Source organism: Ylistrum balloti, unplaced genomic scaffold (genome assembly GCF_031769215.1).
Source record: "Ylistrum balloti isolate Yb309-2 unplaced genomic scaffold, AGI_CSIRO_Ybal_v1 Utg370916, whole genome shotgun sequence".
Lineage (NCBI taxonomy): Eukaryota > Metazoa > Mollusca > Bivalvia > Pectinida > Pectinidae > Ylistrum > Ylistrum balloti.
This window is the reverse complement of record NW_026782519.1, coordinates 1-71,701: the sequence shown is the minus strand read 5'-3', so window position 1 is coordinate 71,701 and position 71,701 is coordinate 1. Positions and strand designations below refer to the sequence as shown.

General features: G+C 37.5%; 4 protein-coding genes and 1 pseudogene across 4 annotated transcripts; 3 read left to right on the top strand and 2 right to left on the bottom strand.

The window, feature by feature from the left end:
• The first annotated feature begins 9,063 nt into the window (after positions 1-9,063).
• Positions 9,064-10,429, top strand: LOC132559451 (uncharacterized). Its single transcript, XM_060224070.1, has 2 exons — positions 9,064-9,256; positions 10,110-10,429. The coding sequence occupies exons 1-2, from the start codon at positions 9,064-9,066 to the stop codon at positions 10,427-10,429; spliced, it is 513 nt and encodes a 170-aa protein (XP_060080053.1).
• Positions 10,430-26,095: 15,666 nt separating this feature from the next.
• On the top strand, positions 26,096-28,904 carry LOC132559452 (serine/threonine-protein kinase fray2-like). The gene is made up of 2 exons (XM_060224071.1): positions 26,096-26,242; positions 27,369-28,904. Exons 1-2 carry the CDS (start codon positions 26,096-26,098, stop codon positions 28,902-28,904), a joined length of 1,683 nt encoding a protein of 560 aa, XP_060080054.1.
• Positions 28,905-38,292: 9,388 nt separating this feature from the next.
• LOC132559461 (dnaJ homolog subfamily C member 22-like) lies at positions 38,293-45,118 on the bottom strand. Its single transcript, XM_060224079.1, has 3 exons — positions 44,719-45,118; positions 40,803-41,266; positions 38,293-38,712 (listed from the first exon to the last, which is right to left on the bottom strand). The coding sequence occupies exons 1-3, from the start codon at positions 45,101-45,103 to the stop codon at positions 38,476-38,478; spliced, it is 1,086 nt and encodes a 361-aa protein (XP_060080062.1). The 5' UTR covers positions 45,104-45,118; the 3' UTR covers positions 38,293-38,475.
• Positions 45,119-45,485: 367 nt separating this feature from the next.
• LOC132559464 (dnaJ homolog subfamily C member 27-like) lies at positions 45,486-53,596 on the top strand. Its single transcript, XM_060224082.1, has 6 exons — positions 45,486-45,554; positions 46,158-46,223; positions 46,996-47,068; positions 47,622-47,818; positions 48,904-48,974; positions 53,482-53,596. Exons 1-6 carry the CDS (start codon positions 45,486-45,488, stop codon positions 53,594-53,596), a joined length of 591 nt encoding a protein of 196 aa, XP_060080065.1.
• Positions 53,597-63,827: 10,231 nt separating this feature from the next.
• LOC132559463 (uncharacterized) lies at positions 63,828-70,321 on the bottom strand (annotated as a pseudogene).
• Positions 70,322-71,701: the final 1,380 nt, after the last annotated feature.

The following is a 71,701-nucleotide window of genomic DNA, read 5'->3' as shown; positions in this document are numbered from 1 at the left end:
ATGCCAAGTACGATTTAACTCAGTGGCTTTCATGGAGTGATAAATGTCTTGAGCTCATTTTGTCAAATGGTTGATTCCAAAGAGATTGAGTTACTTTCCTAAGTATAGATTTGTAATAATGTTGTGAAATAAGAAAAATTCATACCAACTCTTATTGTTTGGACATTTTTTTTTCTCTCTCTTTTTTCTTGTTATTTATTTAAAGGATTCTTTTTGTAGATATGAAAGTGATGAATGATAATTAAGGAATCCAGAAAATTTCAAAATCTTAACAAATGTAGAATTTTTATTTTTTTATGATGACTGTCTTCCAATATCAATGCTTTGTTGTATTAAAATGAATGTTCCCCCTGCTAACTGATATAGATTCCACCAGGTCAAGGAATGAACCATCTTATATTGGTTTCTAAGGAAGAATTCATTTGTTAATGAAGGTATTTCTTTTGTGATGTTGATGAATGTCATAGAAATGTTTTTTTTTCTTTTGGTCATACACCAATGACGATAATCTAATGAAGATATATTTGCCGAACAAATAATCCTACTACTGCTGCTTAGATTTGAGGTATATTTCAGAAAAACCAGATTGCCTTTTTTAAAAGGAATTCAGAGACACATTTCTAAAACAATAGTATTTTCAATTATGTTTAATTGTCAATGTAAGAATTATTGGATTTGTTATACCTAGAAATTTCTTGAAAAAAAAGACTGCTGCAAAAATTATTTTGTATACATGCATTCAGTATGTTGTTATATAAAGTATTTATACCTATTTACAATGTATGTAACCCTGTATAGAACACTTATATAATCCAAATGGAATCTGATTACAATATGTATTTAGTACAATGCAGAAGGGCATGTCCGTAAGAGATACTAAACATGCAATCATCATGAAATATTTCAAGATAAAAGGGAAAATGTATAGACAGAATCACACTTATTTTGTAATATGATGGTACTTAAATATTTATAGCATTACAGGGCAGTTTTTATATCAATTTATTTCAATTTTAATTCCAAAAGTTGGTTTGGGTTTCCTCCTTCAAATCATTTATCTTTCGATTGAAAAGTTTCTGAACTTTTCTTATTATTGGAAGAAGATTTTTATTGCATTTTTCTTCTTCAAACACTTAACTATGCGACTTGAGTTGTCAAGTTTCCTTGAAGTTTCCAATTCATCAAAAGCAGAAGAATGTGGATCTCTTAAATGGAATTAGTTCAGTATCTGTTATTGATCCATCTTATAATATTTCAGTGTTTTCTTTTGATAGAATCTGCTAAACTCAAAATCATGATTACTAAAAATCTTAATCAGGGTTGCTAGACTCAAAATCATGATTGCAAACTCTTATTCATGGTCGCTAGACTCGAAATCATGATTGCTAAAAATCTTAATTACAGTCACTAAACTATAAATTGTGATTGCTTAAAATCTTAACCATCGTCACTAAACTCATAATTTTGGCTGCTGAAATCTAAACAAAGGTTAATTTTTCCTATAGAGTTATTTTGGTTTTTTGAGTTTGCAGATCTTTAAAAGAAAATCCTGACATATAGGGGATAAATGGAACCTTTTTAAGGACAGGTGATGGTGTCCTAGAGATGATATTTTAGTTCTAAAGATGAACTAAAATTGTAGAGATTCCAGATCCTAACAGTTATGTATGGAATTATTACATAGGATTTGTGAACTTTATTTCTTTTTTTAAGTGTTGATATTTTTCGAAATGATTTGAAAAAGAGGAAATTCCAACCGCTGTTCATGTTGTGATAATATTTAATAATTTATAGCAGATCATCAGACAAATTTTCCAGTTGAATGTTCATCATTTGTGTGTATTTAATATGTTGTGAATGTGAATCTATTTATAGAGCCATAGGTAGGTACAGTAAATTTTTATGAAGTATTCATATGAGGAGACCTTTTCAATTTCACTCCTGATTTTGTGTTTTATTTTTGGTGTCAATTTATATAAAGATTGTTCAGTCTTGTAGCCCCTACGTGTTCCGAATTCACAAATTCATGGGTGCGTTTTCACAGTATATGTTTTGACCAATCAGGTAATCTAATACAAATATTTTATCCAATCAAATCACTACTCTTTTTAAGATGACCCTGGAGGTTATTACTTTAAATCAATCAAGACATTTAATGGGTTTATCATGCATCTGAAAATATATATATATTGTTTGTCATATACATTATTTGCTTCCATATGTAGATGTATCTTTTTAATGAACAAATTTGTATGCAAAAGTGTAAAGGTCATATCAAGTGCAAAGTGAGTTACTCCCCTTGGCTCACGATTGTTAATTGTCTTTTTGGTAGTTTTTATTCCAAAATATTATTCTGTATATTGGTAAAATTATACTTAAAACTTTTTTTTAAAAGTTGGTTTATATATATAAATATATATATGTGTGATGAATGTTGTAAATTTCATTCGGTTGTGTATTTATAACCTTGTATCCCTAGTTTCCTACTCAGTGATATTCCAGTTAAAGAAACATGATTTGGTCCTTTGCAGTTAGATGCTTCAAAAACACTTTTTGGTTCTGAAAGCTGTGCCATTAATGTGTATTTTTGACAAAAATATGCTGGTTATCTAATGGGGCATTTCTTCAAAAGATGTATTTGTGATATGAAAAGGAAAGATAAATAATGATCAGATCAATTAATAAAATTTGATTCTGTTCTTTGGTTTTGCTAGATCAACTCTTGAGATGTTGACAGAGGTGTAATTGTATAAAGACTTGGTCCTCTGATCTAAGATGGTGTTGTAACACACATGGAGTTGTGTTGTCACATGTGTAACTTGCCCTGCACTGCCTTGTAGTTATCTCCCTTCCCTCACCCTGAAAATTACATACTCAAAAATGTATAGATGCATTTTAAGGAGATTATGCAAGTGATGTCGAATTCTGTTTGTTGAAAAATTTCATCAGTGTCTTTACAAAAACGTTCTATGACGTTCTGTGAATTAAAATTCTTTTTTTTTCTTCAGTTATTCAGTGAGATGGTCACATTATTTTGTCTTTGATGTTTCGTATAAGTAAGTGTTTCCCTCACTCAGATCACATCATTCGAAATTAAGTTCATCTTCAATTGAATTCAATGCCATGTTTTGATTGATCTAGCCCTAATGATTTTTTCCTTATCATTTTCTAATTTTCTTCATATCTGAAGTTCAGTATTTGTGAGGACTATCTGGCCAGTAGGTAACAAGGAAAACGGTTGTAATTAATTATTTTGTTGTGAGAAAGAAAGAAGGGGCTTCATGTTCAATTATAATTTTTTTGGTTTTTGGTTATTTGTTTTTTGCACAAGGCCATTTTTTAATAAAAGTCTCAGCTGGGCTCATGTAACAGACCAGGATGATAAACAAAAAACTACAAGTAGGGGAATCATAACACAAACTTGTGGGGAAAATATTACAAGTGGTCACTTCAGAAAATCATTATGAAATTTGTCATGGTGTTTCAAAAATAACGATCATGTCAAAAGATATCAAAAAAATATCTAATCAGATCACATATTAATACTTTTGATTTAATAAAATGTTTCAACATTATTTGCACAATTTTTTCTCCCCATGCAATTTATTTTCAAATATAAAACATGGAAGATCATTATACAGTCTGTTATATATGATTATATAGAAAAACTGTATCCTGCAGTAAACCCCAGAGTGAAGTAAAAATATCGTATTTGTCCTGAAGTAGGTCCAGGGTGATATAGAAATACTGTATTTATCCTGAAGTAGGTCCAGGGTGATACAGAAATACTGTATTTATCCTGAAGTAAACCCAGGGTGATACAGAAATACTATATTTATCCTGAAGTAAGTCAAGGGTGATATAGAAATACTGTATTTATCCTGAAGTAGGTCCAGGGTGATACAGAAATACTGTATTTATCCTGAAGTAGGTCCAGGGTGATACAGAAATACTGTATTTGTCCTGAAGTAGGTCCAGGGTGATATAGAAATACTGTATTTATCCTGAAGTAAACCCAGGGTGATACAGAAATACTGTATTTATCCTGAAGTAAACCCAGGGTGATACAGAAATACTATATTTATCCTGAAGTAATTCCAGGGTGATATAGAAATACTGTATTTATCCTGAAGTAAGTCAAGGGTTATATAGAAATACTGTATATATCCTGAAGTAAACCCAGGGTGATACAGAAATACTGTATTTATCCTGAAGTAAACCCAGGGTGATACAGAAATACTGTATTTATCCTGAAGTAAGTCCAGGCTGATATAGGAATACTGTATTTATCCTGAAGTAAACCCAGGCCTTGTAATAACCATATCTATTGCTGTTCTTCAACATTGTGTTGTCTACCTGGACTGACTGTCATGTGATAAACACACCCCTGGCTTAAGATTAGAGGTTACTTGGTGCCCCAGAGGACTTATTTCCTGTAATAAGTGCATCCCCAGACTTTGAGTCAGAGGTAACTTGGTGAAACCTGGACTTCTTGTGCAGAAATAAGCGCATCTCCTGACTGAGTCAGAGGTAACATGGTGAAACCTGGACTTCTTGTGCAGAAATAAGCCCATCTCCTGACTTTGAGTCAGAGGTAACTTACTGAGCCCTAGACTTATAGAAGGATAAATAAGCCCACCTCCTGACTTTAAGTCAGAGGTAACTTGGTGAAACCTGGACTTATTGAAGGATAAAACCTAATAAAACCTATACATTATATTATAATCCATGTCTTACAATATTTTTGTAATAAAATTATTTGAAAATTGTCGTATAATGCAGTGTATGTAACCACAGGAAAAAAAAGTTTAATAACAAGTCTCATTTTAACATTTCAATTTTTGTTTAAACATATCAGTTTATTATCATGCGTTTTATGTTGATTCAGCACCTAATGTAATGGAGTTGAATGTTCCAGTTGACAGTGTTTAGTGTAACTGGAACAGCTCATTATTGAGAAGGGGTGTGAATGATTTATATACAGGCAAAGGGTTATACCAGTTTGTGAGGAATAAATATGGTTATTTGTAAATTCTTGTTAATGTTTTATTTGTTTCCTCAATCTGGACTCTATGTTCAGAGAAAGTGTTTACTAGGATAGCTGGAACAAAACGACAAGTCGGGATAGGTCATTCATGCATGTAAGACATGAAAATCTAATGTACTAACCAGTGCTGTCTGTCTCATCCAATCTGTCTGCTGCCTTTACTGATAATTACCTGCCAAGTGACATAACAATCAATATGGTGTCATATTCAATTGTCTTACTGATGTATAACTGCAAAGGGAGGTAATCTAATTGAGGAAGAATTCGGAAGTGAAACTTGAGGAAGGTTTATACATTTTTACGCAATACTACACAAGAAAAAAACTTACCCATTTAACATGTTGAAGTTTTAAATCAGTCTTGGGCTGACATTGTTAGGAAACCTGAGACTAAATCTTATGGTGACCTATTGTGATCACCTTTGTTTGGTGTTGTGCACTGTGCGGCTGTAAAGAATTTAACATTTTCAAAATCTTCTCAAAAACCACAGAATGAATACCAGCAGAAATCTTCCTTGGCTTATGATGAACTAAAATTGTGAATGATACAGTCCCAACCCCACAGTGGCCTGAGGGACAGTGCCAAAAAGGGTCAAACTGACTCAGTTTTTCAAAAATCTTCTTCTCGACATCCAGATTAGTAGAATCAAATGCTTTTCATAGATCAAAGCATCTTAAGATGCTTTACACAAATTGTGAATTTCATGGCCCCAGGGTCTCCCATTTCCCCATGGGGAGGGGGTACAGTTTACTATAGTTTATTTAGGAAAATAGATTTTTGAGTATAATTGATTTCATTTTCATTTGAAATATTTCAAACTTCATTAGAATTATGAGCGAGGAATGATGGCTTGATGGTATGCCCATAGTAATCCTGGCTGACCCGCAAGGGCTGATGGGCAGGACCAAAAGCGGTCAAATGGATTCAGATTTGAAAAATCTTCTCTTCACCCAGATATGGTAGAATGAAATGCTTTATATGAATGGAAGCATATTAAGGTGCTGTAATTACCAAAATGGGTCTCACATTTCTTCCTGTAGAGGAAGATTTTTTTAAACTTTACTGTAATTTTCATAGAAATTTTGCATTTTGACAATATTTCCAACTGGAAATAACTAAGAATTAAAGTAAAGGATGACAGTTTTGATGGTATGCATGTATTGATACTGACTTACTATATTCAGTGTCACAATTTCTGTTTCATGACACTTGATAACTATCCTTTAACCTTTATATTCAATATTGCTTATCTCAGGTGACTCATCAAGGCTGCTAGGCTTGTTTAATATTTTACTCTCAGTTTTATCTTGAATGAGATTTTGTCACAGGATATCAGACCTCAACGGAGATAAATCATTTAAACACAAACAGATAACAGATTCTATTTCTCTCGGAGAGGTAGCCACCATCTATTACAAGGTGACCTTGCCTCAAAATTACTTGGGCTGTTTGTGGGGCATTAAACCAGTCAGCAAATGAACAATGAAATTACCCGACTTTTTTGTCGAGGCCAGAACACAAGAGAAAATAAACTTAATGAAATAGACCATCAAATCAGCATACAGTACAAAGAAATATGTTTTATTCAGTTAAAACTGCAGCTCATGAACATTTCTGTGAAACAGCAAATAAACAGTTCAAAACTGTACACACTACATTGATGTTTACTGATGATGTAAAATATACAGTTCAAAACTTTACTCACTGACCAGGACACCTGTCTTCTGTAAAACTAACTCCAGACACTTGTCTTCTGTAAAACTGAACCAGGAGACCTTCAAAACTGACCAGGACACCTGTCTTCTGTAAAACTAACTCAAGACACTTGTCTTCTGTAAAACTGAACCAGGAGACCTTCAAAACTGACCAGGACACCTGTCTCCTGTAAAACTAACTCAAGACACTTGTCTTCTGTAAAACTGAACCAGGAGACCTTCAAAACTGACCAGGACACCTGTCTTCTGTAAAACTAACTCAAGACACTTGTCTTTTGTAAAACTGAACCAGGAGACCTTCAAAACTGACCAGGGTCACCTGTCTTCTGTAAAACTGAACTGGAAGACCTGCACAACCTTCTATGATGAAAACTCCGGAGACCTTCAGCTTTCTGTAAACTTTTTTGACTAAGGACTTATTCTTTCTTCTTTTAGGAGACACTCAAAAATGCCCCCAGTCTACTGGAATGAAAACTGACTAGGGACAGCTTCAGCCTTTTGTAACGAAATCTTGACTCTGGAGATCTTCACTCTTCCGCAATGAAAACTAACTTAGAACTGACGTGAGGAGGCACTCAGAAATGCTGGCAGTCTACTCTAATGAAAACCAACTCGGGAGACCTTTCTGCCTTTTGAATGAACATTTGAGTCGGGGGACTTTTAGTCTTCAACAAGGCAAACTGAATTGGGGGGCTTTTCGTCACCTGTAATCACTAGTCACTAGGCCTTTAGTTGTCTGAATTATGAAAACTGACACTAGAGACTTTCAGCCTATTGTAATGAAAACTGTTCTGTTGTTCAAAACTTTACATGATTCATATAAAAATCTCATTTAAAAAGTCATTGAAGTGTATAATCTCATTCGAAAATCAAGTGATAATAACAAAAACAATCATTTGCTCCTTCCTGTTATACACATGTTTTGTAAGTTCGCCATGACCTGGCATAAACAAAATGCGTCATGCTCATCTTTCGTCACACTTTGTTAGTGTTTGCTTTCAAGTCCGTTTTCAGTCCTGATGCTGAGGGTTTTGCTGGTTGTTGGTTCTTTTTTTCATGGTAATATCGCTTTTTGTCGTGTCCCAGTTATTGGCGCAAGGTTCGGAAAAGTGAATACATAGAGTTATTTCCCCTGATTCGTCATTAGACGATTTCGCACCGTTCTTCGATATCGTCCGCCTTTCCCTCGCCCCTTCGCGCGGTGATGGTCTCACTCTCTTTTTAAACACTAACGCGAGTATACTAGATGGATTTTAAAATTTGTTTAAAAAAACATTGTCTTCTTTTATCACAATGATGGATCAATTAGGCCCAAGGCCTGTACATATATAACACTCCCTAAAGGCTACAGCCACGATTGACACGAATCATGGTCATGTTTACCACATTTACATTTGAAAATGTTAATCATTTCTTTTCGTTTGATTTCTCCTTTTCTTCGTTCTTTAAATCTCTATATGTTACTTATTTTGAGGATGATTACAAGAAACGCTAAAGAGAAAAAAAAGGAAGAAAATACACTCCTCTTTTTACTTAAAATCATTATCAGTCAAAATAATTGAATTAAATCTGCAAATATTGCCATTTAAAGATGGATATGGATAAAGAATGCATTAATTTTGCAACGTGAACGACGTCATGTCCCTATTGTAAATCGGTTGATAAATTATTTCACAATTGGTATATATGTGTTATATACGTCTCTGTTGGTATGTATCTATTATTCTTATTTTACTTTAATTGTATAGTAAAAATCGGAGGTGCTATTCCCGCGCTTTAAGAAAATGGTTTGTCAACATTATATAAATAGAACTTATGTAAGTAGGGTAATACTTTGGTAATATCATTGAAGAATTTCAGGAATGTCACGTGTCAATTATTTTCGTCACTAGCGAAATTATCGTAATTATGAGTTATTAATTTCTCGTAATTATGTCTTGGTAATGAACAACCAGAAATACACAGCCTTTTGAAAAGTTTACGTGTGCGATTGAATATGTAATAAGGCATATTATCGAATGTTACTGTCATTATAATTTTATTTGTGAAAAAAAACCCAAATGTGCCTCTAACCACAGATTGAATTAATAAACATACCATGCGCAAAGGTGTCATACCGTTTCCCGCGAAAAATCCACGTGGTATTCAATGGCGGTAAGATTTGGGATAATCTGATTGGATTAGACGATAAATAAACAGTCACGTGATATTGTTATGGTCTGGAACCACGAGGTTAGAAGCTCTGCAGTGTGACAGCGATTATAATTTTGGAACAAGGAATACTTTCGGATTACTTCCAAAATGATCGCCACAGAAATTGACACCTCTAGCCATCTGAGGTTCGAGGAAAGGCCTAAACGAATGAGACTCGATCCAAGATGTCGACATTACGACTCAAACGGAGTGTCACACCGTTCACTAGACATCGGTGGTGTAATTGCTGTTTTGAGTAAATACCAAGATTACGATGGTGGGATCAACTGCAGCGTATGTGGTAAGTCGATCTCATTTATATATTTCATGAGGATGGAACAAAGGAGTAATTTGAAGGTGTTAACAATAATTGAAATAAGACGATTGACAACCAACAAAACTCAAAATTGCAAACTTTTTTTTTAGAAAGTTTCGGCTTTGTGCATTCCGATGTGCAAGTTAACGTTGGAACCGTCGATATCAAGCCAAAATAAACGTAAATCTACACAAGTTCCGAAATCCTTGTGAAGTATGACATCGTTTGATTTGCATTCATGAAATACTTTTGTTTACGTTTAATGAATAAGAAGACGTAAATTTATGTATACCCATTGAAACCGTTGTGTAAACTGTCGTGGGAATATAGGCTAAATTTAGCAGTTATTCAGTTCACCGGTACGAGGGTCTTTCGTCCCACATGAGTGAACATAGAAGTACTGTTTATGGAAGGGCACTTCGTACACAACTGGTGTCCACTGTGCTACTGTCGATGATGTTAAATGAAAGTGCATTTTCTTTTTGTGTTATATGTTTTTTTCTTTGATAACGGCGGACAAATTGAAAGCTCCAAGTCTCTGAATATTCTAAGGATGATAAATTTGGCAATCATCTACCATATATTGTTTTCAGTTTATATTTTCTCAAAGCTAAGGAAGATAAGTTGTGGCCTATATCAGTATCAGCATGCAGCAATAAACAAATCCAATAACTTTTTAAAACTAGACTGATTTAGGAGTTCATGTCCATGTCAGGTCTACTTTTCTTCTTGTTGTTTTGGAGGAGTGCGGTTTGTATATTGTTAAGGACAAGTACCTGTTGGTAGTCAAATATATTATTTGTATCCAAGAAATTAGGACACTCTTTTTCTGCTGCAGGAAAGCTGTACAAGAGCCGGGTCTGTTTTGTGAAACACCTTTGGGAGCATACCATATATTGGGATCAGTTTCCAGGTGACAAAAACCAGGATCGAGTCCTGTCAATACAGGCAGCTTTAATCCTGTTCCTCACAGTCCACGGAGATGCAGTGCAAGATAGTAGTATTCTTGCACATCTTCTGGTCACGGCACCAAATGAGAAACGTCCAGATGATGTGCCAGCCTCCCCAACATCTCCTGAGAAGCGACGACCTCGAACGCCCAAGAAAAATTCATCAAACATTTCACCTCTTAAGAGGAAAAAATCTTTTGATCTTTGAACAATTTATGAAGGAGGGGAAAGAACCTGTATGATTTTAGAAATCCTTCAAATATGAACACAATGTTATGATGATTGATGGTACAGACTTTGGACATGAGAGCAGTCTTGAGATGCGAGTAAAGACTTGAGATGAGAGTACAGTCTTGCGATGTGAATACAGTCTTGTGATGTGAATACAGACTTGAGATGAGAGTACAGTCTTGAGATGTGAATACAGACTTGAGATGATAGTACAGTCTTGAGACGTGAATACAGACTTGAGATGAGAGTACAGTCTTGAGATGTGAGTGAAAAACTCTGAATCTAGGAAAATGGTACAAGGAAGTAATGTCAAATGATTAACATAGAAAATAATTGATAGAATCTGAGTATTGAATGATTTCTACAAAATGAAAATTGGAACATCAAACATAAATAAGTATTATTGTCTAGTGTTTATATAGCATGAAGAATTAAAAAGCTGTGGTTTTTATTGTGCTCAGAATTACTGGCAAAAGTATACATGAACATTTTAATTTTAAAGCCATGTTTCATACAAGTTGGTTTTCGAACAAATTATTGTTTGTGTAGTGCTGCAGTTTTAGTTTTGTACGACATTGTGATGTATAGTCTGAATGCACTTTATTTTGAGACAGAAAAAAATGTTTATCAAAATAACTTGATCTTCTTTGGGATCGTTGTGACATCGTCATGTGACTATCTGATGAATTCTTCTTTTCTTCTTCGTAAAAATCTCAAAATACATTTGTGATCTCTGGATAATTTTCAGTGGGATTGGATTATAAAAATGGCAATTTTTTCTAGTTATATTGAGTTGCCATGTTTTTGTGTATATGTATCTTTATCATGATTTTTTTAGTTTTGTTGTTTCATTCTGAAAGTGTTTCAAAGAATGTTCCACTTTCTTCGCCCAGGATGTGTTCTGCATGATGTTTCAATGTTTTTATCAAAGGTGTGTACTGAGGGACATTCAGTGGTTTTTGTACTGGATAAGTTCTGAGGAATGTTCCAATGTTTTTGTACTGGAGGATAGGTTCTGAGGGACATTCCATTGTTTCTGTATCAGATTTGTTCTGTGGAATGTCCCATTGTTTTTGTACTGGGTATGTTCTGTGGAATGTCCCATTGTTTCTGTACTGGAAAAGTTCTGTGGAACGTTCCATTGTTTCTGTACTGGATATGTTCTGAGGAACGTTCCATTGTTTCTGTACTGGATATGTTCTGTGGAATGTCCCATTGTTTTTGTACTGGATATGTTCTGAGGAACATTCCATTGTTTTTGTACTGGGTATGTTCTGTGGAATGTCCCATTGTTTCTGTATGGGATATGTTCTGAGGAACGTTCCGTTGTTTTTGTACTGGAGGATATGTTCTGAGGAACGTTCCATTGTTTTTGTACTGGGGATATGTTCTGAGGAACGTTCCATTGTTTTTGTACTGGAGGATATGTTCTGAGGAATGTCCCGTTTTTTGGACTGGAGGATATTTTCTGAGGAATGTCCCGTTTCTTCTGTACTGGGGATATGTTCTGAGGAACGTTCCATTGTTTTTGTACTGGGGATATGTTCTGAGGAATGTCCCGTTTCTTTGTACTGGGGATATGTTCTGAGGAATGTCCCGTTTTTTTGTACTGGGGATATGTTCTGAGGAACGTTCCATTGTTTTTGTACTGGGGATATGTTCTGAGGAATGTCCCGTTTTTTTGTACTGGGGATATGTTCTGAGGAATGTCCCGTTTCTTTGTACTGGGGATATGTTCTGAGGAATGTCCCGTTTCTTTGTACTGGGGATATGTTCTGAGGAATGTCCCGTTTTTTTGTACTGGGGATATGTTCTGAGGAATGTCCCGTTTTTGTACTGGGGATATGTTCTGAGGAATGTCCCGTTTCTTTGTACTGGGGATATGTTCTGAGGAATGTCCCGTTTCTTTGTACTGGGGATATGTTCTGAGGAATGTCCCGTTTCTTTGTACTGGGGATATACTTTAAAATATCCTGGGAACGTTTTGTTCTTTTGGTGCTTGTTATAATATTAGTTGTTTTCTGATGACTGTTGAGAGTTTGTTACTGTCAGAGAGACAAGTATCTTCATCATTGTTACCAGTATTGTTTACATATTAGTGTTTCATAATTATAAATTTCCTTCTGTTAAAGCTAACCAGGACTTTGATGTACATAAAAATGTATCACATGACTCTTATTGAGATTGGGCAGGTTATTCCCTTTGTGATAATATATCAATTTCCTTTATCTAAGCCTGTTTAAATGTAGCTAACCAGGATTTTGTTTAAATGTACCTGATTTAAAAATGTAAATGTACATTTATACAGTATCTTATTTGCCTTTTTAAATGTACCTGATTTATACAGGTATTGTTTGCCTGTTTAATATATCAGATGAAAATTCTTGAAAGAAATGAAGAATACTTTATCCTGAACAATAAGCCTGTTTAAATGTACCTGATTTATACAGGTACTCTGACAGAATTTGCCTGTTTAAATGTACCTGATTTATACAGGTACTCTGACAGAATTTGCCTGTTTAAATGTACCTGATTTATACAGGTACTCTGACAGAATTTGCCTGTTTAAATGTACCTGATTTATACAGGTACTATTTGCCTGTTTAAATGTACCTGATTTATACAGGTACTCTCTTTGCCTGTTTAAATGTACCTGATTTATACAGGTACTCTGACAGAATTTGCCTGTTTAAATGTAGCTGATTTATACAGAATTTGAGTAACATTTCTTTCTTATCACGGCATTTCAAACAAAATGGATCAAGATTTTAAGTTAATTTATAATCAGAGTTAGCCTAAAGGAAATTTATAGCTTATAAGATCTCTTAAAAAATGAAAGAGTGATAATTTAGATCTTGTATGGTGTTGGATAGTTCCAAAAACTTTCTAACTGGTATGTATCCATTTAATGTTTTACTGTGAATAAAACAGAAATATTTCACACGATAATGGACCATGGACTTCCCTGGGAGTTGTTTTGGTCACTGAGCCATGAAATGATGATGTTGATACTTTTATCATTTTATGCCTACAACTGTAATTGTAAACAGTTTTCCCCCAATCTTTGGACGCTGATTGTTATAGTTAACGTTTTACTGGCCAGAGCGAGTGTATGTGATAAAATTGTGATTGTGAAAAATATATATATATATGATCTTGAGATTTTTGGGGGAAAAAATTATGCATTGTGTGATGTGATGCCATTTTAAAAATTATATCAGATACTGTGAAGTTGTAAATAGTTTTGAAATGACCTGAACTTGACAAAAGATGGTGAAAAGATTTCCAGAAGAACCAATGCCCATATTATTGTGATAATTATGTTGGGGAAGCCTTAAATTTACTTTGTGATATACAGGACAGTAACTGTATTGAAATTGCATGCAATGATCTTTTCACCTTTGTTTCTTTTGATATTTCTGTAACAGAGTTGCACCTGAAATAATTTTCAGCTTTGTAATTTATATGTAACAAAACTAATTGTCAGTATTAACAAAATATTTTACTTTTATACCTGATACCAAAATGATAAATTTACGTACAGTTTCTGTCATTAGTTACAATAATTTGTTATAGTAACTCAAAGTCTGTTAGAGAATTCAGCAGCTGAATCTGTCACAGTAAATATAGACTTCATTGGAATACTAATAATTGCATGTTGAGTTGGCTTTACAAGGTGCAATGTACTGCATAATCTGGAGACTTGAATTTGACAAGCTTAATAGAATGTCCTGACATTTTAGGTGGATAAATTTAAAGAATTTGTTTTAAAGTGAAAAAATGTCAAGTCTTAAAAGAATTAATTTTTTAACTGTTTGAAAGATTTTTTTTTTTTAACAGTTTTTCCTTGCAATTTAGGTATCTCTATTTTTAAAATACCTGATAGAGTCTTTTTAGGTGTTTAACAATTTTCAAATAAAAAAGTTAACTCTTGATTTGAAAATGATATCTAGGTTTATTTCAGTAGATTGTCATTGCCAAAAATATATATATTGCATAGTCTGTACACATGCTTTGTATAACCCAATTGAATGGTTTCTGATAATCAGTTATAGATTTCTGATCAATATGATTTACACGTTTACGATGCATAGCAAGTCATATTACCATTACGATCCTCTGCAAGAAAAGAAAGACAAGAAGAGGAAGAGTCCAAATATTTGCAAAACTTGGAATTTTCTTTTTATTAGAATTAAAAAATATATATATTGGAGTCCGTGATCGTCATTTGAAATCTAATGCAATGTTTACAAGTTATGTCTGATTAGTTTATACTTAATTTTGTTTGTTGGTTTTTTTTTTCTTTTAACATTTCATTTTTACTTGTACATAATCATTGTTTCACATATGCTTGATACAGGGATATAGTTTCACTTGTTAATTATTGAATTCCACATTAATTTCATAGACTCAGCTTTTCTGTTAGAACAAATCTATTAGAGGTTTGAGATGTAGTCCAGTAAAATAGGCATGCAATAATATCTACCATTTCTGTGATCTTTGGTTTGTGAGATTTATTCTCGACGATTGTATTTGTGGAATGATAATTGTAAATGTACTGAATCTGGTGCAGTCAAATTTAAGTGCATCATCACTTTTTGGAAAATTAAACGTAATGATAAATTAATATATCACCAAAATTTCCTTCATCTTCAACAGAAAAATTGCTATTAAAGAAATGATATTATAGAGCAGTCCTTTTATCATGAGAACCTCTAAAACATATTCTCAGTATGATATCCTGTTTACAGTATTGTAGAACTTTTCAGTTTTATTTCATATGGACTATTGTAGATTTCATTAATAAGTTTGTAAATTTGTACTCGTTTCCATAGAAAAGCATTGGTTGCTAGGCTCCAGTGTTATTGCTAGGTTACATTGATGTTGCTAGGCTTCAATGATGCGCCTGTTGTTATATATAGATTATTGCATAATGTTTTGTTTTAAGTGATAAAGTGTTATAACTTTGATGTGACATGGCTATGTATGTGTTGGAGGTGATAGGCACCTGGTGTAGAAGTTTATAATTGTTAATGAAAGAAATATATTTTTACAAATGCCATCTTATTCTTGTTTTCACTTCGTCTGTTCTTAGAATATATTAGTTTGACAGGATAAAGTTCTTAAAAAGAAGACTTGTCATTAGGAACCACGATGTCCATGATGTCTATTATGATGAAAAGGTGTCTGAAATAACAGAGTGCCAACAGTCCATCTGTCACACATAACAGTGTCCATAGTCCATCTGTCACAGGTAACAGAGAGTGTCCATAGTCCATCTGTCACACATAACAGAGAGTGTCCATAGTCCATCTGTGACAGGTAACAGAGAGTGTCCATAGTCCATCTGTGGCAGATAACAGAGAGTGTCCATAGTCCATCTGTGACAGGTAACAGAGTGTCCATAGTCCATCTGTCACACATAACAGAGAGTGTCCATAGTCCATCTGTCACACATTACAGAGAGTGTCCATAGTCCATCTGTGACAGGTAACAGAGTGCCCATAGTCCATCTGTCACACATAACAGAGAGTGTCCATAGTCCATCTGTCACACATTACAGAGAGTGTCCATAGTCCATCTGTGACAGGTAACAGAGTGTCCATAGTCCATCTATCACACATAACAGAGTTTCCATAGTCCATCTGTGACAGGTAACAGAGAGTGTCCATAGTCCATCTGTGGCAGGTAACAGAGTGTCCATAGTCCATCTGTAACAGGTAACAGAGAGTGTCCATAGTCCATCTGTCACACATAACAGAGTGTCCATAGTCCATCTGTGACAGGTAACAGAGAGTGTCCATAGTCCATCTGTGACAGGTAACAGAATGTCCATAGTCAATCTGTCACACATAACAGAGTTTCCATAGTACATCTGTGACAGGTAACAGAGAGTGTCCACAGTCCATCTGTGACAGGTAACAGAGAGTGTCCATAGTCCATCTGTGACAGGTAACAGAGAGTGTCCATAGTCCATCTGTGACAGGTAACAGACAGTGTACATAGTCCATCTGTGACAGGTAACAGACAGTGTACATAGTCCATCTGTGACAGGTTACAGACAGTGTACATAGTCCATCTGTGACAGGTAACAGAGAGTGTCCATAGTCCATCTGTGACAGGTAACAGACAGTGTACATAGTCCATCTGTGACAGGTAACAGACAGTGTACATAGTCCATCTGTGACAGGTAACAGACAGTGTACATAGTCCATCTGTCACACATAACAGAGAGTGTCCATAGTCCATCTGTGACAAGTAACAGAGTGTCCATAGTCCATCTGTCACACATAACAGAGAGTGCCCATAGTCCATCTGTCACACATAACAGAGAGTGTCCATAGTCCATCTGTCACACATAACAGTTTCCATAGTCCATCTGTGACAGGTAACAGAGAGTGTCCATAGTCCATCTGTGACAGGTAACAGAGTGTCCATAGTCCATCTGTGACAGGTAACAGAGTGTCCATAGTCCATCTGTCACACATAACAGAGAGTGTCCATAGTCCATCTGTGGCAGGTAACAGAGAGTGTCCACAGTCCATCTGTGACAGGTAACAGAATGTCCATAGTCCATCTGTCACACATAACAGAGAGTGTCCATAGTCCATCTGTCACACATAACAGAGTTTCCACAGAGAGTGACAGGTAACAGAGTGTCCATAGTCCATCTGTCACACATAACAGAGAGTGTCCATAGTCCATCTGTGACAGGTAACAGAGAGTGTCCATAGTCCATCTGTGACAGGTAACAGAATGTCCATAGTCCATCTGTCACACATAACAGAGAGTGTCCATAGTCCATCTGTCACACATAACAGAGTTTCCATAGTCCATCTGTGACAGGTAACAGAGAGTGTCCATAGTCCATCTGTGGCAGGTAACAGAGAGTGTCCATAGTCCATCTGTGACAGGTAACAGAATGTCCATATTCCATCTGTCACACATAACAGAGAGTGTCCATAATCCATCTGTCACACATTACAGAGAGTGTCCATAGTCCATCTGTGACAGGTAAGAGAGTGTCCATAGTCCATCTGTCACACATAAGAGAGTTTCCATAGTCCATCTGTGACAGGTAACAGAGAGTGTCCATAGTCCATCTGTGGCAGGTAACAGAGAGTGTCCATAGTCCATCTGTAACAGGTAACAGAGAGTGTCCATAGTCCATCTGTCACACATAACAGAGAGTGTCCATAGTCCATCTGTGACAGGTAACAGAGGGTGTCCATAGTCCATCTGTGACAGGTAACAGAGAGTGTCCATAGTCCATCTGTGACAGGTAACAGACAGTGTACATAGTCCATCTGTGACAGGTAACAGAGAGTGTCCATAGTCCATCTGTGACAGGTAACAGAGAGTGTCCATAGTCCATCTGTGACAGGTAACAGAGAGTGTCCATAGTCCATCTGTCACACATAATGGTTTGGACAAAGTCTGTCTGATATTGACTGATAATATCTGTTGTCTGTCTGATATTGACTGATAATGTCTGTAGTCTGTCTGATACTGACTGATAATGTCTGTTGTCTGTCTGATACTGACTGATAATGTCTGTTGTCTGTCTGATATTGACTGATAATGTCTGTTGTCTGTCTGATACTGACTGATAATGTGTGTTGCCTGTCTGATATTGACTGATAATGTCTGTTGTCTGTCTGATATTGACTGATAATGTCTGAAGTCTGTCTGATATTGACTGATAATGTCTGTTGTCTGTCTGATACTGACTGATAATGTCTGTTGTCTGTCTGATACTGACTGATAATGTCTGTTGTCTGTCTGATATTGACTGATAATGTCTGTTGTCTGTCTGATATTGACTGATAATGTGTGTTGCCTGTCTGATATTGACTGATAATGTCTGTTGTCTGTCTGATATTGACTGATAATGTGTGTTGCCTGTCTGATATTGACTGATAATGTCTGAAGTCTGTCTGATATTGACTGATAATGTCTGTTGTCTGTCTGATACTGACTGATAATGTCTGTTGTCTGTCTGATATTGACTGATAATGTGTGTTGCCTGTCTGATATTGACTGATAATGTCTGTTGTCTGTCTGATATTGACTGATAATGTCTGAAGTCTGTCTGATATTGACTGATAATGTCTGTTGTCTGTCTGATACTGACTGATAATGTCTGTTGTCTGTCTGATACTGACTGATAATGTCTGTTGTCTGTCTGATATTGACTGATAATGTCTGTTGTCTGTCTGATACTGACTGATAATGTCTATAGTCTGTCTTGATATTGACTGATAATGTCTGTAGTCTGTCTGATACTGACAGATAATGTGTGTTGTCTGTCTGATATTGTCTGATAATGTCTGTTGTCTGTCTGATACTGACTAATAATGTCTGTTTTCTGTCTGATACTGACTGATAATGTCTGTTGTCTGTCTGATATTGACTAATAATGTCTGTTGTCTATCTGATACTGACTGATAATGTCTGTTGTCTATCTGATATTGACTGATAATGTCTGTTGTCTGTCTGATACTGACAGATAATGTCTGTAGTCTGTCTGATACTGACTGATAATGTCTGTTGTCTGTCTGATATTGTCTGATAATGTCTGTAGTCTGTCTGATATTGACTGATGATGTCACAACTAGTATGACAACGTGACCCTTTCTCATCGCTTTGGTTTGATATTGATAACGATATTACACGACAAATAATGAAAAGGACATACTCTGATGGAAGTCGGTGACGTCACGTTCATTCTCTGGTCACTATTTCAAGTATACTTGTATAGATAATCGAGCTCGTCCTCTGAAAGGCCTAAAGGCCATAACAGAGGATATTAATCCCCTAATAATAAAAAAGATAATTGATGGTGACCTTTGATATATATGCTGAAACGGATACATCTCTGTGTGGATTGTGAAACCAAGATGATCTCGCTTTATGGCCTGACTGTATCAATTAATGATTTGTAAAACCAATTTTTAAGTATCCTTTCCGACAAATATCTCCTCTTTATGGGCGTGTGTTATTGTAACGGGGAATTTGACATTAGTACCAAATGACAAAGCTATGTATGATGTACAAAAAGGGGGCGTGTTCATCTGCTACGCCCATTCGAACGGGATGAATAGACACACACTAATCTAGAGAACCGACACTGGTCTGGAAACTGACCTTGACACTTAGTCTAGAAAGCGTGGTTATTTTAAAACCTGGAATAAAACTTAACGTAAATATTCTCTCGTGTGGTAATGTTTATATTATAATTGCAATTTTATCAATATACGTGGGGTTTTTATTCAAATTATGATGATCATGAAAACTTGAATCATTGGTAAAATCTGAAACGTCTTAATGTTTCGGTTTGATGGCGTTAAGCTTTAACATCTGTTGTCCAACAATACTTTGACCTACGTTTTAGTCTGAAATGCTACTGTTGAAAGTTTTTATCTCAATGGTCGGTTACTTTTCTAAACAAGAGTGTCATCAGGTATCTCATTTCACATCTAACAATGAACTAACGGTCTTTACAAATAAGATCTAGGAATCGAATTTCTTTTACATAATAAATGTGTCCACTTTATTTTCTGACACTGAGCCTATCCACAGTCACCTGAGGAGAATAAGAATGCTTGTATGTAGGATGCAGTGTTTGATCCACGCCAAGTACAGGAACCCGTAAAATGTAATCTGACCAGTCATGCTGTTTCTGTGCGTATCATTCTAACGTGCTGTAGACTTTTTTTTATATCGGCTTTGAGTCGATGAACGTCAGAACTCCGTCCCTATCAAAAGGGTCAGCATTCCATCGGTAATCGTGCAAAGAAATCGTCATTTTGTCACGTGCATATCACACAGGGATTGAAAGAATGGTTCTGACTAACTAAATTGTTATTATCATTTTATATCCGCCAAATTAAGAATTACACAGAACAATAATTTTGTTTGTACATGTGATAAATATTTATTAAACTGATCATGCAACCTTGTAATCCACCAATAATACGTGTAATTATGGTGTTATGGAGGTGTGGAGGGTGGATGTCAGAGGTACGTGTAATTATGGTGTTATGGAGGTGTGGAGGGTGGATGTCAGAGATACGTGTAATTATGGTGTTATGGAGGTGTGGAGGGTGGATGTCAGAGGTACGTGTAATTATGGTGTTATGGAGGTGTGGAGGGTGGATGTCAGAGGTACGTGTAATTATGGTGTTATGGAGGTGTGGAGGGTGGATGTCAGAGGTACGTGTAATTATGGTGTTATGTAGGTATGGAGTGGAGGGTGGATGTCAGAGGTACGTGTAATTATGGTGTTATGGAGGTGTGGAGGGTGGATGTCAGAGGTACGTGTAATTATGGTGTTATGGAGGTGTGGAGGGTGGATGTCAGAGGTACGTGTAATTATGGTGTTATGGAGGTGTGGAGGGTGGATGTCAGAGGTACGTGTAATTATGGTGTTATGGAGGTGTGGAGGGTGGATGTCAGAGGTACGTGTAATTATGGTGTTATGGAGGTGTGGCGGGTGAATGTCAGAGGTACGTGTAATTATGGTGTTATGGAGGTGTGGAGTGGAGAGTGGATGTCAGAGATACGTGTAATTATGGTGTTATGGAGGTGTGGAGTGGAGGGTGGATGTCAGAGGTACGTGTAATTATGGTGTTATGGAGGTGTGGAGGGTGGATGTCAGAGGTACGTGTAATTATGGTGTTATGGAGGTGTGGAGGGTGGATGTCAGAGGTACGTGTAATTATGGTGTTATGAGGTGTGGAGGGTGGATGTCAGAGATACGTGTAAATATGGTGTTATGAGGTGTGGAGTGGATGTCAGAGGTACGTGTAATTATGGTGTTATGGAGGTGTGGAGTGGAGGGTGGATGTCAGAGGTACGTGTAATTATGGTGTTATGGAGGTGTGGAGTGGATGGTGGATGTCAGAGGTACGTGTAATTATGGTGTTATGTAGGTATGGAGTGGAGGGTGGATGTCAGAGGTACGTGTAATTATGGTGTTATGGAGGTGTGGAGTGTGGATGTCAGAGGTACGTGTAATTATGGTGTTATGGAGGTGTGGAGGGTGGATGTCAGAGGTACGTGTAATTATGGTGTTATGGAGGTGTGGAGGGTGGATGTCAGAGGTACGTGTAATTATGGTGTTATGGAGGTATGGAGTGGAGGGTGGATGTCAGAGGTACGTGTAATTATGGTGTTATGGAGGTACGTGTAATTATGGTGTTATGTGGGAGGGTGGATGTCAGAGGTACGTGTAATTATGGTGTTATGTGTAGGTGTGGAGGTGTGGAGGGTGGATGTCAGAGGTACGTGTAATTATGGTGTTATGGAGGTGTGGAGTGGAGGGTGGATGTCAGAGGTACGTGTAATTATGGTGTTATGGAGGTGTGGAGGGTGGATGTCAGAGGTACGTGTAATTATGGTGTTATGAGGTGTGGAGGGTGGATGTCAGAGGTACGTGTAATTATGGTGTTATGGAGGTGTGGAGTGGAGGGTGGATGTCAGAGGTACGTGTAATTATGGTGTTATGGAGGTGTGGAGTGGAGGGTGGATGTCAGAGGTACGTGTAATTATGGTGTTATGGAGGTGTGGAGTGGAGGGTGGATGTCAGAGGTACGTGTAATTATGGTGTTATGAGGTGTGGAGTGGATGTCAGAGGTACGTTTAATTATGGTGTGATGGAGGTGTGGAGTGGAGGGTGGATGTCAGAGGTACGTGTAATTATGGTGTTATGAGGTGTGGAGGGTGGATGTCAGAGGTACGTGTAATTATGGTGTTATGGAGGTGTGGAGTGGAGGGTGGATGTCAGAGGTACGTGTAATTATGGTGTTATGGAGGTGGGGAGTGGAGGTAGGATGGCAGAGATACGTGTAATTATGGTGTTATGGAGGTGTGGAGTGGAGGGTGGATGTCAGAGGTACGTGTAATTATGGTGTTATGGAGGTGTGGAGTGGAGGGTGGATGTCAGAGGTACGTGTAATTATGGTGTTATGTAAGTGTGGAGTGGAGGGCCAATGTCAGAGGTACGTGTAATTATGGTGTTATGGAGGTGTTGAGTGGAGGGTGGATGGGGGAGGTACGTTTAATTATGGTGTTATGGAGGTGTGGAGGGTGGATGTCAGAGGTACGTGTAATTATGGTGTTATGGAGGTGTGGAGTGGAGGGTGGATGTCAGAGGTACGTGTAATTATGGTGTTATGGAGGTGTGGAGTGGAGGGTGGATGTCAGAGGTACGTGTAATTATGGTGTTATGGAGGTGTGGAGTGTGGATGTCAGAGATACGTGTAATTATGGTGTTATGGAGGTGTGGAGTGGAGGGTGGATGTCAGAGGTACGTGTAATTATGGTGTTATGGAGGTGTGGAGTGGAGGGTGGATGTCAGAGGTACGTGTAATTATGGTGTTATGGAGGTGTGGAGTGGAGGGTGGATGTCAGAGGTACGTGTAATTATGGTGTTATGGAGGTGTGGAGGGTGGAGGTCCGTGTAATTATGGTGTTATGGAGGTGTGGAGTGGAGGGTGGATGTCAGAGGTACGTGTAATTATGGTGTTATGGAGGTGTGGAGTGGAGGGTGGATGTCAGAGGTACGTGTAATTATGGTGTTATGTAGGTATGGATTGGAGGGTGGATGTCAGAGGTACGTGTAATTATGGTGCTATTGAGGTGGGAAGTGGAGGGTGGATTGGGGAGGTACGTTTGATTATGGTTTTATGGGGGTGTGGAGTGGAGAGTGGATGTCAGAGGTACGTGTAATTATGGTGTTATGGAGGTGTGGAGTGTGGATGTCAGAGATACGTGTAATTATGGTGTTATGGAGATGTGGAGTGGATGGTGGATGTCAGAGATACGTGTAATTATGGTGTTATGAGGTGTGGAGGGTGGATGTCAGAGATACGTGTAATTATGGTGTTATGAGGATGGAGGATGGAGTGGAGGTGTGGATGGATGTCAGAGGTACGTGTAATTATGGTGTTATGGAGGTGTGGAGGGTGGATGTCAGAGGTACGTGTAATTATGGTGTTATGGAGGTGTGGAGTGGAGGGTGGATGTCAGAGGTACGTGTAATTATGGTGTTATGGAGGTGTGGAGGGTGGATGTCAGAGGTACGTGTAATTATGGTGTTATGGAGGTGTGGAGTGGAGGGTGGATGTCAGAGGTACGTGTAATTATGGTGTTATGGAGGTGTGGAGTGGAGGGTGGATGTCAGAGATACGTGTAATTATGGTGTTATGGAGGTGTGGAGTGGAGGGTGGATGTCAGAGGTACGTGTAATTATGGTGTTATGGAGGTGTGGAGTGGAGGGTGGATGTCAGAGGTACGTGTAATTATGGTGTTATGGAGGTGTGGAGTGGAGTGTGGATCTCAGAGGTACGTGTAATTATGGTGTTATGGAGGTGTGGAGTGGAGGGTGGATGTCAGAGGTACGTGTAATTATGGTGTTATGGAGGTGTGGAGTGGAGGGTGGATGTCAGAGGTACGTGTAATTATGGTGTTATGGAGGTGTGGAGTGGAGGGTGGATGTCAGAGATACGTGTAATTATGGTGTTATGGAGGTGTGGAGTGGAGGGTGGATGTCAGAGGTACGTGTAATTATGGTGTTATGGAGGTGTGGAGTGTGGATCTCAGAGGTACGTGTAATTATGGTGTTATGAGGTGTGGAGTGGATGTCAGAGGTACGTGTAATTATGGTGTTATGTAGGTATGGAGTGGAGGGTGGATGTCAGAGGTACGTGTAATTATGGTGTTATGGAGGTGTGGAGTGGAGGGTGGATGTCAGAGGTATGTGTAATTATGGTGTTATGGAGGTGTGGAGTGGAGGGTGGATGTCAGAGGTACGTGTAATTATGGTGTTATGGAGGTGTGGAGTGGAGGGTGGATGGCAGAGGTACGTGTAATTATGGTGTTATGGAGGTGTGGAGAGGAGGGTGGATGTCAGAGGTACGTGTAATTATGGTCTTATGGAGGTGTGGAGTGGAGGGTGGATGTCAGAGATACGTGTAATTATGGTGTTATGGAGGTGTGGAGTGGAGGGTGGATGTCAGAGGTACGTGTAATTATGGTGTTATGGAGGTGTGGAGTGGATGGTGGATGTCAGAGGTACGTGTAATTATGGTGTTATGTAGGTATGGAGTGGAGGGTGGATGTCAGAGATACGTGTAATTATGGTGTTATGGAGGTGTGGAGTGTGGATGTCAGAGGTACGTGTAATTATGGTGTTATGGAGGTGTGGAGTGGAGGGTGGATGTCAGAGGTACGTGTAATTATGGTGTTATGGAGGTGTGGAGGGTGGATGTCAGAGGTACGTGTAATTATGGTGTTATGAGGTGTGGAGTGGATGTCAGAGGTACGTGTAATTATGGTGTTATGGAGGTGTGGAGTGGAGGGTGGATGTCAGAGGTACGTGTAATTATGGTGTTATGGAGGTGTGGAGTGGAGGGTGGATGTCAGAGGTACGTGTAATTATGGTGTTATGGAGGTGTGGAGTGGAGGGTGGATGTCAGAGGTACGTGTAATTATGGTGTTATGGAGGTGTGGAGGGTGGATGTCAGAGGTATGTGTAATTATGGTGTTATGAGGTGTGGAGTGGAGGGTTGATGTCAGAGATACGTGTAATTATGGTGTTATGGAGGTGTGGAGGGTGGATGTCAGAGGTACGTGTAATTATGGTGTTATGGAGGTGTGGAGTGGAGGGTGGATGTCAGAGGTACGTGTAATTATGGTGTTATGGAGGTGTGGAGTGGAGGGTGAATGCCAGAGGTACGTGTAATTATGCTGTTATGGAGGTGTGGAATGGAGGGTGGATGTCAGAGGTACGTGTAATTATGGTGTTATGGAGGTGTGGAGTGGAGGGTGGATGTCAGAGGTACGTGTAATTATGGTGTTATGGAGGTGTGGAGTGGAGGGTGGATGTCAGAGGTACGTGTAATTATGGTGTTATGGAGGTGTGGAGTGGATGTCAGAGGTACGTGTAATTATGGTGTTATGTAGGTATGGAGTGGAGGGTGGATGCCAGAGATACGTGTAATTATGGTGTTATGGAGGTGTGGAGTGGAGGGTGGATGTCAGAGGTACGTGTAATTATGGTGTTATGGAGGTGTGGAGTGGAGGGTGGATGTCAGAGGTACGTGTAATTATGGTGTTATGGAGGTGTGGAGTGGAGGGTGGATGTCAGAGGTACGTGTAATTATGGTGTTATGGAGGTGTGGAGTGGAGGGTGGATGTCAGAGGTACGTGTAATTATGGTGTTATGGAGGTGTGGAGTGGAGGGTGGATGTCAGAGGTACGTGTAATTATGGTGTTATGGACGTGTGGAGTGGAGGGTGGATGTCAGAGATACGTGTAATTATGGTGTGATGGAGGTGTGGAGTGGATGTCAGAGGTACGTGTAATTATGGTGCTATTGAGGTGGGAAGTGGAGGGTGGATTGGGGAGGTACGTGTAATTATGGTGTTATGGAGGTGTGGAGTGGAGGGTGGATGTCAGAGGTACGTGTGTTTATGGTGTGATGGAGGTGTGGAGTGGAGGGTGGATGTCAGAGGTATGTGTAATTATGGTGTTATGGAGGTGTGGAGTGGAGGGTGGATGTCAGAGGTACGTGTAATTATGGTGTTATGGAGGTGTGGAGTGGAAAGTGGATGGGGGAGGTACGTGTAATTATGTTGTTATGGAGGTGGAAATTGGAGGGTGGATGGGAGAGGCACGTGTAATTATGGTGTTATGGAGGTGTGGAGTGCAGGAGAATGCGGAGATAGATGTCAAAGACTTTGTAAAGTTAGTTGGCGGTGCAGAAATGAAGCGGGGCTTGAAGAAGGTAGAGGGTTAATGGTGGAGCACTGAAAAGGGACTTGGGGAAGGTGGAGGGGAAATGTGGAGGAGGGTGTGGAACATGGATAGTTTTAGACAGTTTTTAATATACAGATATCCATTTGACTCCATGAAAATTAACATTTTATCACTTGCCTAGTTGACCTCCGTATTCATCGTTGATAGACTTCCTTCTGAATGCTAGATCAATAGCTGTAAACACGATTGTGATCATGTAACACGACTATCAACAAACATATATGTCATACATTCCGGAGGTGTAAGTGGCTGTTAGATTACGAATAAACGTTAAAAACACCCCCTGTGTTCGTCCCGACCTTCGCACCGCCCCTCTAACATGTGAAGACGTTATCGCACTATATGACACTGCGCAGACAGGCAACGTAAATACAGTGTGTTCCTAGATAATTAAAAAGAACACGGACATTTCCCTTTAATTACCCTCTAACCCCTTTTAACGACATACTTCATAAAATGATGGCTTTTATAATTACCTCCCTCCGATCGACTTATTATACTGTGTGGGAACGAGTAAGTAGGTAATCTATGAAATACCGAGCAGATCGTTTCTATCTAAGTCTGTGTTTACCTATATATGTTTATTATATATATAATTTTATTAAAAGCACATATATGGTCAGGAGACTAAATTGTTATTCAAATTAATTGAGTATAATTTATCTTAGACCTAATTTTTTTGTCGCATTCCTGTTCGAAACCAAAGGGAAATTTAAGTATACCTTGTCCGAATATTTCATAACTCACATTTGAGAAAATAATTGAACTTTTTGTTTTCTAAACTGGATATTTTCCTGTCTTTTTTGTTTTTAAATGAGATATATATGATGCTCCAATGTGTATTTGAAAGACATACACTATCTTTGAATTATGCGGTCCATATAACTTGGGTAGCTTGACAAATTCGTAGAAATTCAGTAAAATCTTTCCTTTACTAGTAAAATTATAACACGGCTCTCCAGGCCAGTCAAAGGCGACGTTTAAAGTTTGATAGATTTAGTTGAAAATGTACAAGGTAAATAACGATAGCAAAATTTTTGGGATCTAATATCGGGAAATCTAAATTTCTAAACCACGGTACACTTAAATGATAGTCCAACAATGTAGCTAGCCTGAACAAAGAACGGTCGTTAGAGACCAACTTCAGGACCAAAAACTCCAACACTTCATCAACGAGGGAGAGAGAGAGAGACCAACTTCAGGACCAAAATCTCCAACACTTCATCAACGAGGGAGAGAGACACCAACTTCGGGACCAAAAACTCCAACACTTCATCAACGAGGGAGAGAGAGAGAGACCAACTTCAGGACCAAAAACTCCAACACTTCATCAACGAGGGAGAGAGAGAGAGACCAACTTCAGGACCAAAATCTCCAACACTTCATCAACGAGGGAGAGAGACACCAACTTCGGGACCAAAAACTCCAACACTTCATCAACGAGGGAGAGAGAGAGAGACCAACTTCAGGACCAAAATCTCCAACACTTCATCAACGAGGGAGAGAGAGAGAGACCAACTTCAGGACCAAAAACTCCAACACTTCATCACCGAGGGAGAGAGACCAACTTCAGGACCAAAAACTCCAACACTTCATCAACGAGGGAGAGAGACACCAACTTCGGGACCAAAAACTCCAACACTTCATCAACGAGGGAGAGAGAGAGACCAACTTCAGGACCAAAAACTCCAACACTTCATCAACGAGGGAGAGAGACCAACTTCAGGACCAAAATCTCCAACACTTCATCAACGAGGGAGAGAGAGAGACCAACTTCAGGACCAAAAACTCCAACACTTCATCAACGAGGGAGAGAGACCAACTTCAGGACCAAAATCTCCAACACTTCATCAACGAGGGAGAGAGAGAGACCAACTTCAGGACCAAAAACTCCAATATGTCATACATTCCGGAGGTGTAAGTGGCTGTTAGATTACACTTCATCAACGAGGGAGAGAGAGAGAGACCAACTTCAGGACCAAAATCTCCAACACTTCATCAACGAGGGAGAGAGAGAGACCAACTTCAGGACCAAAAACTCCAACACTTCATCAACGAGGGAGAGAGACACCAACTTCGGGACCAAAAACTCCAACACTTCATCAACGAGGGAGAGAGAGAGACCAACTTCAGGACCAAAATCTCCAACACTTCATCAACGAGGGAGAGAGACACCAACTTCAGGACCAAAAACTCCAACACTTCATCAACGAGGGAGAGATAGAGACCAACTTCGGGACCAAAAACTCCAACGCTTCATCAACGAGGGGGAGAGAGAGACCAACTTCAGGACCAAAAACTCCAAAACTTCATCAACGAGGGAAAGAAAGACCAACTTCGGGACCAAAAACTCCAAAACTTCATCAACGAGGGAGAGAGAGAGACCAACTTCGGGACCAAAAACTCCAACACTTCATCAACGAGGGGGAGAGAGAGACCAACTTCAGGACCAAAAACTCCAACACTTCATCAACGAGGGAGAGAGAGACCAACTTCAGGACCAAAAACTCCAACACTTCATCAACGAGGGAGAGAGAGACCAACTTCGGGATCAAAAACTCCAACACTTCATCAACGAGGGACAGAGAGAGAGACCAACTTCAGGACCAAAAACTCCAAAACTTCATTAACGAGGGAGAGAGAGACCAACTTCGGGACCAAAAACTCCAACACTTCATCAACGAGGGAAAGAGAGACCAACTTCGGGACCAAAAACTCCAAAACTTCATCAACGAGGGAGAGAGATACCAACTTCAGAACCAAAATCTCCAACACTTCATCAACGAGGGAGAGAGAGACCAGAGAGAGAGAGAGAGAGAGAGAGGGGGGGGGAGAATGCTGAAAACCACTGACTCTATAGGTTTCTTGTTGTCGGAAATCGGCGAGTTATCCAGTTAATCATGTCAAATTCATTGACTGCGGCACTCAGAAATCGGCGATTGTGAATCATAAAATGGACAATGACGTCACGTCATGACTTGAAAATTGCGTAACAAAATGGCTGCCTTTGTTTGATTATAATATGTTAAAATTGAAATTTGCATTGTTATGTGATGAATAAATAATCTAAAAATTGGTTGTTCACTAAAATCATAAAAAAGCCTTCCAAGGCTCGTTTTATAAAATTTCACTTTACATTCTATATATATATAATACATAAATAAATAAAACAGAAACAAATTCTATTTTCTCGAAATATCAAAATTAAGAGAAAGAACAACAGTCACTTTACAAATCTGAAATTATAATCTATTCATGGCAAACACTTATCTTAATGTACACGTGATCATAACCCGTGACCATAAAGTAGACTCCCGACTGAGTGGTCAAGAAAACCACCAGGCAAATATGATGGACATTTCTTTTGAAGTGACCACAAGGGTCAAGCATTAGAAGTGACCCTGAGCGCGTCAAGGGTGTTCGGTGTCAGAGTTTAAGAATACGTTGTAACATTTTCAACGTCTAGTTAGCTTTCGTAGTATGTAAATATATTTTTTTCAACTTAGATTATTGGAATAAATACTGAAACAAACAACGAAGTACACATTTATTGAAATTCTACCCATAAGAAAAAATACTATAAAAGTGTATCTAAAATTTGAGTGTATTTAAAAAAAATCTTTTGAACTATTTCAGTAAATCATGCTTTGTTCACCTATTTGATGGATGACAGATGCTCTCCGAGGTGATTTTGTATGTACAACATTTGTGATTTATACCAATCTGAAAAACACATCAAAATATTCACGAGAAAACTGTTGAGATGTATAGCGTCGGTATCAGTTTCAGTGCCTATTCCAAACATGAAAACACTTACGTAGAACAGGTCAAGCTGACATTTACGCTATCGATCTAAAATGTTTTTAAGATATATATAATTTTTTTATATTTGGTCGATCCGAGCCTCAACTAAAAATAATTGATGGAAAATGTCCCAGCGAGATTCTTGATAAAAGTGATGAATAAAAGAACAGAGCCAATCTTAATCATTTACAAGTTTCGAGGCGAGATGAAAAATGATTACTTTATTTTCGTCCCTATGTCATCTCCACGTCAGTCTGACTTGCTACGTTGTGTGTCTATATATAAAGCTAACAGTGTTATTATATCACGGCCTGGTATCAAGTTTCGCTCTCCAGAGTGAACCGGAGGATGATAAGTAGAAGTGTGGTCCTATGTAAGGTGTCGATCATAAATTCCCTTCTAACAGCGATATGTAAGCGGAAATGACGTAACATAGCACCTATATGCAGATGGGGCTCACAACAGGGTATTTTTCTGTCGTACGTACATACATACATACATCATCAACATCATCATTATCATCACCACAACCATCATCATCATCATCATCATCATCATCATCATTATCATCGTCGCCACTAGCATCATCATCATCATCATCATCATCATCATCATCATCATCATCATCATCGCCCCTGGTTTCATTTGCTGTAAGAGAACCTCCGTCTTCCACTGTTATTTAAATCGGTACTGTTACGAAACTTCTATACTCCCATAGAAAATAAGATGTCGATTTTTTTTTAAAATCAGAAACAGATTTCTCTCAGCTGGATACCCCGCAAACAAACAAGAATGAATGGTGTTCACTTCAAACAACTTTAAACAACATGACTTCTTAATTAAAACAAAGTGTTCGAAATTGTGAAGATAACTTTCCGATTCATAGGAAATGATTTTAAAGGCCGTATAATGAATTAAGAATGTATATCGCTGATAAGAAAATCTATCATTTAAGGGGCCCTTAAAGGGAGTCATATCACACAGAGTAAATGTATTCTCACACTCTAGACTGTTAAAATACATGGTTAAAGTTTTCTGTTTAAAACTACAATTGTATCACAAATTTGTTTAGAAGAGAGAAAAACTGAGAGAAAACTCCAACTAATTGATGTTGAGATCTGGAATGTCCGGTCCAAATTTTGATACAAAACATTTTTAAGATAAATATTATATGTACAATGTTTGTCAGACCCTGAGATAATCTTAGTGACTATCAGTCTCTAATTTGCATATTCATTAACTATGTCCCGTAAACATGTGATCTTATATGAGTTTCTTAACGACTCTTAAGCCAGCCTTTGGCGTTAAATGAAGAATTTGTGACGAATTTTATAAATCATATATCAAACGGAAACGAGTGTAAAATTCTTTTCTTCATATGATTGATTTTTCAGGCAAATATGGTAGAAAACAGGCATTTCTACGTCAAGTTATTGATCACTCTATTTCCATGATCTCCATTGTTATGTCACAACGCCATCTGATAATGCACGACGCCATTTGATTATCTAAAGTGAGGGCAAAAGTGTAATAAACATTTGAACATTTAAGTCCTCGACTGTACCTAGTTTTCATGTCCCTGTGGATCAAACGATAAGTCCTCGACTGTACCTAGTTTTCATGTCCCTGTGGATCAAACGATAAGTCCTCGACTGTACCTAGTTTTCATGTCCCTGTGGATCAAACGATAAGTCCTCGACTGTACCTAGTTTTCATGTCCCTGTGGATCAAACGATAAGTCTTCGACTGTACCTAGTTTTCATGTCCCTGTGAGTCAAACGATAAGTTCTCGACTGTACCTAGTTTTCATGTCCCTGTGAGTCAAACGATAAGTTCTCGACTGTACCTAGTTTTCATGTCCCTGTGGATCAAACGATAAGTCCTCGACTGTACCTAGTTTTCAGGTTCCATGTATATAACAGCTACCGTCATTCTTTCCCATGATGAATTTTTATTCGTGAAATTTATCGGAACTAAAACCGTTGTGCTTTAGTAAAAAAGTGTCAATGTTTTTGTTTCTTACAGAAAGTTCCCGTTAGTGGCCCCTTGACCAGAGGACAGTACGGGATCTTTATAGCTCCACGTGGTGTCGTTGGGTCATTATCTGCGAGGTCATCAGGAACATAAATCATAGTGGTCAGTCAGTGTCCAGCATCTTGAGAGAAACGCTGTGGTCAGCGAAATAGTTCGACTGTAACAACAGCAGGACACGAGCTCTCGCTTGTAAACAAATATACTGATGGAAAAAAGTGCGGGGAAATAAAAAAGGTTCAAATACTCGCAGTGATATTTTTCAAAAATCTGCTGACGTTGATATGTCGTCATAAGAACGCTTTTGAGGAAAAGGAAAGTCAGAAGTCACTGTACTAATCATATTAATTATAATAACAATTAAACGGCGATTTAACGAAAAAAAGTATGCATCAGATGTCAGTTTGAGTTCATGAGCTAACGAAATACAAGTATAACTGATCGATATCTCCCAAGGTAATTATGTTGTGGACCTAATAGTCGCTGGTGGCTACCTCAATGACAACATACGGAAGGCCCGTCGCATGCAGTCTACATCGATTGGGGTAAATTGTCCTACTCGGGAGCACCTGTACAATCGACACAGGAGGGTTATCATTACTTTTTTAAAACCAATAAGCATGAAATTTGTTTTCCCATCCCAGATGTGATGTATGAGTAGATAATGATGTTGAATTATTGTATAAAATATTACCTGCCACGGGATCGAATCACACAACCTCGGATCTGTAGAAGGAACTTTGTGTTTTTATTATATATTTTTAAAAATTTTTACTGATGCGAATTTTCTTATCAACATGATCAGATAGCCAGTCACTTTTTTTCTTCAACAAAATATTCGTGTTTTCTACAGGAAATTGCTTTCCGAAAGCGACCTTCCTTATCCCGTACTTCCCCGCAGTTTATTGCCATTTTAAGTATTTCGGTTTCCCGGAAACGACTCTGCGAAAACCGATATAAATTCACTTTTTCGTTTAAACAAAAATCGAGTTATACATACTAAATGTCATGATTTATCCCGTTGTAAGTAACCTAGAACAAGAATTCAACGTTTACGCTATCTACTCGAATTCAAGGAATTTGAAATAGTTATATATTTATATTGGTAAACCGATTCATATTTGTAGAAGTGCTCACGAGTTATCTCCCCTTAGCACTGTTGGCGGACACTGTTGGTGGACACTGTTGCTGTGTGTTTGTGTGAATACGTATGTATAAACTAACTTTACCGTGCAATGTTTAATTAGACAGACCGATATCTCTTTATTGTTAAATTGTATTTTCTGCATACAGTTTTGTTTGTGTTCATGTGTTCTCAATGGGGGTCTTTTGTGTTTGTAGAAAAAGACTTTTCAACGAGGGTAATTGATAAAGTACATACACATCTATTATCCGTAATGTTTGAATCCAGCAATGCTTTAGTGAAAAGTTTAAAGTAAATAAGATGATGTCTATATATCTATGAGGATACAACGAAATAAGGTAAATTTTGGTACAATGAGCATGATAACATCACTCACAGAAATAAGGTAACACAACAACAGTAACCATAGATACATCACAATATAGTTACCATGGATACATCATCAAAACAATTATCATCAAAACTCACAACAGTTACAGTGGAAAATCAACAAGTTACCACGAATACATCACAACAATTGAACACACAACACCAACAATTGTCTTCACCTGATTTACACAAACCACCATGTGTAGACAGGGTCATACCACACCTCAGATCTTCACCTGATATACACAAACTACCATGTGTAGACACGGACAAACCACACCACATATCTTCACCTGATTTACGCAAACCACCATGTGTAGACAGGGTCATACCACACCTCTGATCTTCACCTGATATACACAAACTACCATGTGTAGACACGGACAAACCACACCTCATATCTTCAGCTGATTTACACAAACCAACATGTGTAGACAGGGTCATACCACACCACATATCTTCACCTGATTTACACAAACCAACATGTGTAGACAGGGTCATACCACACCTCAGATCTTCACCTGATTTACACAAACTACCATGTGTAGACACGGACAAACCACACCACATATCTTCACCTGATTTACACAAACCAACATGTGTAGACAGGGTCATACCACACCTCAGATCTTCACCTGATTTACACAAACCACCATGTGTAGACAGGGTCATACCACACCTCAGATCTTCACCTGATATACACAAACTACCATGTGTAGACAGGGTCATACCACACCTCAGATCTTCAGCTGATTTACACAAACCAACATGTGTAGACAGGGTCATACCACACCTCAGATCTGCACCTGATATACACAAACTACCATGTGTAGACACGGACAAACCACACCTCATATCTTCACCTGATTAATAAAAACTATTGGATGTCCATCTGCATCCTTGATGCTCCACGGATGGTGATCATTTTCACACTTTGGACCCCTGGAACATGTCGTAGCAAAGTTGAAGGCCCATGTGTAGTAATTTGATTGGTTCCAGTGATAAACCTGACCAATCACAGGCTGCTTTTGATGATTACAAAGGAGCAACACCAAACTAAAAAGCCATTACGATATAATATTACCTGACCTTGCGATTCATTGAAGTACATCAAAGTATCAAACTAGTCTTTTCATCTCGTCCAAAAGGTGATGAACATGGAACCTTCATGACACGTTCTAAGAGTGCAAAGAGTGAAAGTGATTGTAGCCCCTAGAGTATTGAGGATGGTCCATCTGAGGTTGCATATATCACCGCTTCATCAACCGACTACGACTGCCCTTTCAAGATATAAAAGATAAAAAAAAACCATTCAAAAAGGCATTTGATTTTATTTTTCAGATCAACAATATTTCTTACACTAAATAATTATTTTTACTGTTTGGAGAAAACTCTGTAAAATAAATTACGATGAATTTTTTACGAATAGCAACAGAACAAGTCCTAATTATCGTGACTTTCTAACATCTTGTATGATTTGTTTAAAGACTTGATTTATCCTACAATAATTATAAAATATTATCAGCCTAAAAATATCACTAATGTTGGCCGAAATTTGTGTGTGAGAATCGGAGAACATGGGAAATCCCACATGGTCGGGCAGGTGATCCCCACCTTTTTCATGTCTGAACAGGGAATCAAACCTCGGTCATAATAAGTGAGTGCCTTTTGACCACTGTGTCACCCAACAACCCAGGTTATTGTTATTAGGTACGTGGGTCATTGGGAAATTTAACTAGGGTTGATGGGTATACTACAGAAATTTTTTAAAAACTTTTTAATGTTAATAAATAATTTGTGATGAAATGAAACAAGTGATGTAAATATTCATGGCAAAGTTCTAATCATTGTGATAAGTTTACAGAAAATAGTGTTTGTATAAACATGTATTCATACTGGCATGAACAGGGATAAAAACAAGCTGTCCAATACTCTGTATGAAAGTCACTAACTGTTATAATTCACAATTGGGTATATTTTTCCATAAATTTATGTGTGGCAATAATGAACATTTGAAGATGGTATTAGGATTAAAACAAAGGGTGTTATTCAGATAAAACATGATAAATGTATAATATACCGCCACCCCACACACACGCACACACAAACTCAGATGTGCATGCACACACATATATGTGATATATTTTACTATTTTGGAGGACATTTGACCTCAAAATATATCATAATCTTGACATTTATATCAAAGTGAAAAGCAAATGACATTCTTAAGTTTCAATCTTTGACCGTTAAGCCTTAACTGATAAAATAACTTAACCTTTTGACCTTGAACATGTCTCCCATTTAGTTTAGTATGTAAAATAATTGTCATCAATATAGATGTTCAATCTAAACTGTAATGATGCATTATTGATCTATGTGAGATTGCATGATTACATTTGTGACAATTTGCCTAAATATTCATTATAAATGATTAAGAAGCCTTTTGGGGAAGCAGTAAGCACAAAGTGATTGCACAAAGATTTAAAGTAAAAAAATATCCTTCATCAAAAGGTTTTATACTAAGATGAATGACCAGTAATATCATAAAGTCTTCGATAATTTTTACAAGAAATTCACCAAAATACGTTTTTCATTGATTTTTATCAGAATTATACCAAAATATGTTTTTTTTTAAGTTCCTTTGTACTAAAAATATATGAAAATAAGTCTTTAGTAATTTTCTCTTGAAATTAAAGAAACCGACAAAAATACCTTAATAATACATTATAATTTCACATCAAATTCCTTTATATGATAAAACTATACAAAAAGACAATTCTTAGGACACAATTTGATCAGAGCAATTTTGATTGCTGTCAATAATATTTCAAATTTGTAAACATGGATCTTAAAAAGTTTCCCATCTAAGTATTTACATGTGTATACAGTGAACTAAGATACAAAGTTTTAAATATATATATGGTTTATCTAGGTCCATATTAACATAATGAGCTATAAGTCTGGTTTTCTTTCCTCTATGCCTTCCTGATGTACAAGACCTACTTCCCTTCCTTTCACTCTATCAGTATGGTACAGTGATGAACTTGACAGCTGTAGGGGATGAGAATGCATTCATACCAGCATGAATGTCAACAAATTGTGTTTAAACAACATCTTTATTATACAGCCGACTCTTCAGTTCTACCTGGGAGTCATTTTAAAAGCAGGATTTTTATTTTCTCTAAAATTGGGTTAAAAAAATAAAAAAATAAATAAATAAATAAAGACATCATTGTATGTAATTTAGTTTACATCAATGTCTGTTGATTTGACAATAATTTTTCTTCACATTCTAAAATAAAATTAAATGGTTACTTTACTTGTGTAAGTGGTGAAGCAAAATTCCATGAGTCATTTTTACCAAAGGTAACTCTAACATAAACAACATGTAAAAGGTGTTCAACAGGAAGCACAACTAAGGGAGATAATTCTAAGCCAAATAACACATAAAATGTGTTTGACAGCATACATCATTAAGGGAGATAACTCTAAGTTCAACAACATGTAAAAACTGTAAGACAACAAAAACCTTAAGGGAGATAACTCTAACTAAAACAACATTTATAAAGTGTTAGACAGCATATATCTGTAAGGGAGATAACAAACATAAAAAAGACATATGAAGTGTTTGAAGGCATATATTCTTAACCGAGATAATATAAACAGGTTTGATGTATCCTGTATAGCCTAAGGGGAGAAAACTCTGTTAACGCCCAGTGAGAGATAACTAAATCCTAAGGGGAGATAACTCTTTTAATTCCCAATGGGAGGTGATTAAAGCCTAACGTGAGATAACCCTTTTGAAGCCTCAGGGAGATAACCTTTTTAAATCTTAATAGGAGATAGCACTGTTAAAGTCTATGGGGAGATAACTCAGATAAACCCTAAGGAGAGATCACTCTGTTAAAAATGTGCACAATAACTTATATCACAAAATTTTCTGTTGTTTACAGATGCCAAACACTGAAAATTTAGATACTTGTATGATATGTTTATTTGTGATATGAACATCATCACAATTAAGATTGATAAGTAACCATGGAAACAGCTGAAGCATCACATATAACAAACACTATGCAACAAAAATCAATGGTAAAAAACAAACAGGCCAAACAGACCTGAAACATTAACCTTTTACTTTTTAACACTTACATCTGGTACAATTCCATCAATCATTTCTTAAATTATATTTTTTCACAAGATACAAAATTCATTTGACATTTAATTTAAATAAAAAGGAATATTTAATTCCAGCTGTTTTCACACCAGATCTGACATTAAGCTTCATATAGTTATTTCAATGAACACAGAAAGGGGATGAGATTGATTATTTGAATAGATAGAATCATGGCACTTTGACATCAGGACGATAAAATCTTACTGGACTATACTATCTGACAGTATATGGTACAGTATTACTTATTAAATAGATTGATATTACTGGTGAATTCTGGGTAGAATGATCTTTTTGATTGAAATTTTAGAAAATATCCTGACCAATTAATGTAGAGTTCCTTGGCCATCTAAGCCTTGGAACACCCACTAACCCTAAAAATAGCAATAACTGTTTCAGTAATATTATGATTTTACATAATGATATAAATTCAATTGTTGAATCTAAAGAAAATAGCACAAAAATAAAGTAGAAATAAATAAAAAAAAACAGTAAGGAAAACAATGAAACGAAAATAAAAATTAAGTTCGGTTAAAATTGCATTCACTATTAATGAAAAGTAGATTTTTTCAATAAATCAGAAATGCTGGACTATCAAGTACAATAATGTATTTGATGATTTTTGTCAGTATAAAACAAACAAAGAAAACATTTAAATACTTTCAGATCCACAATATTTTCAAAACTCCGTATGATCATTATGAACACTTTTCTGTCGCGATTCTGATTCCGTTGATTTTCTGCGAGATTGTATCTGAGACAGGGTATCATATGCTTTTTGGATTTCTATGAACTTTTCTTGAGCTAACATTTTCATGTCCGGGTCTTTGACTTTATCTGGATGCCATTCCTTCGCGAGCTCTCTGTATCGTTTCGTTACTTCTTTCTGACAGGCTGTATCATTTAAACCCAGCACCTGCAAATGAAAACAATGTACATATGGATAATGTTTCAGCAGATTTGAAGACAGAAAAGAGGAAGGACAAAGCATTTTAAATATTACTGTGAAAATAGCAGGTGGGACAGACAATTAGGTGGCCAGAGTGTGTGTGTGTGAAGAGGGCCAATGGGCCTGAATTGCTCATCTCTTCTGCAGCTTAAATCAGGACTTTTTCATTCCTTATAGTATTGCAAAGTTGAAATCCTATTACCCTCAAATGTTGCAATACAAACACTGTTAAGCCCAGCTAATGGGTAATTGAAAAGAAGAAGCCTAAAGCATGTTTGGCCCTGAAGTAAGTGGTAAGTTTCACATAGGTGCGAACTAAGTAGCCCTACATCCTAGCATGAAACTTATACCATGACCCTGGACCTTTCTGTTATTGAAAAGTTGTTAACATGTTAAATCAAATTTGACTCCTGTGACCATGAAAGTATTTCAAGATAATTTGTGGTATACCTAAATCCCAGTATGCTTCAAGTCCAATAACAGTACATCTGGCGATTTGATTATTGCAAAGAAGACCTTTAAACATTTTTGATATATGTTACCACTGTTTCCTTGAAATTTGGTCAAGGTCAATCATTTAAACAAACTTGGTGTCCCTTCATTCCAGCATTCTACATGAACAGTATCAGTACATCTGGCCATTTGGTTATTGTGAAACAGACCTTTGAAAGTTTTAATACATTTGACCCCCATGACCTTGAAATTTAATCAAGGTCAATGATTTAAATACATCCATAACCTGTTCCTTTCAGTTGTTCTAAAGTAATTCAAAGAAAAGCTGATGCTAGAGCCAGAGGGATAAAGCCATGCGTCCTGGGGACAAGTGAGCTAAAAATGTTCAAGAATACCAAACAAAACCACATCAATGTGTTTTCAAACCTCAAAAATATAAAAAGATTTTCTGATATCTAATGTTTTCTGAGTTACTCTCAAGTCAGCCAATCAGCTGTGGTATCACACACATATGACTATTCTAAATTCAGATTTTATTACACACTCTGCCCCCTGAGTGTTTCTCTGCCCCTCTGGGTGTTTCTCTGCACCCATGAGGGTTTCTCTATGCCCCTTGAGGGTTCAACTGCTCCATGAGGGTTTCCCTGCCTCCTGAGGGTTTCTCTCTGCTCTCTGAGTCTTTCTCTCTGCCCCCTGTGTTTTTCTCCGCCTACTAAGGCTTTCTCTCTGCCCTTCTGCCGGTTTCTCCGCCTACTTAGACGTTCTCCCTTCCCCCTGCACGTTTCTTTGCCTACTAAGGGTTTCTCCGCCTATTTAGGGTTTCTCTCTGCCACCCCCTTGCAGGTTTCTCTGCCTACTTAGGCTTTCTCTCTGCCCGCTAGGTGTTTCTCTGCCTACTAAGGCTTTCTCTCTGCCCGCTAGGTGTTTCTCTGCCTGCTTTGGCTTTCTCTCTGCCCGCTAGGTGTTTCTCTGCCTACTTAGGCTTTCTCTCTGCCCGCTAGGTGTTTCTCTGCTCATTTACAAGGTATATTTCTATAGAAATGTAAATATTAATGATGTACCTACTAGCTACAATGCTAAGTAATAACATATATTCCCATTTCCATGATTTGAATGTGAGAAATTGTGTCAACAAGTGTTCATTAACGGACAAACTTGTAACAAAGGGCTTCAATAGATGCATGTTAATGAAAATGACGGGGAAGTTTTACAGTCGTCGTAGTGATTTCATTGAAAAATATTCTACTTCTTCATGCAATATAAAGCTGGATGTTTTTGATGCTCATTAATTTGCTTGTTGGTTCCATTGTTGTATACTTTATTCTCATTTGAAAATGTGACATTACATAGTTGGATTGACCAAGGTTTACATGGCGGGTATTGTCAATGAAGCAGAAGACACTTACTCTTTCAGAACACCTGGTCTTAATCTTTTTAAGGAGTCTGTGTGTAAATATTTCCTTTGTCCAAACTTTACCCTTTACCTAGTTTTATTCAATTAGAGTTTGGATTATGATTATGCTGACATGTTGGTGATTTACTTGGGCAAGTCCTGAAGTCAGAAAAAAATGAGAAAGACCCAGGTTATCAGTGGGTGTACATACTTTATATGCATTTGCTTCTCCTGTAGGATCCATAGCCTCAACAATCTGCTGCCGAAGTTTCTCCCATCCGTAAAGCTTGTAATACTCATAAAGTCTCTTCATAGTTTCCTTCATATTTTCCCAGGCAGGGGATTTAAAAAAGTTTGGAATCGCCTCTCGTAAAGGTATGGTTTCGCCATGTTCATTTGTGACAGAACAATTCAAATAAATTCCAGAGGTCCACATAGATATGTAGATCATTCCGCAAAATGTCAATACAAGTGCTCTTTTACAAATATGCCCTCCGTTTCTCCTCTCAGCTTCCCACTGAACTCCAAATTTGTTGACGAAAATTGCAGCTATAAGTACTCCAGGCATAATATTATCAGTTCTATACAGTATCCATGGCAACCCCAGTAAGGCACCAATCAGAGGTGAAGACATTGTAGACTTTTGTCGTCCAATGTTGGCAACCAGATGTACTCCTGTGAAAAAATTAAAACACTTTGAACAAATGAAATTTTACATGCTAGCTAATTCAATGTATACTAAGATACACAGGCCCCTGTATCATCTTCAGTGTTTATATACTGAGATACACAGGACCCTGTATCATCTTCAGTGTTATATACTGAGATACACAGGCCCCTGTATCATCTTCAGTGTTATATACTAAGATACACAGGCCCCTGTATCATCTTCAGTGTTTATATACTGAGATACACAGGCCCCTGTATCATCTTCAGTGTTTATATACTGAGATACACAGGACCCTGTATCATATACTGAGATACATAGGACCCTGTATCATCTTCAGTGTTATATACTGAGATACACAAGACCCTGTATCATCTTCAGTGTTTAAATACTGAGATACACAGGCCCCTGTATCATCTTCAATGTTTATATACTGAGATACACAGGCCCCTGTATCATCTTCAGTGTTTATATACTGAGATACACAGGACCCTGTATCATCTTCAGTGTTATATACTGAGATACACAGGCCCCTGTATCATCTTCAGTGTTATATACTAAGATACATAGGCCCCTGTATCATCTTCAGTGTTATATACTGAGATACACAGGACCCTGTATCATCTTCAGTGTTTATATACTGAGATACACAGGACCCTGTATCATCTTCAGTGTTTATATACTGAGATACACAGGACCCTGTATCATATACTGAGATACATAGGACCCTGTATCATCTTCAGTGTTATATACTGAGATACACAAGACCCTGTATCATCTTCAGTGTTTAAATACTGAGATACACAGGCCCCTGTATCATCTTCAATGTTTATATACTGAGATACACAGAACCCTGTATCATCTTCAGTGTTATATACTAAGATACATAGGCCCCTGTATCATCTTCAGTGTTATATACTGAGATACACAGGACCCTGTATCATCTTCAGTGTTATATACTGAGATACACAGGACCCTGTATCATCTTCAGTGTTTATATACTGAGATACACAGGACCCTGTATCATATACTGAGATACATAGGACCCTGTATCATCTTCAGTGTTATATACTGAGATACACAGGACCCTGTATCATCTTCAGTGTTATATACTGAGATACACAGGACCCTGTATCATATACTGAGATACACAGGACCCTGTATCATCTTCAGTGTTTATATACTGAGATACACAGGCCCCTGTATCATCTTCAGTGTTTATATACTGAGATACACAGGCCCCTGTATCATCTTCAGTGTTTATATACTGAGATACACAGGACCCTGTATCATCTTCAGTGTTTATATACTGAGATACACAGGCCCCTGTATCATCTTCAATGTTTATATACTGAGATACACAGAACCCTGTATCATATACTGAGATACATAGGACCCTGTATCATCTTCAGTGTTATATACTGAGATACACAAGACCCTGTATCATCTTCAGTGTTTATATACTGAGATACACAGGTCCCTGTATCATCTTCAGTGTTTATATACTGAGATACACAGGACCCTGTATCATCTTCAGTGTTTATATACTGAGATACACAGGCCCCTGTATCATCTTCAGTGTTTATATACTGAGATACACAGGACCCTGTATCATCTTCAGTGTTTATATACTGAGATACACAGGACCGTGTATCATCTTAAGTGTTATATACTGAGATACACAGGACCCTGTATCATCTTCAGTGTTTATATACTGAGATATACAGGACCCTGTATCATCTTCAGTGTTTATATACCAGGGACCCTGTATCATCTTCAGTGTTATATACTGAGATACACAGGACCCTGTATCATCTTCAGTGTTATATACTGAGATACACAGGACCCTGTATCATCTTCAGTGTTATATACCAGATACACAGGCCCCTGTATCATCTTCAGTGTTATATACCAGATACACAGGACCCTGAATCATATTCAGTGTTATATACTGAGATACACAGGACCCTGTATCATCTTCAGTGTTATATACCAGATACACAGGACCCTGTATCATCTTCAGTGTTATATACCAGATACACAGGCCCCTGTATCATCTTCAGTGTTATATACTGAGATACACAGGCCCCTGTATCATCTTCAGTGTTTATATACTGAGATACACAGGACCCTGTATCATCTTCAGTGTTTATATACTGAGATACACAGGCCCCTGTATCATCTTCAGTGTTTATATACTGAGAAACACAGGCCCCTGTATCATCTTCAGTGTTATATACTGAGATACACAGGCCCCTGTATCATCTTCAGTGTTATATACTGAGATACACAGGCCCCTGTATCATCTTCAGTGTTATATACTGAGATACACAGGCCCCTGTATCATCTTCAGTGTTATATACTGAGATACACAGGCCCCTGTATCATCTTAAGTGTTTATATACTGAGATATACAGGACCCTGTATCATCTTCAGTGTTTATATACTGAGATACACAGGCCCCTGTATCATCTTCAGTGTTATATACTGAGATACACAGGCCCCTGTATCATCTTCAGTGTTATATACTGAGATACACAGGCCCCTGTATCATCTTCAGTGTTATATACTGAGATACACAGGCCCCTGTATCATCTTCAGTGTTATATACTGAGATGCACAGGCCCCTGTATCATCTTCAGTGTTATATACCAGATACACAGGCCCCTGTATCATCTTCAGTGTTATATACTGAGATACACAGGACCCTGTATCATCTTCAGTGTTTATATACTGAGATATACAGGACCCTGTATCATCTTCAGTGTTTATATACCGAGATACACAGGACCCTGTATCATCTTCAGTGTTTATATACTGAGATATACTGGACCCTGTATCATCTTCAGTGTTTATATACTGAGATACACAGGACCCTGTATCATCTTCAGTGTTATATACCAGATACAAAGGACCCTGTATCATCTTCAGTGTTATATACTGAGATACACAGGACCCTGTATCATCTTCAGTGTTTATATACTGAGATATACAGGACCCTGTATCATCTTCAGTGTTATATACCAGATACACAGGACCCTGTATCATCTTCAGTGTTATATACTGAGATACACAGGACCCTGTATCATCTTCAGTGTTATATACTGAGATACACAGGACCCTGTATCACCTTCATTGTTATATATTCACTAGTTTGAACACCAGTAGTGACAATGTTTTTTTTTCATTATGCTGTATGACTACAGTTTTGTGCCGTTGACCACTCAAAGTGTAGAAGCTATTGGAGATTGAGATGCTTCCTTGAAGATACTAGTCCTGGGTTGTTATTGTCTTTGGGGTTGATGAATTTGTGAAGGAGGGGGAAGTGTAGAAGTTGAGAGTACTTGTTGTCGTACTAGCATCAGTTTTAGTCCGTGGTTGAGTGTCAGCTAGAGTTTGAAGGGTCGTTTGAACGCCATTGGTGACATGGTACCAGTTCCAGCCAAACTTTGTTACTCACCGACGGCGACTCCATAGGGAGGTAGAATCACTGCCAACACCCAGCCTACACCTTCTGTCGTGTACTCCTCAGGGATCACCAGCCTAAGCAAAATACCAAATAAATATCCAACCACAAGTTCTCCGGTAAATCGTGCAACATTGAACGGTGGGCGAGGGAACACCACAAGGCGATATCTCAGTTCGTTTAAATACCGTTCATCATTGTTTGCTTCATAAACATATTCAGGTAACCTCCACAAGTCCCGAAACCATCCTAGACCTAAACAACCTCCCCATGTTGCCCACCAAACGAATGCTTGTTTGTCTCGTCCAAGATAGAAGTGATGAAGTCCTAGCCAGCCTCCAGTCAGCCACAAGATATAAGCAACCACAATGTTAGCCATTTGTATTCATTCCGCAACCTATCGGAAAAAGCACAGTAAATCGTCAGAATCCGCGTGGGGAATTCTACATTTGTCGACGTGTATTCTAAAAATAGCTATACCACACGTGTTAGTAAGATATCAATGTAGATTTAATTTCAAAACATGATCCCATTTTTGTTGAAATGAAAAATGGAGTTTGAAATTGTACATATAAACGCATTTTTTTCTCATTGAAATGTTAATTATAATTTTAAAAACGAAAGTAAATAAACAGGAATCCCAATCCCACAATGCATTTCAAACTTGTTTACGTAGTGAAGGAAACCACAAGATGGCGGCTTCCTTATGATGTGAACTACTCGCACCTGTTCATCCGGTGATTCGGCATCTTTAATTTAGAATGGACAGAAAACCCGGTTACCTCACAAAAAATCCACAAGACGCAGTTAAAGATCTCAAGTGGATCAAGGTAGTGTATAGTTTTAAGGACATCAGGCTGTCAGAAATTCAGATGTGTAAGTTTGCCTATACGTTTTACCGTACGGGCTTACCGTGACCTTGTTTAGCTGTTTGTTTTACTGTTATCTAGTAGATTGACTGTAATAAAAATATATTAACTTACGAGCCTCTGACTATTATTTTATATACTGAAGGTGAAAACATCTTTAGTACCGGAATGGCGAAGAAAACAATTCTAGATTCTGTTATGATAAAAGGGAGATAACCAGGGAATTGTCGGTTGAATTTTCTCGCTGTCGGAGGAACGTAATCACGATAGTGACTGGTAGAACGCGAATCAACCCCTTTTGCGAAAGAACATGGGAGACACATTTCTTCCAAGCACCTTACAGGAATCAAGCAGTACCCGACCGCAATAAAATATGGCTGTACCAACATAGTTCAAGAAGCTGTATTTTTTGACAGCTGAGTGATGGTAACCGTACAAGTGTGACATGGACCAGCTGAATGACAAAGGCAGTATTTAACGCTATAAGCTATATCGACTCATCACCTCAGTGACAGAGATGGTATTTTACTCATTTTAAGATATAATTCTCTTTTTTATTGATAGGTTGTCGGTATTGGAAATGCCAATGTTGGGAAAACTTGCCTGATTAAACACTTTTGTGAGAGTAAGGTGAGTTATGTATAACAATGAGTAGATACAAAGTATATACAACATGTATCTGTGTACCTTTTTATCCAGTAGTAAGCCACCCATATCTATTGTAGATATAGAAACTAAGGTTATTTCATTCCATTGTGCTGCAAAACGCCAACCACCAGACATTCATCTAGAACTAGTAAGTTCCAAACAACCTGATGTTGAGCCAGAATTTGTGAATTCGAAGTTCCCAGATACTGAGCTTGAATTTGTAAGATCCAAACACCTTCATATTGAGCTAGAATCTGAAAATTCCAAGGTCCCAGACATTGAGCCAGAAAAGGTAACTTCTGTGCCTTTTCATTAAAAGATAATTTAAAAATTGATACCATTTGATCAGTTGTCATGAAAGTAAGCAATTGATTATTCTGGGACATTGAATTATCTCCCTTGATTTATTTTTGGTTTGGAATTTATTTCTCAATATTTGTTTTTTATTGACAGCATGCACAGTAGAATAGACAAAGCTTGTTATATAAATAAATAAACATAAACGAAGACATTTTTTATTTCTGTAAGACTTTTTACTCTGACATGTTTCCTAAATGGAAATTATGATTTTTTAAAAAAATTTATTTTTGTTTGTTTCGTTGTTTCTTTGTTTCTTTCTTTTTTCTGTGTATGTGAGGGGGAGAGAGGGGGAGTTACTTGTGAAACGCTTGTGTACAAAGATATATAAAACATATATACAGTCTTTGATTGGTTTTCATAATTTGAGCTTCTTTTCCAACATTTGATGTTCTAGTTTTGTGGTGGATACCAGCCAACAGTTGGTGTTGATTATGGATTCAAGATCCAACATGTGGACGGAGTTGATTGTAAGTACCATCTTTTTATGTCATTTATTTTGATACAGCCTCTGCGCTGTTTCATTTTCTAAAACAGCTCATAATGATTCCACTTCAACATACGTCAGTGTTAGCTAGATATCTGTCTTTATTTTGTGTCTCTGACTTTTTTTTGGAACAACAGATCCTAGAGGGACTCATGAACTTTCAACTTGTCTTTATCAATTGGATTTCTCTTCTTTTCTTATCTTTCCATTATGTCCCAAAACAAAAGTTTTTAGACCATGGGGAACATACAAAAAAAAAAAAAAAAAAACTGATAAAGATCAATCCAGTGCTTCTCAAGAAATACTGATAACAAACTTTTACTTTCAAAATCAAAGATGGCCACCTCATTTTGTTTTTATTTTGATCAATCCAAAGACCAAGAGGAATCTATAAATTTTACTTTCCTCTTTACAAACCTTTGTGTTTGTTCAATAATTATGATGCTCCCATATTTGTAGAAAGTTAGTGGATAATGATAACATATTCCAGTTATATACATATCCATATTTTTACAAAATGTGATGTATTTTGACAGTACGTGTTCACCTGTGGGATCTCTCAGGCAGCCCAGAGTATATTGATGTTAGAAATGAACTCTACCTCCAGACTGATGCTATCTTTATGGTGTATGATGTCACGAATCAAGCCTCATTTGAAGCATTGGATGTCTGGATGAAGGAAGTCAACAAATACAGTACATCTGGTCCTGAAATACGATTGGTCGGAAATAAGGTATGGTAATATTACAGAGAAGAATTCAGAAATATGATTGGTGGAAAAAAGTTTTAGGATAATATTACAGAGCAGAGTTTGAAATATCATTAACCAGAAATAGGGTTTGGTAATTTTACAGAGAAAAGACAGAATATGATTTGTTGTAAAAAAACCTTGAACTCAATAAACTACACAACTTATGACAATATTATTTGGGATATAATCTGTTTAGGAGATAAAAATACTTGTGGTCGTTTCATCACATGCTTTGTTTAGGGAATCAAATTAGATATTTAATATTTATAATTATCTTATTTTTTCAACCCTGAGACATGCATTTGTGAGGGATATTAAATTGTGTGTTCTTCAGTGCAAGGACATTTTTTGGACCAGGGCTCTGAAAGTATTCCAAGATAATTACTCAAAGCTTGGTACAGTTATCAAGCCAGTATTCCAGTGGTGCCTTTTACAATGGAAACGTGCTTGATTTAAGTTCTTTCTTTTTTGTTACCATGGAAACAGTTCAAATTACAAATTTAAGATTTTCTGGACCATAGTTTTGAAACTGTTCAAGACAACTGGTACCTTTAGTGATGGAGGAGCATTCTCTTATTTTCTTGTTACCACAGAAAAAGATTTTGAAACAGATTGGCAAAATTACAAATTTCAGTTTCCAGAGCATGGCAACAAGATGGTTGAAGAACTAACTGAGATTTTGTACACATTTTACAAGTGAGCAGTCATGGTGCATTCTGCCATAGCAGATGACCCTTGTATATATAAATACAAGTATATATAAGCATTTGATGTTTTTGCATATGATTTGACACCATTCACAACTTAATTATATATAAATTCTATATAAATTTACAAATAAGTTGTAAATTGTGTCAAACCATACTCTAAAACATCAACTGAAATATTAATATATATAAATAAGTTCTGAATGGTGTCAAACCATACATCAAAATATAAAGGTGAAATGGAGTTAATACCCCTATCATAATATTAACATGTGTATAATTATAATGATTGTATGTCTAAATCAGCAGGGCACAGGGTATAACGCTATGCTATACATTATTTTCTTCCTTTTTTGAAAGATTGATATTAAGAACAAGCGTCAAGTTGAAAAGGATGAAGCAAAAAAATGGGCAACACAGAATAAAATGGTGTAAGTATAATGCTAGATTATTATCATAGATAAAGTATCATGCTACACAGAGTACAAATCTAGATAAAATGTTATATTATACAGAGTACAATACTACATAAAGTATTACACTACACAGAGTACAAATCTAGATAAAATGTTATATTATACAGAGTACAATACTACATAAAGTATTACACTACACAGAGTACAAATCTAGATAAAATGTTATGTTATACAGAGTACAATACTACATAAAGTATTACACTACACAGAGTACAAATCTAGATAAAATGTTATATTATACAGAGTACAATACTACATAAAGTATTACACTACACAGAGTACAAATCTAGATAAAATGTTATATTATACAGAGTACAATACTACATAAAGTATTACACTACACAGAGTACAAATCTAGATAAAATGTTATATTATACAGAGTACAATACTACATAAAGTATTACACTACACAGAGTACAAATCTAGATAAAATGTTATGTTATACAGAGTACAATACTACATAAAGTATTACACTACACAGAGTACAAATCTAGATAAAATGTTATATTATACAGAGTACAATACTACATAAAGTATTGCACTACACAGAGTACAAATCTAGATAAAATGTTATATTATACAGAGTACAATACTACATAAAGTATTACACTACACAGAGTACAAATCTAGATAAAATGTTATATTATACAGAGTACAATACTACATAAAGTATTGCACTACACAGAGTACAAATCTAGATAAAATGTTATATTATACAGAGTACAATACTACATAAAGTATTACACTACACAGAGTACAAATCTAGATAAAATGTTATATTATACAGAGTACAATACTACATAAAGTATTACACTACACAGATTAAAAATCTAGATAAAATGTTATATTATACAGAGTACAATACTACATAAAGTATTACACTACACAGAGTACAAATCTAGATAAAATGTTATATTATACAGAGTACAATACTACATAAAGTATTATATTACAGAGTACAAAACTAGATAAAGTATTACACTACACAAAGTACAAAACTATATAAAGTATTATATTACACAGAGTACAAAACTAGATAAAGTATTATACTACACAGAGTACAAAACTAGATAAAGTATTATACTACACAGAGTACAAAACTAGATCAAGTATTATATTACACAGAGTATGATACTAGATAAAGTATTATATCACACAGAGTACAAAACTAGATAAAATATTATATTACAGAGTACAAAACTAGATTTACAGAGTACAAAACTAGATAAAATATTATATTACAGAGTACAAAACTAGATTTACAGAGTACAAAACTAGATAAAATATTATATTACAGAGTACAAAACTAGATTTACAGAGTACAAAACTAGATAAAGTATTATATTACACAAAGTACAAAACTATATAAAGTATTATATTACACAGAGTACAAAACTAGATAAAATATTATATTACAGAGTACAAAACTAGATTTACAGAGTACAAAACTAGATAAAATATTATATTACAGAGTACAAAACTAGATTTACAGAGTACAAAACTAGATAAAATATTATATTACAGAGTACACAGAGTACAAAACTAGATAAAGTATTATACTACACAGAGTACAAAACTAGATAAAATATTATATTACACAGAGTATGATACTAGATAAAGTATTATATCACACAGAGTACAAAACTAGATAAAATATTATATTACAGAGTACAAAACTAGATTTACAGAGTACAAAACTAGATAAAATATTATATTACAGAGTACAAAACTAGATTTACAGAGTACAAAACTAGATAAAATATTATATTACAGAGTACAAAACTAGATTTACAGAGTACAAAACTAGATAAAGTATTATATTACAGAGTACAAAACTAGGTAAAGTATTATATTACACAGAGAACAATACTAGATAAAGTATTATATTACACAGAGTACAAAATAAGGTACACAGCCATATATATATCTTCTCTATAAAGTGAAGCTTGGTAAGGTCATTTCGAAAAATATGAAAGTGGCTCACTCTGTTGAACAATAGATGAACAATGCAGTCCCAATGGGCATCTTGTTATGTGATAATTACGCTGACAAAAATATTTTTGGATGTTGGCAGGCTTGCAATAGATCATTGCTTATTCGGCATAATAATATTCAATAAGATTGGATGAAATTAATTTTTTCTAGGGATGTTACTATAAGCATCTTTTTGGCTGATACATCCTTATTAGCTCCCCTAACCCTTACCTGACCCAAAGGGCCAAGTGAGTTATATGGATACCGTGGTGTTCATTGTCCGTCCAGCGTCCGGCATCTGGCATCTGTCAACTTTAACTATATACTGAAGCTATTCATGAACGACCGAGAGGATTTTAATCAAATTTTGTCTGAAGCCAGGGTTCGAAATTAACTGTATACAACTAGCAAAATTCCAGCTAAAATCTGGTAATTTCTAGCTGGAAAATAATGAACTAGCAAAATTATGCGAGTGGAAATGAACTATACCTAATCACTATTTTTGACGAAACATCTGCCACAAAATGCCTTTCTCCATCTGCCTTTAAATGAGTAAATAGGTTACAAACGCTAAAGTGACATAGATTATCAATACATTCAGAATTCCTCCAGTTTTTCCCTTGATAATTATGTGTAAACTGAATAAAAAGTTGTCTTGGAAAACTCTACGATTTCTGTCTGCTCATCATGTGAAACGCGACATATCAGCTATAAAGACGAACTTTTTCAAAAAGGAAAGCATCTGACAGTGCTTGCGATGACCAAGACAATAGTCAACAGCCACAGCCTGGCCCTTCTGAAAAAAAAAATTGTCGAACTCGGAGCGCGTTTCTCCTGACGCTTCTGATATAAAATCACCGCCACAACCACTTGCATATACGGCAGCTGTCAATAGGTGGTGGGTTGAGGGACAAAGAAAGAAACGACCCACCTTCTGCCAGTAGTGTATTTGACTTGGAATGGAGTGGAATGATCTTTGGTGAAATTAAAAGAACTGAATTGCATGACATCGGTAAATAAAATACAACAAAGTCCAGAACTCTGTTAAACAGTTGTCTTCATAATGATTTAAAAGTCCAGAACTCTGTTAAACAGTTGTCTTCATAAGAATTTATTGAAATGATCGTTAATGTGAACAATTTGTTACATAATATAAATTTGGGTACAGTTACATTAATAAATGGATCTGATCATATGACAGTCAGATTAGATGTAGCTCATACATGAAAAAAAGAAAACTGATAAATTCAAAGTTTATATAGATTTAAAATATTGATAAAGGTAGCAATCAGCCATTCTTATCCAATGTCTTGGATATCTTTTCCACTATCACTCAGTTCCTGAAAAACTCAATATTACAGTAAATAAAAGTCAAACTTATTCACGAAAAATTGCCAGTTTGTTCATCATTTTTGCTAGTGGAAATTTTAGGCACTAGCAATGGTTTGCTAGTGACTAAAAAAGTTAATTTCGACCCCTGGAAGCATCCTTGGGGAAAGTAGAACCAATTTTGTGTAATTTTTAGTGGGTCTGGGAAAGGGAAATCAGTTTTGTATAAACAGTTGGTCTAGGCCTCCTAGGGTAAGATTAGCAGCGCCCAATAAGGAAAATCTATCATTTTCTTTATGATCTACATTGTTCTTCAGGAATTGCAGAATATTGTCCAGATTTAGTCTGAACAATGCTTGGGTGAAGGGAAATCAATTTCTCTAAAACTCAAGTCTTGGACTCTTGGTGTAAGAGAGGTGGGGCCCAATAGAGAGAATCTATCAATTTCTTTAAAATCTACTATCTTGTTCTTTGGGAATAGTAAGATATTGACCAAAATTGGTCTGAAGCATGCTTGGTTGAAGGGAAATCAGTTTTGTATGAAGTGCGGGTCTTTGCCCCCTGGGGCCAGATGGGCAGTACCCTACAGGGAAAATCTTAACCCCCAAATAGATTTATTAAATTTTCATATCATTGCTTTGCACCATCAATAATTCATTTGGATCTTTGGTTCTTTGAAACAGCTGTGATCCCCACTGAATAACTAAAGCATTGATGAGCATCAGGAGATAAACATGATCATAACTGATAATTTGTCTTGGGGTCTGGTCCCACCCCAGAACAGATTACATCTTTGGAGCCAGTGAGATTTCCATCCCATAACTTAATAGAATTTCTGGACATCAAGAGATTAACTAGTGTTCTCTGTCCCCACCCCAAGGGAATTTAAAGCTTTATCTGTTGGGGTGGAGCTCAATAAGGAAAATGTTTTCCCTCTAAAGAAATGTTAAGTTTTGCATTATTGACTTAAATAGCTAGATGAGCGATACTGGCCCTCTGGGCCTCTTGTACCAAGGTTAACATTTTTGCTTATAAAAGAAGTTAAGTAGAGTTTCTAAGCCACAGGAGAGTTACCTCCCCTTATTTATAAATTTGTGAAGAAGAAGTTACATGAAAACTTAAGATAAAATACATAATCCTAAAAATGTTTGTTTTTCAGTGGTTATTATGAGACATCTGCCTCCACTGGTGAAGGGATTGATTCATTATTCCACGATATGCTGTGCTCCATAATTGAGAGAAAGAAACTTTATAAAAAGTCAGTGTCGCTATGACAACATCATGCCATAATGAACGATTACCAGATATTAATATTTTGAAAACCAGTGTCTGTGATTTTTGTTTTGAGATTATTGTAGTTAATACCAGCTGATGCCACGTTGTTAATTAATATTTATATTATCATCAATGTCAAAGGTCATCAGTATCAAAGGTTATGATATATTCCTATAGTACAGGAATGTCCTAGATTTATAATAGACTCCTATAGTACAGGAATGTCCCAGATTTATAATAGACACCTATAGTACAGGAATGTCCCAGATTTATAATAGATTCCTACAGTACAGGAATGTCCCAGATTTGTAATAGATTCCTACAGTACAGGAATGTCCCAGATTTATAATAGACACCTATAGTACATGAATGTCACATATTTATAATAGACTCCTACAGTACAGGAATGTCACAGATTTATAATAGATCCCTACAGTACAGGAATGTCCCAGATTTATAATAGATCCCTACAGTACAGGAATGTCCCAGATTTATAATAGATCCCTACAGTACAGGAATGTCACAGATTTATAATAGATCCCTACAGTACAAGAATGTCCCTGATTTATAATAGACTCCTACAGTACAGGAATGTCCCAGATTTATAATAGATCCCTACAGTACAGGAATGTCCCAGATTTATAATAGACTCCTACAGTACAGGAATGTCCCAGATTTATAATAGACTCCTACAGTACAGGAATGTCCCAGATTTATAATAGACTCCTATAGTACATGAATGTCCCAGATTTATAATAGATCCCTACAGTACAGGAATGTCCCAGATTTATAATAGATCCCTACAGTACAAGAATGTCACAGATTTATAATAGATCCCTACAGTACAAGAATGTCCCTGATTTATAATAGACTCCTACAGTACAGGAATGTCCCTGATTTATAATAGACTCCTACAGTACAGGAATGTCCCAGATTTATAATACACTCCTACAGTACAGGAATGTCCCAGATTTATAATAGACTCCTACAGTACAGGAATGTCCCAGATTTATAATAGACTCCTACAGTACAGGAATGTCCCTGATTTATAATAGATCCCTACAGTATAGGAATGTCCCTGATTTATAATAGACTCCTACAGTACAGGAATGTCCCAGATTTATAATAGACTCCTACAGTACAGGAATGTCCCAGATTTATGATAGATTCCTACAGTACAGGAATGTCCTGATTTATAATAGATCCCTACAGTACAGGAATGTCCCAGATTTATGATAGATTCCTACAGTACAGGAATGTCCTGATTCATAATAGACTCCTATAGCACAGGAATGTCCCAGATTTATAATAGACTCCTACAGTACAGGAATGTCCTGATTTATAATAGATCCCTACAGTACAGGAATGTCCCAGATTTATAATAGACTCCTACAGTACAGGAATGTCCCAGATTTATAATAGACTCCTACAGTACAGGAATGTCCCAGATTTATAATAGACTCCTACAGTACAAGAATGTCCCTGATTTATAATAGACTCCTATAGTACAGGAATGTCCCTGATTTATAATAGACTCCTATAGTACAGGAATGTCCCAGATTTATAATAGACTCCTACAGTACAGGAATGTCCCAGATTTATAATAGATCCCTACAGTACAGGAATGTCCCAGATTTATGATAGATTCCTACAGTACAGGAATGTCCTGATTTATAATAGACTCCTACAGTACAGGAATGTCCCAGATTTATGATAGATTCCTACAGTACAGGAATGTCCCAGATTTATAATAGATTCCCATAGTACAGGAATGTCCCAGATTTATAATAGATCCCTACAGTACAGGAATGTCCCAGATCTATAATAGACTCCTACAGTACAGGAATGTCCCAGATTTATAATAGACTCCTACAGTACAGGAATGTCCCAGATTTATAATAGACTCCTACAGTACAGGAATGTCCCAGATTTATAATAGACTCCTATAGTACAGGAATGTCCCTGATTTATAATAGACTCCTACAGTACAGGAATGTCCCAGATTTATAATAGACTCCTACAGTACAGGAATGTCCCAGATTTATGATAGATTCCTACAGTACAGGAATGTCCTGATTTATGATAGATTCCTACAGTACAGGAATGTCCTGATTTATGATAGATCCCTACAGTACAGGAATGTCCCAGATTTATAATAGACTCCTATAGTACAGGAATGTCCCAGATTTATAATAGATTCCCATAGTACAGGAATGTCCCAGATTTATAATAGATCCCTACAGTACAGGAATGTCCCAGATCTATAATAGACTCCTATAGTACAGGAATGTCTCAGATTTATAATAGACTCCTATAGTACAGGAATGTCCCAGATTTATAATAGACACCTATAGTACAGGAATGTCCCGGATTTATAATAGACACCTATAGTACATGAATGTCCCAGATTTATAATAGACTCCTACAGTACAGGAATGTCACAGATTTATAATAGATCCCTATAGTACAGGAATGTCCCTGATTTATAATAGACTCCTATAGTACAGGAATGTCCCAGATTTATAATAGACACCTATAGTACATGAATGTCCCAGATTTATAATAGACTCCTACAGTACAGGAATGTCCCAGATATAGACTGTAAGAATTATGTGACAATCACACAATAGTGTTTATATGTACTTAATATATACGCAAGGTTTTATGAAATAAAATCTTAAAATATTCATATAATAGGATTTAATTGGTCCATTTATTTGTGAAACCTTTTTTTTCTAAAAGGTTGGAACTTATAGCAAAGAATGATAGATATTTTGGACCAAATATTCAATTTTCTGTTAGATCATTAACCATATGTATTTTAGGACTTGGGATTTTACATCACTGTCAACATTATTATTTTTCATGAGCCAAACCTTCACCATCTTAATGAAGTTTCAGCTGATTGTTTGTTGTAGTACATATTGTATACAATAAAATACTTAATTTTGTACTGATTATGTAGCAAATTATATGTATCAACTTTATCAGTCTGTGTTTCCTCTGACCCCCACACCAGGTGTCAGAGTGGAACAAGGGTACACACTCCTGACCTCAACACCAGGTGTCAGAGTGGAGCAAGGATACACACTCCTGACCTCAACACAAGGTTTCAGAGTGAAACAAGGGTACACACTCCTGACCTCAACACCAGGTGTCAGAATGGAGCAAGGGTATACACACTCCTGACACCAACATCAGGTGTCAAAGTGGAGCAAGGGTACACACTCCTGACCTTAACACCAGGTGTCAGAATGGAGCAAGGGTATACACACTCCTGACACCAACATCAGGTGTCAAAGTGGAGCAAGGGTACACACTCCTGACCTTAACACCAGGTGTCAGAGTGGAACAAAGGTACACGTTCCTGACACCAACACCAGGTGTCAGAATGGAACAAAGGTACACACTCCTGACACCAACACCAGGTGTCAGATTGGAACAAGGGTACACGCTCCTGACAGCAACATCAGGTGTCAGAGTGGAACAAGGGTACACACTCCTGACCTCAACACCAGGTGTCAGAGTGGAACAAGGGTACACACTCCTGACCTCAACACCAGGTGTCAGAGTGGAGCAAGGGTACACACTCCTGACCTCAACACCAGGTGTCAGAGTGGAGCAAGGATACACACTCCTGACCTCAACACAAGGTTTCAGAGTGAAACAAGGGTACACACTCCTGACCTCAACACTAGGTGTCAGAGTGGAGCAAGGGTACACACTCCTGACCTCAACACCAGGTGTCAGAATGGAGCAAGGGTATACACACTCCTGACACCAACATCAGGTGTCAAAGTGGAGCAAGGGTACACACTCCTGACCTTAACACCAGGTGTCAGAGTGGAACAAAGGTACACGTTCCTGACACCAACACCAGGTGTCAGAATGGAACAAAGGTACACACTCCTGACACCAACACCAGGTGTCAGATTGGAACAAGGGTACACGCTCCTGACAGCAACACCAGGTGTCAGAATGGAGCAAGGGTACACACTCCTGACCTCAACACCAGGTGTCATAGTGCAACAAGGGTACACACTCCTGACACCAACACCAGGTTTCAGAGTGGAACAATGGTACACACTCCTGACCTCAACACCAGGTGTCTGAGTGGAATAAGGATACATACTCCTGACCTCAACACCAGGTATCAGAGTGAAACAAGGGAACACGATCCTGACCTCAACACCAGGTATCAGAGTGAAACAAGGGAACACACTCCTTTCACCAACACCAGGTGTTAGAATGGAACAAAGGTACACACTCCTGACACCACCACCAGGTGTCAGATTGGAACAAGGGTACACGCTCCTGACAGCAACACCAGGTGTCAGAATGGAGCAAGGGTACACACTCCTGATACCAACACCAAGTGTCATAGTGCAACAAGGGTACACACTCCTGACACCAACACCAGGTGTCATAGTGCAACAAGGGTACACACTCCTGACCTCAACACCAGGTGTCTGAGTGGAATAAGGATACACACTCCTGACCTCAACACCAGGTATCAGAGTGAAACAAGGGAACACGATCCTGACCTCAACACCAGGTATCAGAGTGAAACAAGGGAACACACTCCCGACACCAACACCAGGTGTTTGAAGGGAACAAGGGTACACACTCCTGACCTCAACACCAGGTGTCAGAGTGAAACAAGGGTACACACTCCTGACCTCAACACCAGGTTTCAGAGTGAAACAAGGGTACACGCTCCTGACCTCAACACCAGGTATCAGAGTGAAACAAGGGATCACAATCCTGACACCAACATCAGGTGTCAGAGTGGAGCAAGCGTACACACTCCTGACCTCAACACCAGGTGTTAGAATGGAGCAAGGGTACTTATTCCTGACCTCAACACCAGGTGTCAGAGTGAAACAAGGGTACACACTCCTGACCTCAACACCAGGTGTCAGAGTTGAACAAAGGTACACACTCCTGACACCAACACCAGGTGTCAGATTGGAACAAGGGTACACGCTCCTGACAGCAACACCAGGTGTCTTAGTGGAATAAGGATACATACTCCTGACCTCAACACCAGGTATCAGAGTGAAACGAGGGAACACGATCCTGACCTCAACACCAGGTATCAGAGTGAAACAAGGGAACACACTCCTTACACCAACACCAGGTGTCTGAAGCGAGCAAGAGTACACACTCCTGACACCAACATCAGGTGTCAGTGTGGAGCAAGGGTACACACTCCTGACCTCAACACCAGGTGTTAGAATGGAGCAAGGGTACTTACTCCTGACCTGAACACCAGGTGTTAGAGTGGAACAAAGGTACACACTCCTGACACCAACACCAGGTGTCGGAATGGAGCAAGGGTACACACTCCTGATACCAACACCAGGTGTCATAGTGCAACAAGGGTACACACTCCTGACACCAACACCAGGTTTCAGAGTGGAACAATGGTACACACTCCTGACCTCAACACCAGGTATCAGAGTGAAACAAGGGAACACGATCCTGACCTCAACACCAGGTATCAGAGTGAAACAAGGGAACACACTCCCGACACCAACATCAGGTGTCTGAAGGGAACAAGGGTACAACTCCTGACCTCAACACCAGGTATCAGAGTGAAACAAGGGAACACACTCCTGACACCAACATCAGGTGTCTGAAGGGAACAAGGGTACACACTCCTGACCTCAACACCAGGTGTCAGATTGGAACAAGGGTACACGCTCCTGACAACAACACTAGGTGTCAGAGTGGAACAAGGGTACACACTCCTGACCTCAACACCAGGTATCAGAGTGAAACAAGGGAACACGATCCTAACCTCAACACCAGGTATCAGAGTGAAACAAGGGAACACACTCCTGACACCAACATCAGGTGTCTGAAGGGAACAAGGGTACACACTCCTGACCTCAACACCAGGTGTCAGATTGGAACAAGGGTACACGCTCCTGACAACAACACTAGGTGTCAGAGTGGAACAAATGTACACACTCCTGACACCAACACCAGTTGTCAGAGTGAAACAAGGGTACAAACGTGATCACACATATTCTGTAATAATCATTCAGCAATTTTTATATACTGTGTTTTAATCTCTCATGTTTGCCTTAAAGGCATTAGTCATAGTATTGAAGGAAAGAAAACACATGTGATTTGGCCAAGATTCTGAACAGCAGAATACCTGGTACACACTCCATAAAACGACATGTTACCACTTAGTCCCTGATCATTGATACTAGTGTTATAAACAAATATTTTATATCAGTACAACCCATAACCACGCTGTTGATAACAACATAGGTGTCAGAGTGGAACAAATGTACACATTCTGTTGATATAGTACACACATCGGTACCATTTCTAGACTATTCTGTTGATATAGTGATAGTCAGGTCACACATCAGTACCAGTTCTAGACTATTCTGTTGATATAATGATAGTCAGGTCACACATCAGTACCAGTTCTAGACTAATCTGTTGATATAGTGATAGTCAGGTCACACATCGTGACCACAGACTATTCTGTTGATATAATCATCACAATTTTTATATACTGTGTTATAATAATCTCACACATCAGTACCAGTTCTAGGGTATTCTGTTGATATAATGATAGTCAGGTCACACATCAGTACCAGTTCTAGACTATTCTGTTGATATAGTGATAGTCAGGTCACACATCAGTACCAGTTCTAGACTATTCTGTTGATATAATGATCAGGTCACACATCAGTACCAGTTCTAGACTATTCTGTTGATATAATGATCAGGTCACACATCAGTACCAGTTCTAGACTATTCTGTTGATATAGTGATAGTCAGGTCACACATCAGTACCAGTTCTAGACTATTCTGTTGATATAATGATAGTCAGGTCACACATCAGTACCAGTTCTAGACTATTCTGTTGATATAATGATCAGGTCACACATCAGTACCAGTTCTAGACTATTCTGTTGATATAGTGATAGTCAGGTCACACATCAGTACCAGTTCTAGACTATTCTGTTGATATAGTGATAGTCAGGTCACACATCAGTACCAGTTCTAGACTATTCTGTTGATATAATGATCAGGTCACACATCAGTACCAGTTCTAGACTATTCTGTTGATATAGTGATAGTCAGGTCACACATCGGTACCATTTCTAGACTATTCTGTTGATATAATGATAGTCAGGTCACACATCAGTACCAGTTCTAGACTATTCTGTTGATATAATGATCAGGTCACACATCAGTACCAGTTCTAGACTATTCTGTTGATATAGTGATAGTCAGGTCACACATCAGTACCAGTTCTAGACTATTCTGTTGATATAGTGATAGTCAGGTCACACATCAGTACCAGTCAGACTATTCTGTTGATATAATGATAGTCACACACATCAGTACCAGTTCTAGACTATTCTGTTGATATAATGATAGTCAGGTCACACATCAGTCACACATCTGTTGATATAATGATAGTCAGTACACATCAGTTCTAGACTATTCTGTTGATATAGTGATAGTCAGGTCACACATCAGTACCAGTTCTAGACTATTCTGTTGATATAGTGATAGTCAGGTCACACATCGACCAGTTCTAGACTATTCTGTTGATATAGTGATAGTCAGGTCACACATCAGTACCAGTTCTAGACTATTCTGTTGATATAATGATAGTCAGGTCACACATCAGTACCAGTTCTAGACTATTCTGTTGATATAATGATAGTCAGGTCACACATCAGTACCAGTTCTAGACTATTCTGTTGATATAGTGATAGTCAGGTCACACATCGGTACCATTTCTAGACTATTCTGTTGATATAGTGATAGTCAGGTCACACATCAGTACCATTTCTAGACTATTCTGTTGATATAGTGATAGTCAGGTCACACATCAGTACCATTTCTAGACTATTCTGTTGATATAGTGATAGTCAGGTCACACATCAGTACCAGTTCTAGACTATTCTGTTGATATAGTGATAGTCAGGTCACACATCAGTACCAGTTCTAGACTATTCTGTTGATATAGTGATAGTCAGGTCACACATCAGTACCAGTTCTAGACTATTCTGTTGATATAATGATAGTCAGGTCACACATCAGTACCAGTTCTAGACTATTCTGTTGATATAGTGATAGTCAGGTCACACATCAGTACCAGTTCTAGACTATTCTGTTGATATAGTGATAGTCAGGTCACACATCAGTACCAGTTCTAGACTATTCTGTTGATATAGTGATAGTCAGGTCACACATCAGTACCAGTTCTAGACTATTCTGTTGATATAGTGATAGTCAGGTCACACATCAGTACCAGTTCTAGACTATTCTGTTGATATAGTGATAGTCAGGTCACACATCAGTACCAGTTCTAGACTATTCTGTTGATATAGTGATAGTCAGGTCACACATCGGTACCAGTTCTAGACTATTCTGTTGATATAGTGATAGTCAGGTCACACATCAGTACCAGTTCTAGACTATTCTGTTGATATAGTGATAGTCAGGTCACACATCAGTACCAGTTCTAGACTATTCTGTTGATATAGTGATAGTCAGGTCACACATCGGTACCAGTTCTAGACTATTCTGTTGATATAGTGATAGTCAGGTCACACCTTAAAACTTACATCAGTGTTTTTGTATGGAACAAACATACAACTCTGTTTTTGTAGGAATTATTCTTTATCTGTCATTTGTTCTTAAAGCCAAATAAACCACATACAGTGTACAGTACTTACTTGGCTGGCTTTCTTTCTCAATCCGTTCATACATTCTACTTTTCCTGGACATAAAACCCATTATTTCAGTTGATTTCACACCTTTAACAATGTTATATACATCTAATACACTGTCAAAAGTAACCTATGCTAAAATTAGAATTCTGTGATTTTTCATCCTGACCTTTGACCTCAGAACCTGGAGCTAGAAGTCCCAGAAGGACCATGGCACCAACTACTGGGATGATCTTTTTAAGATTTGATGATTTCATACTTTTCCCTTCTGTCCTTTTAATATGTTGTAGTGACAGATGAATTCATCATAAGGTACATTTTTCCTTGTAAAATTTATAAACATGTCAGCCATTTTTCTGGTCAGTGCTAAAATATACAAATAACTTCATCCAGATCTACATGCAAAATATTTGAGAACAAACTGTCCTGTCTGATCCTGGAGTAACGAACATCAGTCAACCATTTTGTTTTTCGGATCAGTCCCAAAATACAAAAAGCACACTTCTTTGGATCAGGTGAAACCTACATATTTGATATTGGAATTTTTTAATCCCTTCATTCCATCTCTGGAAATAGTAATGGCAATTTTCTTTACAAACCTTTAGTTTATCTGACCAGTTCTAACATAGACAGAACATCCGTCAGCCCTTTAGTTTATCTGACCAGTTCCAACATAGACAGAACATCCGTCAGCCATTTAGTTTATCTGACCAGTTCCAACATAGACAGAACATCCGTCAGCCCTTTAGTTTATCTGACCAGTTCCAACATAGACAGAACATCCGTCAGCCCTTTAGTTTATCTGACCAGTTCCAACATAGACAGAACATCCGTCAGCCCTTTAGTTTATCTGACCAGTTCCAACATAGACAGAACATCCGTCAGCCCTTTAGTTTATCTGACCAGTTCCAACATAGACAGAACATCCGTCAGCCCTTTAGTTTATCTGACCAGTTCCAACATAGACAGAACATCCGTCAGCCCTTTAGTTTATCTGACCAGTTCCAACATAGACAGAACATCCGTCAGCCCTTTAGTTTATCTGACCAGTTCCAACATAGACAGAACATCCGTCAGCCCTTTAGTTTATCTGACCAGTTCCAACATAGACAGAACATCCGTCAGCCCTTTAGTTTATCTGACCAGTTCCAACATAGACAGAACATCCGTCAGCCCTTTAGTTTATCTGACCAGTTCCAACATAGACAGAACATCCGTCAGCCCTTTAGTTTATCTGACCAGTTCCAACATAGACAGAACATCCGTCAGCCCTTTAGTTTCTCTGACCAGTTCTAACATAGACAGAACATCCGTCAGCCCTTTAGTTTATCTGACCAGTTCCAACATAGACAGAACATCCGTCAGCCCTTTAGTTTATCTGACCAGTTCCAACATAGACAGAACATCCGTCAGCCCTTTAGTTTATCTGACCAGTTCTAACATAGACAGAACATCCGTCAGCCCTTTAGTTTCTCTGACCAGTTCCAACATAGACAGAACATCCGTCCTACCGTCATTCAACAGCTGTAGGTAGCTCAGGATATGTCTCACACAAATATTTACATATCTCAATGTGTCCATTCGCACAACTCACGTGTAACACTGTCCTACCGTCATTAGCAACAGCTGTAGTTAGCTCAGGATATGTCTCACACAAATATTTACATATCTCAATGTGTCCATTCGCACAACTCACTTGTAGTATTGTTATCCCCTTTTCATTCACTGACTGAGATATGTACGGAGCAAACACCCAACTCTTGTGTACCTTCATATCATCTACTGTCTCAATCTTGTGTTCGTTGGGGTCAACCTGACACAAGGAGGTAAGGTCCAAGCTCTCCACTCTGCGTAATAATCCATAGTTTCCTGTCTTTACCACTCCAAAGAGCGTAATATCATCAGGCTTCACACCGACCTCAGACACTAAGGACACACATTCTTCTGCACCAGACTAACATGTCCCATTCAACAATTGCTGATTAATATGGAGACATTTTTAATCGACATTCTGACGATTCAACCAAATGATAAATGCCTCTAGAAACTTCTTATCTGTCCATAAATCTAATGTAGCTAGGAAGTCAATGGAGAATTTTTTTTATTTAAAATCTCTGACTGAACGTTTATACATGCAAATATTATGACTAGATGTTATAACTATTCTGTTGTGAGTAGATTTTGATATTGTAATGTAACAGAGAAACTTGGACCTGGACAATTTTCTATGAATCCAGTTTTTTGTGTCATTGCCATACAAAAGGGCAACTGTGTCCTGGATATAATCATGAGAAAACTTGTAAAATAAATCATTATCATCATCCGTTTTGATAACGAAAGTTTTGTTCATTTCACCTAAACTTTTCCGTAATGATCTGACTCTGGCTGTACAATCAAGTTCAGTTTCAGGAAAAGCTATATCTACCTTTTTCTTGTCAACACTTTCACCGTTAGGATCTAAACCTTCCCGTAATTTAAGAAGAGAAACAGAAGAGCTTTAAAGTGCTCTTTTGGTAATTTCTTCAGTGTTTCTTTTAAGTGATCAATTGGTTTCTTGATGCGGAAATCCTATATTAGGCGCATGTTTGACTATTTCAGATACCCTTCCACCAGCTAATGTTTTAATGTCTGGGACATACTTTTCTAACATCAATTCTTTTTCCTTGCTCGTCATGCAATGTTTACCTCGCAAGTCTATGGTATCTTCTGCACTGAATAATATACAGGAAGACTTTGAGATACTTTCATTTCGGCCATTTAAAATCAAATTATTTGATTTTCTTTTTAGTTAACCACAAAATGCAGATTGTATCTAGTCTTCTCTTTTCTTCATTTCTTCAAAAAATTCTCCACTAACATCATCAACAAATACAGATAACCGTGCATTTGGCTCAACCATGCTATCCCATTTGTTCATGCTGTAAAGCTGTAAAGGATCTTTTGAATGTCCAGTATCATCGTCCATCAGCCACCTCAACAGTTGGTAGCACATTGATGTCTTCTCGTCCCCTGTGGCGCCATTAATGATGACAATACCCTTCCTTCGAATGGATTCTTTGGCCTTTTCTAGAGCTTTTTTTATCTCTGGTCTAGTTTGATTATTGACTAATGGTTTTGTTGTATCTGCAATTAGAGGGAGGTTCGTTTTCTTAAGTAATAAAAGTAAATAACAAAGGGCCGGTTTCCAAAACGGCCCCTTCTCTTATTCAAATTTCCTGTTGGTAGTGCATTGCCCATGCCGTTGTGGTCACAAATCTATAAAGTATAAAGATTTGATTCACTCTGTTTGTTTTTTATGGCTCCTCAAAGTTGTACCTTTCAGAAGCTGTCTAAGTGTTGATAAAATGTGCATGTTATGTAAAATATTAATGAAAATCTAATCAAATGATAGTCACCGTAAAGAATACATTCATGGCATGATTGTGACAAAAAATCATGTTTCCATCGCCCCATTTGGCTGTTTTATGGAAGAAACAATCTCAAAAATGCCATTTTCGATGATAACATTTTAGACACAAAAACTGTGTTTTTTAGAGAATACACCCTTTTATGGGCGTTGGATGCAAACCAATTTTTATCCTATTAAATAGTACGTAATATGCTATTGATGAGAGGAAAAATCATCAAAATAGAAGTGGTGGAACATTTTCAAATGTTGGGTTGAATTAGCCTATGGTTGAATTGCCGATTTTCGACTTTCTTTAGATAATTAACAAAAACACGAGAGTATTTGCTCGGTATGTTGAGAATATGTACACAGATATGAACAAAAGTGAGAGAAACACTTTTTCATAAAAAAAATCCAAGATGGCTACTTCGCAAGTCCCAGTGGTTGAAGACATTGGCTGACAAATAGACAGAACAACAAAAAAACGTGTTCCTTATGCTTTTTTGGTTGGTTTTCGCATTTACGGGAGTGTTCAAAGCTACGAGCGATTGTATAATACCTACATTTATAAGTTTGGTTAGACACATGGTAACGGGGATCTTTCATATCGAGCCCCAAACATACTTTCGACATATGCACTCTGTTGCCGCATCGAAAACTATTTCAAGTTTTGTCGGAATTTCTTTACCTGTGGTTGTAATGGTCGAGGGTTTTCCAGCGGTCCTGTAATACCCAAGGTAGTACAAGATATGAGATGTGCGCACACATTCCCATCGTTCTCTCTCCAACTGGGCACTGGCAGTAGTAGTCCTTTATTGGGGCCTCAGCATCGGGTGAAACGGTGAACAGTATCCAAACGTTATATTTCGTTTGGCTTTTGTGTCGAGAATGTATCTGACATCTGAGAAGGTCTGGGGAGTGCTGGTAAAGCCACACCTCATAGTCGCCGTCATCACTTAAATGTTCGGCGATGTAACCAGGAGCCAGAGATATCTGATACGTTCCACACGTAATGGTTCTCAAGTAATCAAGATCGAGACGGGGAAACAGTACTTTTTTTTTTAATTTTTACACATCATAAAACTGTCATGAAAATATCCGCTCTGATATTCAATATAAAAGTTTGTATATAATAAGCTATATAATAGGGTTTCAGACAAGGTTGTTACTCATTTCCCATTTTCTTTCAATTTACAACCACATTCAGGCGGCGATATGAGAACGTTCCACCACATGGTATTAGCTGATGTTTGGTACACATATGAAACAAGTAAAGCTCTATCCGATTTTCTGATGGAAATTTGCATCCAAAACTATATAACGGGAGAAAATTGCAAATTTATGGCATTTTTCTTCATAATTGTGTCTCTGCAAGTGCATTTTCATCCGAGAATTTTTTTTTTATGTTTTATGAATAAACACGATGTTTTGGAAATATTTATCAAAAGAAATTTATACTATGTTGCTAATTACAATTTCGAGATAACCTTCTTTTATTTACGAACTTATGTCTTTGATGCTGAAATTGACAACTTTATAAAAATACATTTTCACTGAAATTATGAAATCTGGGTGTTGGAAAGGTGTAAAATTATTTTTCGGAAAAAAAACAGTAGTTTATACGGGGAAATTATACGGGGGCAGGCTCCTATGGAGAATTAACATTACTGGAAACAGGCCCTTTCCACTTTTTACCGTGCCCCTCACGCCCAAGACCCACCATTTATACAAATTGATTCTTCTTCACCCAAGGATGCTTCGGACTAAAGAGTATACAAAAGACAGACAAGTGAAAAGCACATTTTTTTTCCAAATATAGTTTAGAGTTAGATACTGTAGAGGTAAACAATGAAGATAACTGTATCATGCAGCTGTTTCGTCCTTCTAAGACTCGAAAGTGATTAAAAGGGACGAAATATAAAAGCCGAGGAGGCGACTAAGAAAACGCGAAAGTGATCAATGGAAAAGTCTAAATTAAGACTGGGTGATGATGCAGCCCATAATTGAATAATTTCATAATTTTCATTGATCCGGTGATTTTAGAACATGGTCAAGAGCATGTGTATTTCTGAACTGTGCCGCTTTTCGAATGAATGACAAGCAAGTTAAGGCAAACCTCGGGGATCAGGAGTGTCTACCTCCTGTTATTTTAAAGATTGTTCAGCGAAACACAATAATTCAGTAACGTAACAACGTAATAACGTAACTCAGAGTAAACCAAAAGCATCGCGAAAATCCCAACATGGCAACATAATCATAATTCAAATTCAAATTTCATAAAACTAAAGCAAAATATGAACAAAAGAAGGATTTACACGGAGACTCTTGAAAAAGTACAAGGAGAATAAGACCAGGTGTTCCGGAAGAGCAAGCGTCTTTCTGCTTTATCGACGACACCCGCCATGTAAAGTTGTAAGCCTTGGTCAATCCAAGTAACTGATGTCGTGTTATCTAAAGATAAAAAGGTATACAAAAACGGAACCAACAGACAAACAAATGAGCATCATATACATATACGTCCAGATTCATACCGCACAAATTTAATATTTCTCAATGAGATCACTATGGCGACCATAAAACTTCCCGATAATATTCATCAACCTGCATCCTTTGATGAACCCTTGTGTTACTAGTCACGCGATACCTTCTTGCATGAAATTCGTGATTATGGAAACAGGTCAGGGAACAGAAGAAGGATTTTCAAGAATTTGCTCGAACTCTCCTATTGTATCCCTCCCCACCCAATCCAACCAATCTATCATAATACAGACAACATCACAATACACAGATCAGACAACATCCTAATACACAGGTCAGACAACATCCTAATACACAGGTCAAGACAACATCCTAATACACAGGTCAGACAACATCCTAATACACAGGTCAGACAACATCCTAATACACAGGTCAGACAACATCTTAATACACAGGTCAGACAACATCCTAATACACAGGTCAGACAACATCCTAATACACAGGTCAGACAACATCCTAATACACAGGTCAGACAACATCCTAATACACAGGTCAGACAATATTCTAATACACAGGTCAGACAACATCCTAATACACAGGTTAAGACAACATCCTAATACACAGGTCAGACAACATCCTAATACACAGGTCAGACAACATCCTAATACACAGGTCAGACAACATCCTAATACACAGGTCAAGACAACATCATAATACACAGGTCAGACAACATCCTAATACACAGGTCAGACAATATTCTAATACACAGGTCAGAAAACATCCTAATAAACAGGTCAGACAACATCATAATACACAGGTCAGACAACATCCTAATACACAGGTCAGACAATATTCTAATACACAGGTCAGACAATATCCTAATACACAGGTCAGACAACATCCTAATACACAGGTCAGAAAACATCCTAATACACAGGTCAGGCAACATCCTAATATACAGGTCAAACACCATCCTAATATACAGGCCAGACAACATCCTAATACACAGGTCAGACAACATCCTAATACATGTCAGGATATAAATTCATACACAGGTCGGCCATTACACGTATACGCAGGTCAGTAAAATCATGAAACATAGATAATTCTTTATTTTCATACACATGTCAATCAATATTCTCAAACACAAGTTAAACAATATTCTTATACACAGGTTAGTAAATATCCTTATACACAGGTCAGTAAATATCCTTATACACAGGTCAGTAAATATCCTTATACACAGGTCAGTAAATATCCTTATACATAGGTCAGTAAATATCCTTATACTCAGGTCAGTAAATATCCTTATACACAGGTCAGTAAATATCCTTATACACAGGTCAGTAAATATCCTTATACACAGGTCAGTAAATATCCTTATACACAGGTCAGTAAATATCCTTATACACAGGTCAGTAAATATCCTTATACACAGGTCATCTATTTCCTGATACACAAGAAAATCAATATCCTAATCGATATTGTAAAAATAAAACATATGAAAGCTTTCTATCATAACTCTGTTTGGTAATAAAAAAAGGTCTTTCAAAGCAGTGGGATCCCTCACAACAGTGACATCACACCTCATGGCACCAACATCACCCCTCACAACAGAGACATCACCCCTCACAACAGTGACATCACCCCTTATGGCACCAACATCATCTCTCAAATCACTGTAGATACATGTTACAATGTTTGAAGAAGATCCAATGTTATGTCAAAATTCTAAACAGTTTTGATAAAAACCGGTTTTTAGTACAGCCATAAGAACCCTGATGTAGGATGGACAGCTGACAAATGACGGAAGTCCTATCTTTATCTAATAAGTGCAGAGTAGAACATTTCACAAACGTTAGCAGAAAAATGTCTTTTGTTCATGTTTGCACTACTTTTTAAATCTTAAATAATTTAATGTTTGATGAAAAAGTATCCCAGTTATACATTCCACCTATACGTTTATCTTTTATGTTTTCAAGAGCTGTAACATATCTCTCATCTGTAATGGGGTCCATCGTCAATGTCTTTAAACTATCCACTGCAGCTACAAACGACCCTGACCTGAGCTCATTTGTCTCTATATCTTCAACACATTTGTGTATAACTGCCCATCTATTGTGGAAGTCTCTATCAGAATCCTGGAAACATCCAACTAAAGGATATAACATTTTCTCCTGTGGCTTATTCAACAGGGGAAGTATTTTATAGTGTCATCACGGATAGTTACTACACAATTGTGTCACCACTGATGGTTACTACAAAATAGTGTCACCACTGATGGTTACTACAAAACAGTGTCACCAATGATAGTTACTACACAATAGTGTCACCACTGATGGTTACTACACAATAGTGTCACCACTGAACGTTATTACATAAAAATGTCAGCACTGACGGTTACTACACAATAACGTCAGATGGTTACTACACAATAGTGTCACCACTGATGGTTACTACACAATGGTGTCAACACAGATATTAACTACACAATAGTGTCACCACTGATGGTTACTAAACAATAGTGTCAACACTGATGTTTACTACACAATAGTGTCACCACTGATGATACCTACACAATAGTGTCACCTATGATGCTTACTAAACAATAGTGTCACCACTGATGGTTACTACACAATAGTGTCACCACTGATGGTAACTACACAATAGTGTCACCACTGATGGTTACTACACAATAGCGTCACCACAGAGCGTAACTACACAATAGTGTCACCACTGATGGTTACTACACAATAGTGTCACCACTGATGGTTACTACAATAGTGTCACCACTGATGGTTACTACACAATAATGTCACCACTGACGGTTACTACACAAAAGTGTCACCACTGAGGGTTACTACACAATAGTGTCACCACTGATGGTTACTACACAATAGTGTCACCACTGATGGTTACTACACAATAGTGTCACCACTGATAGTTACTGTACAATAGTGTCACCACGGATGGTTACTACACAATAGTGTCACCACTGATAGTTACTACACAATAGCGTCACCACAGAGCGTAACTACACAATAGTGTCACCACTGATGGTTTCTACAAAATGGTGTCACCACTGACGGTTACTACATAATAGTGTCACCACTGATAGTTACCACACAATAGTGTCACCACTGATGGTTACTACACAATAGTGTCACCACTGATGGTTACTACACAATAGTGTCACCACTGATGGTTACTAAACAATAGTGTCACCACTGATGGTTACTACACAATAGTGTCACCACTGATGGTTACTACACAATAGTGTCACCACCGATGGTTACTACACAATAGTGTCACCACTGATGGTTACTACACAATAGTGTCACCACTGATGGTTACTACACAATAGTGTCACCACTGATGGTTACTACACAATAGTGTCACCACTGATGGTTACTACACAATAGTGTCACCACTGATGGTTACTACACAATAGTGTCACCACTGATGGTTACTACACAATAGTGTCACCACTGATGGTTACTACACAATAGTGTCACCACTGA

What these genes read in the sequence shown, in the direction of transcription:
- LOC132559452 (XM_060224071.1), top strand. Translation starts at nt 26,096, where the DNA reads ATGGAGGTGGAAATTGGAGGGTGGATGGGAGAGGCACGTGTAATTATG. An exon ending in TGAAGCGGGGCTTGAAGAAG is followed by an intron (nt 26,243 to 27,368) that starts GTAGAGGGTTAA and finishes CTTAAATGATAG; the next exon opens with TCCAACAATGTAGCTAGCCT.
- LOC132559461 (XM_060224079.1), bottom strand. Translation starts at nt 45,103, where the DNA reads ATGGCTAACATTGTGGTTGCTTATATCTTGTGGCTGACTGGAGGCTGG. An exon ending in TCCCTATGGAGTCGCCGTCG is followed by an intron (nt 41,267 to 44,718) that starts GTGAGTAACAAA and finishes ATTTTTTCACAG; the next exon opens with GAGTACATCTGGTTGCCAAC. An exon ending in GAGAAGCAAATGCATATAAA is followed by an intron (nt 38,713 to 40,802) that starts GTATGTACACCC and finishes TTTCATTTGCAG; the next exon opens with GTGCTGGGTTTAAATGATAC.
- LOC132559451 (XM_060224070.1), top strand. Translation starts at nt 9,064, where the DNA reads ATGATCGCCACAGAAATTGACACCTCTAGCCATCTGAGGTTCGAGGAA. An exon ending in GATCAACTGCAGCGTATGTG is followed by an intron (nt 9,257 to 10,109) that starts GTAAGTCGATCT and finishes TTTCTGCTGCAG; the next exon opens with GAAAGCTGTACAAGAGCCGG.
- LOC132559464 (XM_060224082.1), top strand. Translation starts at nt 45,486, where the DNA reads ATGGACAGAAAACCCGGTTACCTCACAAAAAATCCACAAGACGCAGTT. An exon ending in AAGATCTCAAGTGGATCAAG is followed by an intron (nt 45,555 to 46,157) that starts GTAGTGTATAGT and finishes TTTTATTGATAG; the next exon opens with GTTGTCGGTATTGGAAATGC. An exon ending in AACACTTTTGTGAGAGTAAG is followed by an intron (nt 46,224 to 46,995) that starts GTGAGTTATGTA and finishes TTGATGTTCTAG; the next exon opens with TTTTGTGGTGGATACCAGCC.